This window comes from Sceloporus undulatus, chromosome 3, assembly GCF_019175285.1.
Source record: "Sceloporus undulatus isolate JIND9_A2432 ecotype Alabama chromosome 3, SceUnd_v1.1, whole genome shotgun sequence".
Taxonomy (NCBI): Eukaryota; Metazoa; Chordata; class Lepidosauria; order Squamata; family Phrynosomatidae; genus Sceloporus; species Sceloporus undulatus.
Window position 1 is genome coordinate 82,547,760 of NC_056524.1, and position 72,089 is coordinate 82,619,848.

A 72,089-nucleotide genomic window follows, 5' to 3' on the forward strand; every position below is an offset into this window, starting at 1 on the left:
CAATCACAGTAGCAGAGCTCCAGAATTGTATGAAAAAGTTAAAATAAATACAAATAAAATAAAAACCCAAAGGGCATGTTGAGTAGGGCAGAGGGCAGAGGGCTAGGATTAAGAGGGATTCAGGAAGAGAGTGTGATGAAACCAGCAGAATCAGTCACATGATCTCAAAGCCATGCAATAATAACTATAATACAAACCGATATAATTTTTTTTCATTGACAAGTGTGATTACGGGGCTCATGCAGTAATGGCCCAGTACAAATTACAGCCAAATTTATTAAAAGCTATAAATGTACAGTATCTCAAAGCAATGTAAAATATCATTTTAAAGTACACCAAGTCATACAGAATTACAAAAACTTAAACATCTCTATATCTAACAAGAAAATCATGAAACATTAGTGATAATCATTACCACAGGGGTAGGCAACCTGCGGCCCGCGGGCCGAATGCGGCCCGGCGAGGCCTTGGGACCGGCCCCAGCCTGGTCCTGCCGCCGATTGCCGCCGGGGCCTTTGGCGTCTCGCGCGAGGGGCATGGTGGGGCAATTGTCTATAGAAGCCTCAGAAGCATGCATTTATCTTAACTTTTTAAAAAAAATCAGCAAATTTTTTCACGTGTCCTCCATTTTTTATTAAAAAAGTGCCCTCCATTTGAAAATTTTGTCCTACATTTGTCCCGGTTTATTTATTTATTTAATTTTTAAGAAATTATTTAATTATTTATTTTTTGGCTTCGGACCCCCAGTTGTCTGAGGGTCAGCAACCCGGCCCCTGGCTCAAAAGGGTTGCCTGCCCCTGCATTACCATAATATATTAAACTACAGTACCTTATATACAGACAGACAGACAGACAGACAGACACACACACACACACACACACACACACACACACATATTTAAAGGTAATAATTAAGTTCCCTATCACTAATAGTTAAAGCCCATTTCCCCAGGAAGTATGCTCTATTATGATTAAGTACAGCTCCAAACAATTGTGCTGAATACATATTTTAAACTAGGAGTAGACAGAAATGCCCCCCTCCAGATTTTGTTGAACTGCAACTCCCATAATTCGCAATCAGCACAGCCATGGTGAAGGATAAAAAGGGAAGCTGCAGTCTAAGAATGTCTTGAGGCTGCCACCATGCCATCCCTGTTTTCAGTGTTGTTGTTATTGATAATATTCTGTTTTGTTTTGTAAGCTGCCAGGGATGGGGGAACATTTTTGGAAGCAGTCTGGAATAATATGTAATTAATAAAAAAAATTAAAAATATGTTTAGATAGATACATGTGCTGTTTTGTGCCTTCAAGTTATTTTCAATTTATGGTGATCCTAAGATAAATCTATCACAGGGTTTTCTTGGCAAGAGTTGTTCAGAGGGTGGTTGTCTTTGCCTTCCTCTGAGGATGAGAGTGTGTGACATGTCAAAGATCATGGCCAAGCAATGATTTGAACCCCAGCCTCCAGAGTTGTTGTTGTTGTTGCTGTTGTTGTTGTTGTTGTTGTTGTTGTTGTTATCATCTTATGTTCTGCCTTCCTCCCAGTATAGGGACTTACATAGAGATATGCTTATTCAGGTCAGCCAGTTGTATGGTTGGATCAAGTAGAGTTTGTATAGTCTTATCCACAATAAAAGAAAATGACTGCCTCCAGCATAAGTGAATAGTAGTGTTGGAGATTACGAACATACTGATGGTCATCTCAGTGCCCTAAAAATACAATACAGTATATGTTGAAAATATACAGTACAGTATATTGAAAACTTCACCAAATAATGATATAATTTATATTTCTGCCTATACAAGCACTTGGCAAGTGAAGACCTTTCATTTGGTTGCATCTTTTGCTTTTCCCCCCTTGTGTAGAGGTGTTTTTCCCCCCTTGTGCAGAGGTGAAAAGTGAAAATCAAGAACTCATAAGCTACAAAGAGTTCAAAATATTATAGTCTAGAGGGTCTAAAACACAGTGCAAGTAAATTTCAAATCAATTTTTGCCATGAAAAGGTACCTTGGTACTAATAAAACTGCAGGGATGCTGTCCACTTCAGTAAATCTATTGGCTATTTGTCCTTTAGTGTAAAGTTGACTTGAAACAGGTCTTTGAGCTCCCAAAGGTAGAAGCAGTATGTATTGGTATCTATATAGTAAATCTTTTTTCCTAACAGCAACCTAAGGTGAGTGTATTTTCAGCACTCCATGAATTGATTAAAGCAAAAGATATCAGGATTTTCATTTTCTAGTCAATAAGAAAGGAGATCACACAAGCAGCAGGTAATAATTACTGCTGGTTTAATTGTACTTTGTATATAAATCCTGGCAGGTTTCCTAACTATCTTTAATCCAGTATCTCATGAAGAGAATTGTGAATATTGCCAAAGAATACAGTGTCCAAGATGTAGAGTGCCTGTTACAGATTATGTAAAGTAGTATATAATTCAGATTTGTTCACTGGAAGAGAGGAAGAGAGCATTATAGGAGCAAGGAGGCAAGGTCACAATGGGGAAAGTGCAGCCGGAAGGCTGCATGTTTGCCTCAAGCCAAAATTTAGCAGTCCTCTGAGATACTCTGATGATGCTCTTATGAACATGCTGTAGAGGTTTGAACACTGGAGACCAGACTTTGACTCTCTGCTTAACCATGGAAAACCACTAGGTGACCTTATGACTCTGGTATAAGATGAATGTAAAAGTATATCAAATTGGTTGTTATAGGATCAAAATTGTGTTTTTAGTTATATGTGTATTAGAATATATAACATTTATTATTGGGGTTTGATGGGATTAATGGGAGGTACAGTGTTAATTTAAACAATTACTGGTGGTTCAAAGGGATGGTTGTTGCCTGTTTCAAGAATGTTCAGATGACTGGAGGAGGATTTTTTTTCAGGGCTTTCTCATGGGAAATGGAAAGTGGAGACAAGAACGAAAGTGTCTTAAGAGGCTGGATGTAAAAGGCAAATATGGTTGGGAGGGCAGGTATGTTTTATTTTGTAAACAAAATAAATGGCCATGAAGCCATGTGGTGGGACTTTGTTAATTTTAAGTTGATGTTTGAGGATGATAGTTCTTGCTGTTTAATACAGAATACTGGTTTACTGAATTGTGAGAGATGGCAGTTTTTGACAGACATGCTCTCTCAGCCTCGGAGCAAGGCAAGGGGCAACCCCTCTGAACAAATCCTGCCAATAAAACTCCATGATCGTTCCACCTTAGGGTCACTATAAGTCATAAATTACCTCAAGGCATATAACAACAAGAAGAACTCTGACCTCACTGATGAAGAACCAATCTCAAATTTCTACTGGAAGCCCTATGCGAACAACATGGAAGTTTCCAATCCCAGGAAGGAGCAAAAGAAGGGTATGGAAGGGCAGGGGTAAGTATAGTGGGGTAGAAGAGGATCTGGATGTGTAGAACTCAGTCCTGAGCAACCCTTTCAAAACAAAGTGAGATTTAAATTAGAGCAATGCAGATGATTCTACCATTCCCTGTATAAGAAAGCAAGACTGATTTGTACTAGACTGTATTGGACGGGCACATGTCAGTTGTGAGAAGGATGGTAAAATCTGGAGTAATTTGCACAAGCATGTCATGACCATATAAATGGGACCTATAAGAGGGGTGTTCCGCTAGTAGGTCAGTCCAGAGAGCCAAGAGCGAGTGTATGAATTTCTGATGACTCGCTCCTTCAAAATTAAATATCTCACAACTTTCCATTGCATTTTACATAGGTTAGCAAACATATAGTTCTTCAGGTATTTTCTTGGCTTTTTATCAAACAGAAAAGTAGGTTAGCAGTGGCCACATCCCACTATCTAAACAATCCCCTAACAACATAAGCAATCATGCTTTTCCAGAAAGTACACTGAAATGCTAGGGCCTTTTGAAGTCTACCCTGTACCATGTCTCTTCCTATCAGCTTTCCTCACTGTCCAGCTCTCACATCCATATGTAGTGATAGGAAATAAAATGAAGAAATCTAATTAGTATTCACTGAAATGTTTTTGCACTTTGGGCTGTTGTCTAGTTCTTTCACAGCTGCCCTTCCAAGTAATCTTCTTCTGATTTCTTTACTAACTTTATACTTTAAAATAAACTGACCTGGGAGCAGGTATAAAAAGTCACTGAATGTACTGGGAGCTACCAGAATATATTATGGGATAAATAAAACATGTATGGATCTCCAAAATAAAATGAGAAACAACTGGAACTTTCTGGTCATCTTAATCAGTCTGGATGTGCCCTATATTGCACAAACCACTGCATCATTATTTTAAAAGCATACAGGTCAGTGGAAAGAATGCATTCAAATAAAGTGTACAATTTAAAACAAGTACACAAAATTTCACACATTGGGAAGATAATAAGTAAAGAAAAGGACAGTAATCATCTTTAAAAAAAATATCCTAAGGAAATGATTACAGGCAGGATGAAGAGGCTCAAGAAGTAAAGGCATAACATAGATGTGTGCTTTATGGATGTGTACATCTCTAGTTTTAAATGAGACAATTTCATGTATCATGGTCATTAGGGATAATTATGATTTGGATCACTATGTTGCACTTCTTTGTTGTTGACTTTGGGGCTGCGCCCACCAGTCATTAAGGACAGCCTAGGGTTGTCCACATGACACATGACACATGCCCCAACTCTGCCCCCAGGGTGGCATGACACTGCACGTCACTCCACATGGTGTGCGGCATCATGGCACTCCTCTGGTGCTGCATCCACATGATGCAGCACCAAAGGAGCACCTTAAAGCCACAGTGCCGCAGCTATTGCACCTTTTCCAGGGTGCAAAAAGGAGCCACTTTTTACAGCTCCTTTCTGTGCCCTGGAAAGGCCAGATTGGGGCTGCGGTGTGCGGTTGCCATGCCCTCAATCTGGCACAGCTGAAGGCAGCTGGGGGCTTAGGGGCAGTCCGCACAGCCTCTTTGACTCTTTGCAACCCTGTGAATGGGACAGTTCCAAGCCCCAATGTTCTCCACTGCTCTGCCTAGGTCTTATAGGGGCTTTCTAAACAGCCCTTTGGGACGTCCGGAGGACGTCCCATTTTTAAAAAGGGGCGTCTCTTTTAGACGCCCCATGTCCTAGTACGGACTCCGTCCATACAAGATGGCGCCGGCCATTCTACATGGCCGGCGCCATCTTTACGTATCGGACGCACAGCGTCCAGACGCGTCGCGCCGCTGCTGACGTAGCGAGCGCGCCCCTGGCGCCTCGCTACGTCGCAAACGCGACGCAAAAAGAAGCTCCATTTTGGAGCTTCTTTTTTCGGTCCGCGCGGGAGTCGGGCCGTTTGAAGGCTCCGGCTCCCCCGCGGACCTTCTGGCGGCGGCGCCAGACCGCTGCAAAGCGGCGGTCTGTACCCCGCCACAGTTTGAAGACCTTCCTAATCTATTCTATTCATCTGGCATGTGGTCTTTTTCTCTGCTGCCATCTACCTTTCCTAGCATTATTGTCTTTTCTAGTGAGCCATGGCCTCTCATGATGTGGCCAAGTATGACTGTCTAAGTTTCATCTTCTTGGTGTCCAGAGAGATTTCTGGCTTGATCTGTTCAAGGCCTTTGGGGAGTGCTTTTTGGCTGTTCGTGGTATTTTTAGCACTTTTTTCCAACACCACATCTCAAATAAGTCGATTTTCTTTTTATTTGCGTTCTTCACTGTCCTGCTCTCACATCCATACATGGTGATACGGAATACAATGGTTTGGACAATTCTAACTAATGCTTTGTTGTATACTTTTGTAGGCTCTTATCTAATTCTTTCATCACTGCCCTTCCCATCCCTAGTGTTCTTCTTATTTCCTGACTACATTTTTCTTTCTAGGGCTGTAACAGACCATCCAAAAAGGGAAGATTGGTTGCTCTGGAACTGATCACTCTGGAGCTGGAGCAATGACACACCATAGCCCCAGTCCACCCCGTAGCCAGATCAAATAGGAAGGGAAAAGATCCTATCCTATTTGGACTGATAAAAAGTTTCCTTAAGTAACCTGACCCAAGGGTGGCTTCTGGGTGCTCCAGCAGCATGTGGTATGTAAACACTTGCCCTTGGCATGTCCTGAAGCTGCCCCCATGTGATTGGCTGGGTGGCTTCCAGGTGGGTTCTGGGTGACTTGGGTATGCAAACACCATGCTCCCAAGCCACCCAGAAGGTGGCTTAACTTGCCAGTTTGTTCTGGCCCTAGGTTCTTTAAATTATAACGGACAATTGTACTGTAACTGTATCTCAAAAGTGCATGCTAGATATAGAAATATTTGGAAAATGGTTCAGAAATGGCCTTCTCAAGTATTAAAAAATTCTAACAAGGATAATCATAGATAGGCAAGAATCTTTGCAGTTCAGAACTTATTATCTATGTTTTAGAGAAATTCTGATACGGCCTTTCTTTCCCCCTTCTTCCCTCCTTCACATAATGTCTGGGTTGTATAAGAGAAAACTGATAAGCACTCAGAACTATGAATGTTCCAAGAATGGATTATTTTACAGTGGAGCGGTCATCCATACCTCTTATATGACTTCATATAAGACATAAGTAACCTCCAACATGGGATGTTATGGTTTGTCTTCCATCTCAGCCCTATCTTCAAATGTTTACTTGGTGAGGATATAAAAGAGGGCCTCTCAGTGATGATTCTAAGATTTTGCAACTCTCTTCTAAAGTAGGCTAGAATGGGGCATCACTGGGGGGAGGGTGCAAGGAATGTGAGCCACATCAGGTGACACCCTTAAAGGAGGGTGATATCACTGCTCCCCAAACATCTTTGGGCAGAAATGAATTGTGGCATTCACCTGCATCTGGAGCACAGAAAAAGAGATGATACGAGTAAGGTGAGACGCAGTGTGAGGAGAAAGGGATTTTTTTAAAAAAAAATAAAAAATGTATGTATTTTTAAAAAATTCTTTAAAAACATAATATCTTACAAAATTTTCACTTTAACCACCTGAAACTATGTACATATCAATACATTTCAGTTCTGTGGATTATATAGTAATTGAAAGGTACAGTTTTAATTTTACTAGTTGTTTATGTCACAGCTATTGCCATTACATTCAGTGGTATACAAAAAGCACAATTTATGAGTAACACTAGCACACACACACACGCGCGCACACAAAACCATTACTAAGGATTCTGTATGGTGTGGAAGGGAGGGAGATCAATGAGAGGGGTGATAGCATGAGTTCCTGCAGTGGGTAATGCCAAGTCGGGTGATGCCACTGGGTTGGATTAGCCTGTTTCCAATTGTCCTTCTATTGTCAGACAAAGACTTTTGTTATCAGGCAGACATTTGTCTGTCTGGCATGGACTTTAATCAGATATGATGGACTTTTTAATATTTAATAGTTAAATTATTCAAGTTGAGATATATGTAATAATGTGTCTTTTCTGTTAGTTTCTAATTATTATTATTTTTGAAGTTGCTCTTCAAGGAGAAAGAGAGCTCTAAATCTAATAAATAATGTCTAGTTCTATGTATCATAAGATAAAAGAATGAAGTTGTTTGAACCAATAACAGTTTTCTGTTTTTCAGGTGTCTTTGGACTCATTTTAATCCGTTTCCTTCTATGGAACATACTTTTTGGTAGTAGTTCTTCAGAAAAATGAAACACATCCAAAATACTGTTTTTTCTGGCTTGTACTCTCAAATACTAGGAAGTTGATAGCAACCTTTACAAGGTCAGCTTCCTTTGCAAGAGAGAGCATTGGAATCTTAAAGTAAAAATCTGCTTATACAAAACATTGGGATAGGAAGCCAGTAGCCAGAACAGTCTATTCTTACTCATGGAGTAACAAAGCCATGGAGACATCAGTTCCAAAAAGCTTAAAGCATATCAAGCTACTGCTGCCAAGCCTTTGCTTCCAGGCTCCAAAACAGCCAATTTGAAACTGCCAATTTTCTTTCCCAAACAGGATTTTTATAGACCTAAAATCTGTCTAGGAGGTGGGCAAGGTTCTGTTTCATCCACCTGGTTTTGTAAGGCTGTGAGTAGCATTACATCTATTCGTGCTCCACACAGAGTACATACTGTCACATGATTTTGCACATATTGGCAGAGATCTAGGATAATCTCACATGAGGATAATGACTGCTACAAATCCTCAGTGCTAAATGTATCTTAAGCATCAAATGTTTATTAAAGTAAACACAAAGTATTTCCCTTCATATTAGTAATCTAATATTCCATCCTGATATAGTCTATCATAAAACCACCTGTGTGGCATGAAATAATAGCTGGATAATTCACAGTGGAATGGTTGTGTCTACCTCTATACATTTTTCACACAAATATGTTGTTCTTTCAAAACACTACCATTTTGGATAGTGTGGCAATGAAGAGAGACCTTGAAATCCTGGATCTCAGTTGCAAGTAGGATGGGATTCATCTTTTATCTGAGATAAGAAACAGGCATTGTTAAGAACAGCTGGATTCACACAGTATTTTGGCTTTTGAGCCTTGAGTGCAAATGACAAAACCCAACTAACAAATCAAATGAGGCTTTATCCCAAAGGAGGGTAGAGAGAAGATTTCAGTCATGCTGGGTGGGATTTTTCTCCCCTACAAGTAACATGGAAACAGATTCTATCAATGCCCTCAATTTGTGTGGCAAGTTCAGTCGGACAGAAGCTGCTGCTTTATGTAACTCACAAGGTGTTATTGAATAAGCCACATGGAATTAAATAGCTTTCAAAATGGATGAGCATAAGTCCTTCCAGAGCCCTCCTAAGCCATAAGAACAGTTCAGAATTGGGAAAGGATTGAGACTGAAGGGTACGCATTGATTCTGCCTGAGAGAAGAAAGCACTGTCTACAATTCTTCATCTTCAGTCCTCTCCTATTTATCATCTTCATTTTTTCTTTCTGCAACATTATCCAACTCTCTCTCTCTGCACCTCTCCCATGGTGATGCTAAGGTCATGCAATAATAATAATAATAATAATAATAATAATAATAATAATAATAATAGGCAAGGAGAGTGCAGAATATCCATGAATGAGAGAGTGTGACTTACCCAATGTCATCCTGTGGAGTTACATGGCTGATCTGGGATTAGCACTCTAGCCTCCCAGTTCACCATAGAAATTCACTGGGTGACCTCGGGCAAGTCACATGTTCTCAGCTTCAACTCAAATTCCTAGGTAGTCCTTCATGGTAGAAGGGGGGTTGGATGACCCCTGGGAATGCCTTCAAATGCTAGGTTTTATCCATGGCAGAAGAGCATTGCCATTTGGCACTCCACCCCTCCCCTCCTCATCTGTGAGGGTCACACTGTCTCATCTTCAGGGGCAGCCCATGGCAAAACTCCTCTTTATGCCAAGAAAACCCTTGGTTTGTCCCATCTTCCAGTGCCATTCTGATGTTGAACAGGGGTCAGACTACATGTCCTCTAGGATCCCATGTATTCCTTTGTATTACTTCATAGCAGAAGTGGGTTGGACTGGATGGTCCTTGAGGTTCCCCCGAACTCTACCATTTCTTGCTGGGGCTTCAATCAAAGTTTATTTGTTGAGATTGTGTTTTTTTTTTCTTTCTTTTGTTTGTGTGCCTTCAGGTTTTTTTCAAACAGAGGAATGTTCTTTAAACATCTGCTAAACTTCCTTTTGACATGGCAATTGAGTTTGAAATGCAAAGTAATTAGCGTAATGTTCGACTTGTCTTTTATTGTCATTCGGGAAATCTGTGAAAAATATTTCTCTAGCTGGTGACAGGGAGAGACAAAAATAACCTTTTGAAAGGGGGACTTGTGAAACGAATATTTTTTTAAAAAAAATCTCATCAAGTTCTCAATGAACGAGAAGAAAAACATTGGTTTGTCAAATCACTATTTGCAACTACATAGATTTGTCCTGGGAAGAGGCTTGGGTCCAGCAATTGGATAATCTGCTTGTTATCTGATAGTCAGCAGCCCCCTGCCCATCTGCTAAATGACAACCAGGTTGTGGAATCCATGTGGGTACAAAGCTACTGTATAATTTCCCTGCTAGCTGATGTTGAGGCTTTGCCAGCAGTCAATGAATTAATATTGACTCAAGCCACCTGGAACCCCAGATCCCTTGAGGATACTGCAAACAAAGAAATTAAGGGCATATAGCCCCCCCCATCCCTTTCACCCAACCAAAATTGTGACAGGAAAGAAGCCAAGCCAGATTATATTGAAAAAAATATAAAATAAAGCTGAAAGAAAGTTGGGTGGCTGGGTGGAAAGCAGCTAAAACCCAAATGTTAGAAAGTAATTACAGGAGAGTTCAATGTAGCCTGTAGCTAAATATCTACCCAGAGTTGATCATCTTCACAGATTTATGCAAAGCATGTTCACCTTTGTAAAAAAGACTGAGGTGCATTACAGACCACCTAAAAGCGGCGGTCTGCCGACGCTGCTGGTTGCTCCACGAAGGAGCTGCAGCAGCCAAACCACGCGGATCCCACGCGGAGCAAAAAAGAAGTCCCAAAATGGCGCTTCTTCCCTCAGCGTGGTTATGATGCCGCGAGGCGCCAATGGCGCACTCGCAACGTCATAAGCTCCACGCGATGTGCGGACGCTAAGCATCTGGCACATAATAATGGTGGCTCCTGTGTGTATAGGGCACCACCATTATTACGCCCCAGCCACGTGCTAGGGGTGAGGACGGTGTGGACGCTAGGTCCCCGGCCAACCCCTAGCACGTGATGGGGGTGCCTCAAGAGCCCATCTGTAACAGGCCTGACACACTAAACAGAGTCTCAGGTGGGTTTGGAGACAAACTTTCCCAAGGTAAGTATGCTTAGAATCATAGAATCATAGAGTTGGAAGAGACCACAAGGGCCATCCAGTCCAACCCCCTGTCATGCAGGAAATGTCTATCAAAGCATCCCTGACAGATGACCATCCAGCCTCTGTTTAAAGGCCTCCAGGGAAGGAGACTCCACTACACTCCGAGGGAATGTGTTCCATTGTTGAACAGCCCTTACTGTTAGGAAGTTCCTCCTAATGTTCAGGTGGAATCTCTTTTCCTGTAGCTTGCATCCATTTTTCCAGATCCTGTTCTCTGGAGCAGCAGAAAACAAGCGTGCTCCCTCCTAAATATGGCATCCCTTCAAATATTTAACTAAGGCCTGTTACAGACAGCCAAAATAAAGCTGCTTCGAGTCACAGTGGAGGTATGGTGTTTCAATGATGCATGCATCCTAAGAGTCCAGAAGCCACACCAAAACCATGCTCCAGTCTGGAGTGTGGCTTTGGTGTGACTTCTGGACTCTTAGGACGCATGCATCATTGAAACACCATACCTCCACTGTGACTCGAAGCAGCTTTATTTTGGCTGTCTGTAACAGGCCTAAGGCTATCATATCACCTCTTAACCTTCTCTTCTCCAGGCTAAACATACCCAGCTTCCTAAGTCATTCCTTCCTTATAGGACATGGTTTCCAAACCCTTCACCATTTTAGTCGCGATCCTTTGGAAACACTCCAGTTTCTCAACATCATTTTGAATTGTGGTGCCCAGAACTGGACATGATATTCCAGGTGAGGCCTGACCAAAGCAGAATACAGTGGCACTATTACTTCTCTTGATCTAGACACTATACTTTTATTGATGCAGCCTAAAATTGCATTACCCTTTTTAGCTGCCACATCACACTCTTGACTCATGTTCAACTTGTGGTCTATTTGGACTCCCAGATCCCTTTCACGTGTAGTTTCCTTCAGTCAGGTGTCCCCCAACCTATATCTGTGCATTTCATTTTTCCACCCTAAGTGCATTTCTCCGTGTTGAATTTCATTTTGTTAGCTTTGGCCCAGCTTTCTAGTCTATTCAGGCCATTTTGGATTTTGATCCTGTCCTCTGGAGTATTAGCTATTCCCCCCAATTTGGTGACATCCGCAAATTTGTTAAGTATGTCCTCAATTCTGTCATCCAAGTCATTGATAAAGATGTTGAATAACACTGGCCCCAGGACAGAGCCCTGTGGGACTCCATTGGTCACTTCTCTCCGGATGAAAAGGAGCCATTGTTGAGAAGACTTTGGGTTCGGCTGGTCAACCAATTACAAATCCATCTAACAGTTATCTTGCTAGCCTACATTTTACAAGCTTTTTTGCAAGAATGTCATTGGAAACTTTATCAAAAGCCTTACTGAAATCAAGATATACTATATCCACAGCATTCCCTTCATCTACCAAGCTGGTAATTTTATCAAAGAAAGAGATTTGTCTGACATGACTTGTTTCTCTGAAACCCATATTGACTCTATGTGATTATGGCATTGCTTTCTAGATGTTCACAGACTTTAATTATCTGCTCTAGAATCTTTCCTGGTATTGATGTCAGACTAACTGGACGATAATTGTTGGGATCCTCTTTCTTCCCCTTTTTGAAGATGGAGACAATGTTTGCCCTCCTCCAATCTGCTGGGACTTCTCCTGTTCTCCAGGAGTTCTCAAAGATTATTGCCAATGGCTCCGATATTACATTTGCCAGCTCTTTTAATACTCTTGGATGTATTTCATCTTGTCCTGGAGACCTTTATTCATTTAGATTAACAAGATATTCCTGTACTATCTCTTTGCTTAGTCTATGGTGAAATTCCCCTATTCTGCCCTCTGCTCCATTATCCTCAGGTTGAGCACCCTTTGCCATTTCTGAGAAGATGTTAGCATTTTGCCATCTTCTCCACTCAGTGGCCCTCCCATTTCCCTTTTCTTCCCTTTGCTGCAGACATATCCCCCCCCCAAAAAAAGCCCCTTTTCTTGTTCTTAACCTCTCTAGCAAGCCTGAGTTCATTCTGCGCTTTAGCTTTTCTGACTTTACCTCTACACAGGCTAGCTATTTCTTTGAATTCCCCTTTGGTGATTTCCCCATTTTACCATTTCTTATACATGTTTTGTTTCAAACTTAGCTCAGTTGAAAGTTCCTTAGTTATCCATCCTGGTTTCTTGAGACACCTCCCATTTTTCTTCCTCACTGGAACTGTTTGAAATTGTTCCTTCAGTATCTCCCTTTTGAGAAACTCTCATCCATCCTGAACTCCCTTCTCTTTTAGTATTCCTGACCATGGGATCACCCCCAGTATTTCTCTAAATTTACTGAAATCAGCTCTCCTAAAGTCTAGTGTGTTTGACTATGCCTGGCTTCTCGTTTCCACTGTATAACAAACTACAGGAGAACATGGTCACTTCCCCCTAATGATCCCACCACTTGCACCCCATTAACCAAGTCATCCTTGTTGGTTAGGATCACATCTAAAATAACTGCTTGATATGAACAGGAAGTATGGATGGAACCCTATAGATAAAATCCATTGCAAATTGCCATTGCTGCTAAAGGTACAATGGGATCTAAGTAACCAATTTTTATATATTTTCATACAGCTGTTACTTGTAGGTAAAATAATTTGGAATAAATGGAATTAATGGACTACATGGATTATGGCTTTAGGACAAACTCTTTGTAGTGGACCTGCAGTTTTTCTGATAAATATACCTGTCACGCACACATGCCTATATGTGTATGTTGTTTGCCTTCACATGCCTGTAACCCACATTTATTGAGCACTGTCTCAAGCAGATCCATACAGCTTCCACTGCAATTGCCTTAAAGCGCACCTGGGTATTGTGTCCCAGTGCATTCAGTGGGATAAACAAGTACAAGCTTTAAGGTTTAATGGTACCAATTATCAGAAATCTAATACTGAGATACTAATTTCCTAAATGTTGATTTATCTTTAAATGAATGTATAACCATAGTGTTAACTAAGTCTGTATCATTATAAATGAGGGATTTTTAAAATAAAAACAAGTTGAGCAGCAACTGGCATTTACTAGATGAAAATGACTAGGAAGAGGGAAAGAGGTGTTTTGAAATCTTAATTTCAATAAACGTACCTTCCAAGCACCCAGCATGCAAATGCACTTTCAACATGCATGAACTGATCACTGCATGAATATTGCTGCTTTCCAAGGGACATGGAATAAATAATAAAAATATATTAACATCCCAAATCAAAGTAAATATGTTGAAGCAACAGCTCTCTTTCTTCTGAAAAGTAGAAGAAGATAAAAAATAAAGTGAATAATAATTTGAAATGTGGGTCATAATTCAGCTCCAACACAATTGGATCTCACTGCTAAAGTAACAGAAGACTTCTCTGCATAAATGTGAGTAGACTATACAGAACCTCAAGAGTGGATATTGGATATGGTTCACTTTTATAAAATGAAAAAAAAAGTTTGAAAAAGTGTGTGTGTGAGACAGACTAGAACACTCAGTGGTTAAAATGTGGTACTTTTTATCAATATGCAATAAGAAATGTAAAATGGTAAATAGATATGTAGTTTATTTTTAAAAATGAAAAAATTAAGAATGACTCTAAGTTGTATCAGGAAATAATCATATCGCTGTTCATTTTACTAATTTACCTTAACTTACCAATAGGCATCTAAGATTATTTACACCAGTCAGGACTTCCCAAATGTATTACAAAGAGTGTAATGCTCTAAATGTCTACCCAGAAACAGAGCGTGGAAAATTTGTTAGAAGAATGACATGCTGATGCCATCTATATCTGATCAATGAAAGGATAATTCTCTATGTACCACCTATACATGAGTATTGTGCACCAGCTGAAGTGCCATAGAATCAGAATCCTACTATTTTAGAACTGAAAGGGGCTGCAATGGCCATGTAGTTCAAACCTCAGCCATGTAGGAATATACAACTATAGCAATAGCAAGTATATTTCTACAATGCTTATCAGTGAACTAGCACTCCCTAAGCAGTTTACAGAGTTTAGCACATTGCTAAAAAATGTGACTTACCTCTGCCAGATTCAATTGTAATTCAGGATACATCCGGATGTTATTGCATGCATTTTGCCTCCGATGCCGCTGGTCGAGTGTAGCCCAAGTAACTTCCGGCTAGAATCTGAGCTCAGCTGGCTTCTTCTCAAAACTAGGAAGCTCCCAACTTTGCAAATTGATCAGCTGAGCTTGGATTCTGTCTGGAAGTTACCCGGGCTGCACTCGGCCAGCAGCATTGGTGGCAAAAATGCATGCAATAACATCCAGATATATTCCAAATTAGAATTTAATTTTGCAGTGGTAAGTCACTTTTTTTAGCAATGCAATTAACTCCTACAACGTGTATGTTAATTGCCCCCAACAAACTGGATACTCATTTTACCAGCCTACGAAAAGATGTACCTAGGAACCCCCCTGGATCAAACTTACAATGTTGTGACTGCACTACTACCATTCACTGTGCCACCAGGACTCCTATGGTGTCCCTGAATTATGCCCATTCAACCTCTGTTTAAGACCTCCAAAGAAGGAGAGTCCATCCTTCTCCAAGGCAGTCTATTCCATGGCCAAACAGCTATTATAGTGAAGATCTTTATAATGTTTAGAAATCTTGTAATTTTGAATCCATTGTTTTATCTTCTAGTTTCTGAAAGAGAGAAAGGGAGAAAAGGTTATTTCTACATCTCATCCATCCAGATAGTTGAAAGAGGCTATCATGTCCCCTTTCAGTCTTTTCTTATCAAAGTGAAAGCAAATTTCATTCCCCACTAACAACAGTAATTTCATCCCCAGTAACTCCAGCTTTGGCCCCAGACTTACATGAAGCTCTCTTCGGTGCTGATCTTCTTCCCAAAAGCCCACATGTCTTCCAGTGCACCCATGTCATACGAGGGAATGCTATACGTGGTTTTAAACTGCCTGATGGAAGAGGTACTGGTGAGCATTCCATGCTGAGCTGTATGCACAGGCCCCATTGTTTTCAATGGGGATTGAGCATACGGGTATTTGCCTTACACAAGGGGAGGGTCTGGAATGGATCCCTTGCGTAAGGCAAGGGTGCAGTGCACTGTATTTGGCCTACATGGCACCATGCAATCAGAGGCTGGCCATTTCTCCAGGAAGGGGAGAATCTGTCCTGAATTGAAGCCACAGATTTCATTCAATCACTTACTGTATAATTTGTTGTATTTTCACCAGTTTTCTTTTAGGTTGAAGGACTTCTCTCTGTCTCCTCTTAGCATTGCATTATCTTCTGTATGCAGTGGCCCCTTTCTTGTTCTTCTTCTTGCTGTGAGCCCAAAAAGCTTTTTTTTTTTTTTTTTTTGAGACCCTATATTGGGAGGTAGGATATTAAAAAAAATGATGATGATGATGATGATGATGATGATGATGATTTTTATCTGCTAATGTATGTTGATTAGCAATAGTCTTGACTATCAATGTGGATTGCAGCAGTTTGACTGGAATATTATCGGTTTCTGGTGATTTGTTTTTCCCCATTTCTCTTATTGCAATTTCCACCTCGCTTTTTAGAATTTGGGGTTCATCTTCATATAGCTCTTCGTTCCACATGTCTTTCATTTTGTCATCTCTGTGTATTGTATCCAATGTTTTTTATTCCTTCTTGGTCTTCAATTATGTTATTTTGATTGTCTTGGAGTGTCCCAGTCCATGGTTTGAAATTTTCTTTGATTTCCCTTATCTTGTGGAATAGGTCTCTAGTTCTCCCCTCTTTGTTGTTGTCTTCTATTTCTTTGCACTGATCATTGTAGTAGTTTTCTTTATCTTTTCACACTAGCTGTTGTACTGTTACAGTCAGGGTTCTTAATTAGTTCCTGTCTCCTTTTTGTTTTGCTTCTTTTCTTTCCTTTATTGCTTGTAGCATTTTATCTGTCATCTTTTTCTTCTCTTTCTTTTTGTCTACTGAGAGTATCTTTCTGCATTTTTCTTTTATTATTCTCTGGCTTCAGACTGTAGTTCTTCTGGTTCTTGGTCTATTATACTTAATAGCACAAATCTGTTCCTTATATTGTCAATTAATTCTGATGAGATATTATTTGGATCATATTTTGGTATGATGATTACTTTTGTTTTCTTCTTGAGTTTTACTCTTATTTTTTATATGAGTAGTTTGTGATCTGTGCCACAGTCAGCACCTGCTCTAGTCTTGGTCACCAGGATAGAACTTTGCCATCTTTTATTTTTGATTATATGATCTATTTGGTTTTTGTGTTGGCCATCTGGTGATGTCCATGTGTGCAGCCTTCTTTCTGACTGTATGAAAAATGTGTATGCAATGAGTAGGCTGTTCACATTCATTTGTCTACTTGTCTGAAATTTCCACCTTCTTCCTTTTCTTGTACATATTTCTTTTAAATTTCTGCTCATATGAAGTTTTACTGTACATCCACCCTGGTTTCCTGGTTGCCAGAGGCCTTAATATCACTCAGTACTTTATCCAAAGAACTGGGTTTATATCCACAAAAGCTCAAAGGTGAGGCCACATTTCCTTTTTCCCCCCCTCTGTACCTTCCTTCCTTCTTTTTATCTTAGTTTCTTTAGACACCTCTCACTTTTCTCCCTCGCTGGAATTGCTTGCAACTGTTCCTTCCATATCTCACCTTTAAGAAACACCCATGAATCCTGAACTCCCTTCCATTTGAGTTTTTCTGACCATGGGATCTCACCCAGTGTTTTCCTGACTGAAATTTATTTTTAAAAAAAATCTAGGAAGAAAACCTAAATTGCACTAGAATGATTGAATCAAAGGGACAGTGTGTTGTTTCACCATTCAACAACTGATTGAATGAAACTACTCTACTTGAAATTCCCCAATGGAATTCAGGCTATTCAGTGTATTTACAGTGGACCCTTCCTATCCATAGGAGTTCAATTCCAAGGGCCCCTGCACATGGGGGAGGAAATGTAAATTGTTGTGGCCAATATTATTATTTTTTATTTTACTTTATTTATTGGATTTATATTCTGACTTTTTCCAAAAAAGGAATTCAAGATGGCTTATTGAATAGGTGGGGATATGTGGGTGTCTGCATCATCACATCTATGCCACCATTGTATAATATGGGGCATGGTGCTCCGCAGGCAGTCCTATCCATAGATTGCTAGCCTACTGATGTGGTGGGTCCACTGTATAGTGTTTTTTCCTGATTAAGTTCTACCTCATTCACTGAAAATTAATTTATTAGGAAGAAAAACAACTCAATTGAAATGTAGTGCTGGAGAAAAATTATACAGATATATGGGCTGCTAAAAAGACAAATTAATGGCTCGTAGGGGAAATCAAGCTTGAACTCTCACTAGAAGCAAAGATGACTACAGTGAGATTTCTGTATTGTGTATGACAACTGAGGTTGTTGTAGTGAGATGTCATGTCTCACTGGAAAAGATCATAGTACTTAGTAAATTGGAAGACAGTAGGAAAAGAAGGAGCTTGCACTACAGGAGGATTGATTCACTCAAGGAAGCCATAGTCCTGAGTTTGCAAAACTGAAGGCAGGGCAGTTAATGATGAGGGATTTTGAGGGGAAGTGTCCCTCATTCATCGAATCATTGATTTGATGGTAAATCACACTAAGACTGTTTGTTTGTTTTATACCTCTCTAACCATGGCAAAGGACCTAAGATTCTACAAAACTATAACATTTGCCATATCACCATTGCATAATTTCACAACCTAGTCCTGAAAATTTTTGCCTTTTTTATTACTATGTCAGTTTTATCAGAACCTATTTGCAAGTAATCCATTGACCAAGAAGATTTCCCATCCTTCATTTCCCCATGAATAGCTGCAATGAGCAGCAGTATTGATCTTTTTCAGAGGCCTATGGACAGCTTATTACTGGCATCTGATAGATAACCTTGGACTTGGAGACCAAGTTATGCAGTTTCATTGTCAAAAACATGCATTTAGCTAATCAAAACTGAACTGATCCCACAATAGATAACATTGTCTACATTTCATTCTAGACAAGTACAACGGCAGTAAGGAATCCCTTCATCTTGACAAAAATCTCACTTGTATGTAACCTAAAGAACAGTTACGTATTAGTTAGATTTTTGCCAATGTGAAGATATTCCATACTGTCATTGTACTTGTCTAGGATGAAGTGCACACGATGTTGATCTACCATGGAATCAGTTTTGTTTTGATTAGCTCAGTGCATGTTATTGTCAATGAAACTGCATAACTTAGTCTCCAAGTCCAAGGTTATCTATCAGAAGTCAGTAATAAGCTGTCCATTGGCATCTAAGGAAGATCAATATTGCTGCTTTTTCTAAAGAATAGTTACTGTTAATACCCATGCATCATATGTTCTCATGATTTCATTTATTTATAAGGTATGTCACAGATTATATTCTTTAGGGCAAGCTGAGTTTCATTTTTTTTCTTTAAAAACAGTCAATTTGTTTGAGAGGTGTAAAAGGAGAAATTATTGTGCATATAGAAATGCAAGAGTCAGACTATTGATCTGTCTAGCTCACTTCTATGAGCTGCAGATTTGCAAAGTTTTACACAAGATTCTTTCTTAGACCTACATAAAGATTCCTGGTAATACCAGGAAGATTCCTGGTATTACCATATATATTCCCCAAAAGCAAGCCTTGTTTTTGCCATTTTATATAAGGGAAACCATTTTACTATGCCATTGTATTTAATGGAACTTGAGTATCCACAGATTTTGGTAGCTGTGGAGAGTCCTGGAACCAAACCCCAATGGATACCAAAAGCCCACTGTCCTAAAGCATTTTCTGGTACTCAATTCACTATAAAGAATATCTGTTCTCTCCTCTAAGCATAGTTACATTTAATATCACCTTTATGTGCTTCTTCCTCCTTAACCCAAACTTCATATCCCATGTATGAATTATACAATAATGGAAGGCTATAGCATGCTTGTGCTGAACAGAAGTTATAGCAGATATATGGTGTTATAGTTTTCAACAACCAAGCACCCACACAAACAAACAAAAATATCAGGACAGTAGGACAGTGGGGAGGGGAGAGAGAATATTATCTTCTACCAATCAATCTTCAACTAATTAACTTCTATCACTAATCAAATTCTTCCTTTTACTTACCACATTTCCTGTTGGCATCCTACTTTGCTGCTGCCAAAAGACAACTTACAGACATACACTACCACACTTCTATCAGGGTGATCTTTCAAATTCCACTTAGGAAAGGAAATTATTAAAAAGCATCCACCTCAATATTTATAGAGCAATTGTTAGGATCATTTGATATTTTTGGCTCAGCCATAAAGTAGGCATGCTAGCAGAACATACCTCATCCTCTTTCTCCTTTTTTGTACTTTTTGAATAACAATCTGATTTGAGCTGTTGTCAGTTTATAGCTAACTCAGAACTTGTTTGACTAGTATAGGACAATAATATATGTTTTATAATAACTGAATAAATTTATTTATCTCTTTATTTGTTTGGAACAGTATCACATTCATAACTACATAAATATAATTATGTATGACCCAAGGAATCAGTCCCAGAACCCACCTCTAATTTGAGGGAGCTGGTCTCTGTGACAGAGGTCTATGGTCAAGTGGGCCATTTTAGAATGATGTGGCTAGCTCCCTCCCTCCCCATGCCATGGTAAGATGATCTTCCTCCAACCCACAAGCCACAGCATAAGACGCAGAAGCTTCCAATTGTCACACTTTGGCTCAAGAGTGGAAGGAGGCTAGTTGTGTTATTCTGACTGCACCACCGACCTCTACCTAACAAAGGGGCTAGCCTCACAAAGGATGGAGAGAAACTGGATCCCAAAGGCAGTAGATTTTTGTGCTGCTAAGGGATTTAAAGTTGATTTCCTGGAATCCCCAATATCTTGACAGAATGCAAGCCTATGGCTAACATTGGCCAAAAACAGATGGTCTTAAAGGAGTGGCTATGCACTGACCCTTTGCTTGCTAGAGCAGGGCATTTTTCCAGCCCCAAAAGAAGAAACAAAATGTGGCTCTTTTTTGGGAGGGGAGTCTCCCTTGCCACCGTGGCTCTTCCATGTTTCTTCAGCACAATGTGTGTAAATGCTGTGCTGCAGAAATGTCATGACACTGCCCACCATCTGGTCAAGTGGGTGGCATGATGCCACTTTGGGAGGAAAATCAGGGTGGGAACTAGGTGATCACCATATCCCCATTCCACACCATGCCAGTGTTTCTTGCTGGTCTGTACAGCCCCATTATCATATTTTTTTTCTCCTATATGATTTTTAACTTTTTGACCTAATAAACAACCCAGTGGGGTTTCAAAAGCTTGAAACATATCTATTGTGCATTTTGACTGGCACAATAAAGGTATGACTGTTTTGTGGATTTTGAATTGTTATTGTACTTTGCCATAAGGCTAACACAGCTACCTCTGGGTATGTCCACTGACCTCTGTCACACAAAGCAAATCCTTTGAGTTTAAGGTGGGTTCTAAGGGTATTTGCAATCTGACAAGAGTGTCACAATTGTAAATATATAGTATAGATAGGTAAGGAACAGTTACAAATCTGTAACTTTAGGTAACAAATCCATAACTGCAATGCAGGGTGCCAACCATTATTTTATGCCACTGTTAAGCAAACAAAGGCTTCTGGAGTGGTTTACATAGTTATTTATTTATTTAGAAAAGTAAAGACTTGCCTTCAGGCCTATACTGGAATAAAAGTACAATATACAGTCCTACATATTCAACACCATCACTTATGTCTGATGTGTTGCACCAGAGAGCAGTATCAGGCATAAGTGATGGCTTTGAATATTTTATTCAGGATATGTGATTCTGCAATATATTTTAATATTCTAATGTTCTGAAACTGGGAGGTTTCTTCTGTGCCAATCTGCTCTTCTGGTGAGACTCAGGTGCCTCCTGGTCCCAGTCCCAGGATACATGCAGCTGCAGCCTCCTTCCTTTCCTCCATTTTTTCCTGCTTACTTCCCATCCTTTCCTGGACTCTTTGCTTCCTCCTCCTCTTCCTCATTCAATCCTATGGTCTGCTTCTAGGCTTGTCTTCAAAGGAGAGATGGCAGGGGAAAGGGTGTGCAGAGTGAGCCGCCAGGGATCCAAAAGGCGCCTCTTGAATCCTGAACTGGGGAAAAGATGGAGGATGAATACAATAAATAAGTAAATCCAATCAAGAGGGACTGACAGTGGGCTCCTCGGGAAGGCTGTGGAAGCACTAGACCCCCTCCCATTCCATCTGCAGTAACATTTTTAAAATCACTGCTCCATATAATTTTGTGTGTGTGTGTGTGTGTGTGTGTGCTTGCATGTGTGTGTGTGTGTGTGTGTGTGTGTGTGTACAACACACACACACACACACAGAAGCAGGATATAAATTTAATAAACAAACCTGATCCAGAGGGACTGAGAGTTGGCTCCTCAAGCAGGCATTGAAAGACCCCTTCCTCAGTTCGGTAGTAACATTGTTTTTAATCATTTCTGATGATTAAGAGAGAAAGAGAGAGAGAGAGAGAGATTATATTGGGAGAAAGGCAGGGTGTAAACCCAAAATATCTGTGTCTGTCTATCTCTCAATCTATCTAGTATTTTGCAAGAAAGGTGGGGTATAAATCCAATAAATAAATAAAGACAATCCAGAGAAACTGACAGTCAATTCTCAAGCAGGCATTGAGAGTCCCCCTCCCCAATTCTGTAGAAAAACTTTTTAATCATTGCTGCAATTATGCTATATATATGCCACACACACACACACACACGTTATATTGGGGGGGGGGAGGCAGGATATAAATTCTAAATAAATAAACAAACCCAATCCACTGGGCTCCTCAAGCAGGCCTTAAAAGATTCCCTCTTCAGTTTTCTCCTAACATTTTTTAAAATCCTTGCTGCAATAATACACACACACACACACACACACACACACAGAGAGAGAGAGAGAGAGAGAGCGTATGTAGTTATGTAATTTTAAACACAATATTTTAAAAGAATTTTGTGTACATTGAACTATCAGAAAGCAATGGTGTCACTATCTCAGCCATCCATTTAAAAAAGCTTTGGATTCTGGAATATTTCAGAATTCTGGATAACCCAAAGTCACTCAGTGGGTTTCCATGACCAAGTGGGATTCGAACCCTGGTCTCCAGCATCATAGTTCAATATAAGGCGTTGGTTATTACCTATAAAGCCCTAAATGGCTTGGGTCCAGGATTCCTAAAGGACCGCCTCTCCCCGTACAATCCGCCTCGCACCCTCAGAACATCTGGGCAGCAACTGCTGAAGGTGCCTGGGGCTAGGTTAGCTTCTACTTCTAGAAGGGCCTTTTCCACAGCTGCCCCAGCCCTTTGGAACACGCTGCCCACAGAGCTCCGCTCATCCACCACCCTGGCCCAATTTAGGAAGGAACTCAAAACCTTCCTATTCAAGCAGGCATTCCCCGATTAAATATCCTGTGGGCCTCCCTCCTCTTCCGTGGCCATGAGGATGGGCTAACGGGGCCTTTGTTATTGTTTTTAGACTGTGTTTTATTGTTGTTTTATGCTTTTAACTTGTATCTGTTGCACTTGTTACATGTTGTAAGCCGCCCTGATCTTTTTGGAAGGGCGGGATATAAATAAAGATTTTATTATTATTATTATTATTATTATTATTATAGTCCAACATTCAAATCATGCTGGCTCATGAACATAAACCTAAGACCTATTAAAATAGTCCAGCATAAAATTAAAAATATCTAATTTTAAAATGCATACATTTCAACTTTCCAAGAAGAATGTCAAAATCTCCTCCATTTTGAGCATGAGTGAAAAGCATGAATTTATATTAATTTTTTTTGGCTTTTGGTTGGTCATGTCCTCCATTTTTCTTGAATGTCCAACATTTTGTCCTGATTTTGTGGAAGAGAATTATGGCAACCTTAAGAAGACCATAATAGTATATATTTACCCTAGAAAGTCTTGTTATCTTCAATAGAATTATTATGGAATGAATGAGTCCTAGACTGCAGTCATACTTCAATAAAATTTCAAGTTGTTGAAATGCAAGAAAAGGTCATTGTAAAACAATAATAGAAGGGGTGAAAGAATAATAATATATTCATATATCAAACTGGTGATTTATTAATAAGCTTTTTTAGATGCAACTTTAAAAAAATAGCAGTGCTATTATATATACTGTATGTCTGTTCAACATGAAGCCGTACTGAATTTCATGGTGGGTTTTTCATTTCTAGGTAAGCTGCTGTAAAATTACAGCTTCACTCCATTACAGCAGAATATCAGATGAATATTTTAAAGTTTTGCAGTAGACTAGCATTTCGGAAGTATTTTTCATTTCACATTTAGTGAAACATTTAGGACCATTGTTAGGAAAAAGATAGAAATGAAATCTCTTCCATGTTGCTGACCTTATAGCTTTTATAAGCACAATCAATGTTGTTTCTTTCTGTCCTTTCTCTATTTGACCTTTTCTTATCTGTAGAACAAGGATATATTCTTAGAACAGCTTTAACTGTAGCAAACTGAAGTGAAGATACCTGCAACTTATAAAAGAATAGTGTTAATTTTTAATTGTTGTTTCAACCAGGGACGTAGCCAGGATTTTGGGAAGGGGGAGGGGTCCAGACTAAGTGCCACCATTATAATGGGGTTTGGGTATGGCGGAGCGGCACCATGCACCATGCATTGTACCTAATGGAAGGGGGGATCTGGGCCCCATGCCCCCCCCCAGCTACGTCCCTGTTTCAACCATCATGTTTCGTGTGTCTGGAAAAGCCAAAATCTCTATTCTTGAGACCACTGTAATCTTCTGACAGTGACCTGTATGCGCTGGAAGTATAAAATTACTTTCAAATGACAACTCCCAGAATCCCTGAGTGACCATGGTTGTAGTTGTATGGATTAGAATTCAGGGAACTATAGTTCAAAAGTAACTTATCTATGCTCTGGTTTAACTGCTAATTAATGTTCAGATTCTGTACTAAAAGTATATTCAATAAACAGTTGGTTTCTGCATAGGTAGTATGGACCCATCAAACAGGGCATTTCAGAGCAATTGTTGAGATATATTAGCAGTGACCTAATCAGCACATAAAGAGCACCTGCTGATATAGTAGTAATACAATGAAGTGTACATAGTAAAAATAAATAATAATAGCTTTTACCTAGGACAAAAGTGGAGAATTGGCTTTGAGTGCCAGGCTGGACTCCTAGAGCAACAACTACCCATTGACCAAAGGACACAGGACTCTTCTTGTGTCTCTTCATGTCCCAATTAATACCCTGTTTAACTAATTCTTATTATTTTAGTGTTCTTTTAATACTTTACTATCTGTGTAACCATTTGATTTTTAATTAAAAAAATCTCCCTTTAAACTCCCTTTACAAGCCCACTAGAGTGTATAGATCATCTGGAGAGGCCCACTTCAATGTCCCACCATGCTCTCGGGCTTGTTTGATGGAAACAAGTGAGAGGGCCTTCTCAGTGGCTGCTCCCAAGCTTTGGAACTCCTTCCCTAATGAGGCCAGGATCTCTGCTATGCTTTTGGTGGCAGATAGACATTCTTATGCTGTCAGGCTTTTCAATCTGATAAGGGCTGAGATTTAAATGCTGTGCTTTTGAAATTTTAATATTTGTGTTTTTAACATGTTGCATTTTACTTCATAACTGCTTTAACTTTTAAAAATTGTTTAATTGTTTTTTCAAATTTTATATTTATACATTTTAATGTACTGTTTTTTAACCTTTTTGTTTTTTAATTTGCTGTTAGCCGTTTTAAGTCCCCATGCTGAAAAAAAGGTGGGATGTAATAATAATAATAATAATAATAATAATAATAATAATAATTGTTGTAATTAGCTGCCCTCAAGTTGACCTCAACTCATGGCATACATATTTTCTGCATATAAGTTTAACAAGTAGGTTGATAATATGCAGACTTGCCTTTGTTTCTCCTTATTCTGTTATAACAGTGACCTCTTGTACTCAGTACAGATTTCTCATCAGGACCATCAAATGTAGTGGCACTCCCATGTCTTTAAGAACGTTCGATAGCTTTTCATAAAATATGCAGTCAGTGGCTTTGCTATAGTCTCTAAAGCACATACAAGGAGCACTGATAGTGCAGTGGCTAAATGCTGGTACTGCAGCTACTCACTCACAGCCACACGGTTGTGAGTTCAATTCCAGTCAGGGGCTCCAGAGTCAGCTCAGCCTGGCATCCTTCCGAGGTCGCTTCAATTCAGTACCCAGCTTGTTGGGGGCAAATAGTTTTTTGGGCGATGAGGCCATGTTCTAAAAGAGTTTATTCCTAATATTTCACCAGCAGTTGTGGCTGGCATCTTCAGAGATTGCTGGCATGGAAGTGAGTGGGGTATATATTCATACTGAGAGGAAGTGATTTGCATGTTAATCTTTGTATTGTTCTGTTGCTGAATGGCAAGTCCTACAGGGTGTTCATTTACTTAATGATCCATTGTCTGCTGGGAACCCCCAGTATATTGAATGCAATGCTTTCAGAATAAAGTCTAGATATAAAAGGAAATACTATTGAGCTTGCATATCTTAAAAGCAGGGGTAGGCAAAGTATCTGCCATCATGGTATAGTAAACTTGCTCTTGATTTTACTGTTGGTCCTCCCACAATGGCTCTGGAAGATATGTCAGTGTTGAACCACAGAAAAGACAGGACCCAGCAGGCCTCTCATTCAACTTGGAGCAGCTGCAGGGACAGCATACATAAAATCAAGAGTAAATTCACTAACACCCATAGTGCAGGATCCACTGGCTGTCCCTGATTGAAATAAAAGACCAGTTCATATGAGGTAATGTCCCTAATATAGTGTGACACATAATAGAAGAAAGGTGATGGCTCCAAAAGAAAGTTTAGAGAGAAAAGAACCTTGGCAAGAAAAAGACAACAATTATAGTTTCCATCAAAATTTCTGCTAAAGAAAAAGAAGGCATGTCCATGAATGATTTGTTACTGAGGCAAGCATTGTATATCCTTGAATGCAGCAATGGCCAAAGACCCACACAATTTTTGAGGATCACCTCATTTCCAGATGAGTAGTCAAGTCAAAACATGATATAAACTTGTGACAGATATATAAACTATTTGTAGAAACACTTCAGTTGAAACCCAGGAAGCTTGATCTGTCACTCCTTCAAAAAAAAAAAAATCTATACTTTCCTATGAACTAAACATCAGTGCGTCACCATGGATTTACAGCAATCATTTATCAGCAGATGGGAAACAAATTTTTCCTACTGAAGCCAATAGATTTCATTTAGTTCAAGTCTCCTTTCTTATCACAGTTTTGATCCTGTTTTCAGTGGCTGGATGAGACAAAGCACTATCAAAATTATTATTCCTTTGCTTCTCAAGTTTGACTCACTAATGACTTCAAGTGGATTGAGTAGCTCCAGTCTTATATTCTAGCTATTGACTATTATCCTACTGTCAAGATTTGAATTTGGTCAGCTTTGATTATGGAGGTGGAGACACTTGTTTCAAAAATGAGTTGGAAAATTCATTAAGAGGGAATATAACAATAGCAATAGCAAGTCTATTTCTATATTGCTTATCAGTGTGCTTAAGCACTCCCTAAGCCATTTACAATGTATAAGCTAATTGTCCCCAACAAGCTAGATATTCATTTTAGCAACCTATGGAAGGATGCAAGGCTGAGTGGACCTTGGAGCCCTGCCTGCAATCCCACACACAACCTTGTGGCTGTGAATGGCTGCAGTACCAGCATTTAAACTCTGTGCCACTAGGGAAAAGTGCAAATTTCAATATGCTGCTCCTTTTTACTCTTTAGATCTATTTTTCAGTTAAACTCATAAGCATCCAGTGACAGCTTGTGGTTCCCATATCATGATTTGATAAATGTGCTTTAAAAGGAGCTACCCAAGGCCCACAATCTGTTTTGAAACATAGCGGTTATGATCTGACATTGCAAGCATTTATTTGGTGGATGAATTGTAGTAGTTAACTTTCAGGTGCAGAGGCTTGCACCTTAATCCTCTTGCTGGAAGCAAGAGTTAGGGTTCACCAATGTGAAAGGATAACAATGGTCATTAGAATAAAAGTGTAATCACCTTTGCCTCATCTCTATCACGTTAGACAATATGATGGCAAAAAAGCTTGCTTGCCTGTTCTGGGGATTTATCTGAAAATTGCCCCCCCCCCCGCCCCCCAGCTATTGCTTACAAAATTATTAGGCCATTGTTTGCACTCAAACAGATGAAGGAAAGATGGATACTACTGCTTGACTTACACCATCAACAAGTCACTCTCCCTAGAAAAGCTGGCAGGATTTGGGTAAGGACAGAATTGCTTCCTGCCCAGATGGATGCAAGAAACATATAGATGTACATCATGACAATGCTGGCTTAAGACAGAGCTTGTGAGGTTATAAAAGCCAACTTTGCCCTCCTGAGTCAGTTATGATCAAATTTCTCAGTGCCTGTCTGCACACAGGTTTGCTACAGTATCGGGCATGATCATTGGGAAAGGAGTAGGAAGCATATCATCTTTAGACCAAAGAAAGGATAAGTTTGGCATATTTTCATGACAACATTTACAGCACCTATTATTCCACCCAGTTAAGTAGTGTAACAAATTGTGGCTGGTCCTACCTCAACCATATCATCACCATGAGCAATGACAACAACATTATCACCACCATCATTTTAATCTTCACCTTCACTATCATCATTTAAATTCAACCAAATACAGATTAAAAAAATAATAACAATAAAATAAAGAGATTATCATTACATTGTAAACACCTTATGATATTTTTAAAAGGTTGTAATAGTAAATTCCTGATAACCCACTGAAATAATTTTTTTTAAAAAATCACCTTTTTATTCTATTTGGGGCTTATTCATGTCTAGTGTCCTGAGACTAAGGATGATGGATTAGTGTAGTTTTATTCAATGTCAATTTAATATTTGTCTAGTCACAATTCCATTCTCTCCCATTCCTGTGCAACATACAAATAATGCACAATAGTTGCATTATTTTGAACATGTGTTGTTTTGAACAAGGTTAACGTAAGTCAAATTGACTTTGTCTTACGTTAACCTTGTGAATAAGAGATCTCTAAGACACTCTGACATTAACACCCATGCTTAGTTTTTGCAAACGCAGAGTTGTGGCTTCTTTGATTGATCTCCTACTGCCTTCCACTTTGTCAAGCATTATTGTCTTTTCCATGAGTCACATCATCTCATGATATGTCCCTAATACAACGGCCTCAGTTTATGGCTTCACATCAAGTGAGAGTTCAGACTTGATCTGCACTATGATCCATTGATTTTTAGTAGCCCATTGTATCTGTAGCTCTGTCCTCTGGTATCACATTTCAAATGAGTTGAGTTTCTTCCTGCCATCTTTCCTTACTGTCCAGCTTTCACAACCATATGTACTTTTCACAAAATATGCATTTCTCTCTCTGCCTACTAAAACCTCTCTTTTTGTGTTCTAAAAATGAATTTCTGTATGTTGTTTATTGTAGAAATACATTTCTGTCTGGTATTTATCCTAAAAATACATTTTGTATGCTGTTTAATTTAATATGGATTTTGAAGGAAAAGGAGTAGCCAAAACTGTATCACAAAGTGCAACTGAAAGCAGCTAGGTAACTGCATTTTGATCCACATATAGCCTTAGAAGTGTAAATCAGTTTAAATAAAATCATAGACTTTGTAAAACCATTGAGTATTCCTATTTCTGATACTCTCTCATACTCTTCAGACATCTCACATCAACATAATGACACCCCAGCAGGTAGCCTATGACCCCTGCCAGTCCCTGGAGTCCAAACTAGGCATAAGTCCATGTTTTTAGGTATTTCCATGTGGGGAGACTATTTTAATAAGGGAGAATATTTCATCATGTTTCTCTGAACATGTTTCTCTGTTTCTCATCCAAGTCTTAGAGACTAATCACAGTGGAGAAACAGTGGATTTAAAAGAGGCAAATGAAAGTAAAATTGTGTGTCTGCTGCAATTTAGTGTAGTACTATTAACACAAGAAATGCAGCTGAGAATTAAAAAGGATAGGTGAGGATTTCATTCAGAGTACAGAAAATATTATTTTTAAATACATTTTATTTCTATTTTAAAATGCATGAAATCATACATTCTATGTTAAGGGTTCAATTCTTTCATATCTAGAAAAGATTTTAAGAATCAGAGTACAGAAAGTATTAATTTTTCCACACAGAAATATTATTTCATAATGTTAAGTTTGTTCAGAACAAGTCCCAAATTGTGAATAGGCTTAAGAAACTGATTTTTGAAGTCTTTCTCACAGTGGGAAGAAAATGGCTAAAATTTCTTCTTGCCTTCTTTGAGAAGAAAAGGAGTAATTAATTGCCTCTATAGCCCACATGTCTTGGGTCCAAACTAGTTGAAAAAGCTTCTCTTTATATGAGCCTGCCCATGGTCTAACATCTGTGGAGGAGGGCTTTCTCTAAGTCCCACTATCATCCCAGACATGTTTGGTGAGACAGGAAGAGGGCCTTCTTGGTGGCAGCTCCCAAGTTATGGAACTCCTTCCCTGGGAGCTCCAGTTGAACCTGTCCCTGCTGTTTTTCCATCAGCAGGTAAAGACCTTTTTATTTAAGGAGGTATTTGGTATTTAGTATGTTGTGGCAGATAAAGCTTTTAATGGAGGATATAGTATTTTTATTTTAATGTGTATTAAATATATTTTATGTTGTTTTAAACTTGTTCTTTTAAATTAAAGTTTAATTTAATTGTATTTTAATGTTTGTATTAAGAACTTTTAAATTATATTGTGTTTTTAGAATGTTTTTCACCACCTTGAATCTCATGATGGGAGAAAGGAGGGTTATTAATTAATTAATTAATATAACACATGAACTTATGTATTTCCTAGCTGTCCCACTATCACACTAAAAATACTTGACTCCATAACTTACTGACCCATCCAGCTCATAATACAAGGTGGTGTGGCAGCACAGTTAGATGGGGGAGGGGGGTCATCATACTGAGGTTAAACTGAAGATCCTCTGACCTCATTACACACTGTTTAAAAAACTTCACCAAATACCTTTTTAAATACAAAATGCCTCTCTACTCTCTCTAGGGAGAACAGGGACAAATTGTCCTGGCAACCAATGTATTGTTTTATTCATAGGAGAGACATTTTTTCTAAAATTAGAAATGACCAGAAGTCACCTCTAGTTTTAACAAAAGTCTCTGGGACAAAAATCCCTTCTGACAATCATTTATATTCCCCTACCTACAACATCATTCCTGCCTGCTTCCCAGCTTAATTTATATCTACCATGTTGACATCCTTTCCCAACCTTAGCTAATTAGAAGACTATTAGAAGATTTTGTTAAGTTTCTGATTCACATTGTAACTTAAGTTTTATCCAGTCTACTCTTTCTCTCTTCTGGACTGCCCTTTTAGTCCCCCCTGCAAGAGGAGCCTCTGAATGGAAATCTATCATTTTACAACCAAAAATAAAACATAAAATGCTTTATTCAGTCCTTTGTATCCTTTCATTCAAACTTTTCTGCTTCCACATCTAGTCATGTTTCCTCTAGTACCATAGTGTTGATTTACAGGTCTGTCTGAAAAACCTGGAAACTTACTACTTATAAAAGTGGATTTGGCTATTAATTTTGTTGTATTTTCATAAGATATAAAAATGTGAGAGGTCTGCTGCATCAGAGCAAAGGGTCTGTCTAATCCAGCATTTTGACCTCACAATTTCTAATTGCCTTATTGTTTTTGTGTGCCTTCATATCACTTTCAATTTATGGGGACCTTAAGGTGAACTCATTAAGAAGTTTGTTAACAGAGATTTTGTCATTGTCAAAGAATGAGAGAATGTGATGTGTCAGGTTCACTCAATGGGATTTCATAACCAAATGGAGATTCAAACTGTAGTCTCCTCAAGCCTCTATCCCAATATACCATCTTCAATATGTAAAGCAATCATTGTGACTTTATGCTGTTGACAATCCTATCCATGATAAAATCATAGAATCACAGACATAGAAGAGACTACAAGGGCCATCCAGTCCAACTCCCTGCCATGCAGGAACTCACAATCAAAGTACCCTAACTTTTATAACAATTATAATTATAATTATTAACATTTATTTATAGAGCACTGTAAAGTTTGCACAGTGCTTTATATAGTAAGGGTCAAATAAAATAATAAAAGAAAGGATAAAAATCTGCCAAGTGGCATAAAACAACAAAATTGCATGACTAAAATATCGCTAAAATAATACTAATTAGCATACAATAAAGACAAAGCAAGCAGCAGATTAACAACCAGTAGTTTGTAATGCCTCCCTAAACAAGAATGTATTCAATTCAGCCTTCAAATTATCCAAGGAAGTAATAGTTCTTAACTGTGTGGGGAGAAGATTCCTGACATGAGGAGCAGCACAGGAGAAGGGACGGATTCAAGCAGGCTAGGAGGAGACCCTTGGCTGGGTCAGGAGACCGGTGTCATAAGATCTCAATGCGTGTAGAGCTCGGTAAGGAGAGATGAGTGTTGACAAATAAGAAGGAGCCAATCCATGAAAGGCTTTAAAGGTCAGGTGAAGAATTATATATCGGCTTCTGAAAGGAATATGCAGCCAATGGAGGGATAACAACAAGGGGGTAACATGATCAAAGCAGACAGGTGGCCATTCAGCCACTGTTTAAAAACCTCTAAAGGAGGAGACTCCACCACACTCCAAGGCAATTTGATCTACTGTTGTACATCTCTTACCATCAGGAAGACTTTCCTAATATTCAGGTAGAATTTCTTTCCCTGTAACTACAATCCATTGCTCTGTGTCCTCATCTCTGGTACAGGAAACAAGGTTGATCCATCCTCAATATGACATCCCTTCAAATATTTAAACATGGCTGTCATGACACCCCTTAACCTTATCTTTTCCAGGCTAAACATACCCAGCTCTCCAAGCTGGTCCTCATAGAGCAGGGGTAGGCAATCTGCGGCCCGCGGACCAGATGCGGCCCGGCAAGGCCTTGGGACCGGCCCCAGCCCGGTCCTGCCACCGATTGCCGCTGGGGCCTTTGGCCTCTCACGCGCAGGGGCAAGGGGGGCAATTGTCTATAGACGCCTCAGAAACATGCATTTTATATTAACATTTTTTAAAAAATCAGCAATTTTTTTTGCGTGTCCTCCACTTTTTTTAAAAAAAGTGTCTACCATTTGAAAATGTTGTCTTACATTTGTCCCGGTTTATTTATTTATTTAAATTTTTAAAAAATTATTTCATTATTTATTTTTTGGCTTTGGCCCCCCAGTTGTCTGAGGGACAGCAACCCGGCCCCCGGCTCAAAAAGATTGCCTATCCCTGTCATAGAGCATGGTTTCCACACCTTTCACCATTTTCATCACCCTCCTTTGGACCTTTCACCAAGTCTTAATTTTTCAGAAGAAAGTTGACATAATAGTGTTTAACAGAAAGAGCAACGAAGAGTTTGTATCACATAAAAGATAAACTTGTTGTATTTGACAACTGCTTTCATAGACTAGATACATTGGATGCATGATGAAGCTACAGTCCACAAAAGTATGCTGCATAAAATTTGTTTGTCTTTAAGGTGCCTGAGAGCTCTTTGATGTTTCTAAATTTTCAGAGCAAAATAAAAAGGAAGGCTGGAGTGGGAGAAAGAAGGAATCTAGCAGCATTTTCCAGTATAATAATTTTGTTGTATACCTGGTTGTGAGGATATATGTGTCAATACATGTGGTGTTGTGCCAAGAAATCCTACCTTTTCATAGCTCTATTAATGGATTGTAATTTGTGAAAATATTCCAATTCAGCTGTTTCTTTTTCAGGTCTTCTTTCATGTTTTGTTTTCATGAACCACCCACCTCTCCTAAATCATATAATTTCTTCATGTTAAAGGTGTTGCTAGATCTTCTAAGTGAGTAGAATTCTTCTAAGAACCTCAGGAAATTTATGGTTCTTCAGAAGTTGTTGGACAAACTTTCATCAGCCCCAGACAACATAATCTAAATTGAAAGATGATGTCATGTGTCCAACTCACCTGGAGGGCTACAAGTTGCCAAACTATGCCTAGAAAAACACAGCAACTTCAAAAAAGCATGTCAGCCTTTTAAGAGTAAAGTGCCACCCTTGTGAGAGGTAGATCTTCCAGAAGGATAGTAGAAGAGCATTTCTGTTTCTCAGTGGAGACTTTGTTTCTCCTCATCGCTATACTAATTCTTACACAGATTGTATGAGAAAACAGAAGTGACACAAAGCAATAAAATGGTTATAAAACCATGACAACTGTTTTGAGATAGTGCTGGCTTAAGTTTCCAAAGTAGTAAAAACAAACAACTAGCAAGTCTTAAAGATGATGGCCCATTTCCATTTTTCTCCCCCTCTCTTCCTCTTCTACTGGTCAAGTCAAGATTCTATGGGTGTTGTCCATGGTCCTGAACATGATCTGTTTGGGGTACAAACCAGTCAGCTGTCTTACTTAGGGCCCTCTCACCTCTCACTGGAGATTATCACACAGGTGTTAGGAAATGCAAGCAGTGCTATGGCCCTGTCATGTTTGCGTAATTGCAGAAAGATTTTCACACAATGCAGTGCACATACCTTACTTGTTACATCAAGGAACCGTTGTGCTAGTGCAACTTCACATTAACGACAAAAAAGTGTTAATGGCTTGCCAATAGCGCTTCATTAGTGATATTGTGAATGTGTGAAATAATAATAATAATAATTATTATTATTATTATTATTTATTTATTTATTTAGCGCTATTAAGAATCCATCATTAAACCTTCTGAAAATAAATTGAATCCCCCAGTCTCCCAGTGTGCTGTTTGGGAGAATCACTTCCTGTGTCACACTTGTAAGTCACAGGAGAGTTTCTTAGCAGCAAGAGATGGCTCATTTTTCTCTCTCCAATCACAACTCCTTCTATCAATGTGTGGAATATAAAAGCGCTATTTTACTGCTCATGAATGGTTAATGCCCCGTTATTGTGACATGTGTGAAAGTAAGTGGTTCAATATCGCCATTGCATCGTTCTTGCTATATAACATTAGAATAGCACTATTAAAGTGTAAAACCCTCATGTGATAATCACTGAGATCATGGAATGCCTAGTGAAGAACGGGGAAATATTTTAACATTGAGAGAAGTTTTAAAAAATTATCTAGGTTAGCAAAATTTCTCAAGGGAAAGGTGGGAACACACATCTCTAATAAGTGTATCTAACGTTTTGTAAGACTAATGCTGAAGGGAAGAAATGAGGAGCATAAACAAACATTTTGCTTCTGGGAAATTGTGATTAACATCCATTCCACAACTTAGGGCAGTGCATGGAGTTAATAAGTGTGGATTCTGAACTCACAGTCAAAGTTAAATAATTCCCTCAAATAAATATATATTTAAATGAGCTAATCTATTTTTTTCTTTTTAATTTTAATTAGAGTATTAGGATTTCCAATTTACATTATTACTAGACACTGAGTGCATATGAAAATATTTAGAAACTACTTGACATAGTCAAGAATGGAACTATTTCTCTATCTCTAGAGTCACAAAACCAATTACACAGAGAGAAATATTGGGGGTGGGGAATCCCATGCTAGTAAGATTAAAAACAAAATCTTTTTCAGAAGAGCAATGAAAAGGAGAATAATTTACTTATGGAGGAAATAGGCTCCTCTGGTAAATCAGGGAAAGATGCCTAGTGAGAATATAAATAAGAAAAATCATATACTGCCAGATGTATCTGAAGCCCTGTTTTGTCTTCACAGATAATTAAGTTTGTATGTGTGCATGTTTTTGATGAGTTCATGACTAAAGTGATAACATCAATGCTCAGGAATCATGCACCCCATTGTTCAGTGGGGAAACATTCATATAGTCATATCATTTAAAAAGACCAATGAAGACATGAAAACAGGGTGGATAACAAAGACACTGATGGATAGTATTTTAAAGCAATAAAACTGTAATAGGAGGCAGTGAAGTAGAAATACTGGACAAGGTTAACTAATCACAGTTGACTTTCAGGTGTCACATAGCTTAACTTTGAGAGGAAACAATAAACTTAACCTTGCAATGTGCAAGAGGAAGGTGCAATTACAGATATCAAGGAAGGGGCCATAGCCTAAAATCAAATCAGATGCTTTACACACAGAAGAGTTTAAATTTGATCTCTGACATTGGTACATCTGGTTCAGATATCATGGCATGGATTTCTGAGATTCTGTAAATTCCCCAGGATTCTCCAAGAGGCTGCAGTGCCATTGCCAATCAGATAAAAACTGTACAGACCGTGTGATATAAGTCAGATTTTGTGTTTCTTATGTTTGCCTGGGTTAGAATACCAATAATGTGATTTTGTTTGTCTTTGTTAAGAAAATGTTCTGCTCTGAGATGAAAGTTCAGATGTAATTCACTAGTTACCTATTTGGCAATATGTGTGAACTTATAATAATGCTGTGTATGGGCAATACTAACTTCCAGGTACCAATTTTGCATTATTATATGTGTATGAGATTTGATTTAAAAGGTTAGTGCATACAAAATGGGAATTTTAAAATGTGCATATCATTTCATCCATGGAAAATCTTACCTAATGTTTATTACTGATGTTGTTGTTATATCTAAATATAAACCAAGGACAGGCTACTTTGATAGATCTGGGGGGCAATTTTCTGCTGTTGGTAAACACAGGGAAAACACAGACAAAAAACGATGATTAAATCCAAATGCAGATGTGGTCATTTTAAGTCTGAACAACTGAGATTTTTAAAGTGTGAAAGATTGCAAGGTGGAGGACCTGTTTAAAAGGTGAGCTTGTTAGAATTATGGTTTTAGTTATTTGTGGTTAAATCAGTTTAGCAGCAGCAGCACCAACACAGCAACAAGCGTGTACTCCGCAGGTATTTGGTAAAAACAATTAAATCTTAGCTTATTTAAATCTAAAGTAAAATTTTCTTGTGAAGATTTTGACCCCCCAAAAAATACCCTGCCTCTAGATATTATACTATTGCTTTTAATCTCACTGTTGCTACAGTTGTATTCAAGGGCATGTAAATATCTAACTTTGAATCAGTAGACTTTGCACCTTTGAGACAAACTGAAAGAAAGAGGTTTGTAATATAAGCTTTCATAGATTCAGTCTGACAAAGAAGATTGTGACTACAAATGTTTATGCTACAAACTTCATTCTTTCAGTTATTCTCAAAGGTGCTGCAAGATCTATTTGTATGGTGCTTGTTATAGGTTGTCATAAGTTGTTATAGCTGCTTGACTAGTCATTAAATGTTATATGTTAATGACTTAAAGTGTATCTATGTGTAATTCCCCATTTGATTGATGAATGAAAGTGAAAAACATGATCATTTCAAGTTGCAAACAAACAAAGCAACTTTAAATTCTGCTACAGTAGGCCCTCGGTATATGCAGGGGATCCATTCCGGAAACACCCCCCCCAACTTATACCAAAATCATATGCTCAAGTTCCATTGTCGTTAATGGTGGTGCAGCCATGTGGCTGCAACAAGATTAAGGACAAAAGTCCCTCTCCTCGCCTCCTCTCCTCCCTCCCTCCCTCCCTCTCTCCCTCCCTCCCTCGTTCTTTACTGGCCCTCTCCCCATCTCTTTCCCTGCTTGCTTCCCTGCGTCCTCCTTGGCGGCTTCTGCCTCGGCTTGGCTGCAGGGGTGGTGTTTGTCAGGGCTGGGAGAGGGCCAAGGCAGGGTTGAGTTCTTCTGGGAGTTGGAGTTTGTTGTGAGGTCCAGAGTTCTGACCTGCTCTGGGCCCACAACGAACTCCAATTCCCAGAATTCCATAGACTTGAGCCAGAAAAGAGTTAAAGGGCAGCATCTTGGCTCAAGGCTATGGAATTCTGGGAGTCTGGGCATTCAGTTTTCTTCATCTACTAGCATATAGAATCTGTGCTGCTGTAGCCATGTGAAATAGCACTTTCTCAAATTTGTTTTCTAACATTTCATTCTCACACATGCTTGAAAGATATAATTTTGGATCCATTCTCTCATTACACTATAAAATTCCTAATACTAGACTATGAATAGCTTTCCAAAACTTTTGAGCATATTTCCAATTCCACCAAATGTGAAAAAGTGTCCACTTCCTCTTTACACTTCCAGTAGCAGTTTCAGGTATGCCCAGTTCTTTTGAAAGAACAGTTATTTGAGAAAGTGGTGCTGTTTTTAAATGGCACTTACCAAGACTGAGTTGTACTTTACCCTTGCCATAAGCTAGAAGATAACTGCTGTGTCAACAAAAACAAAATCCATACTGAAAGTAATGTGCTTAGGCTTTGACAATCCTCGTTCTGAACTTGCTGTCGTGGTATTCTGTATAAGAAAGCATGGTCACATAAATCCTCTTACAAAGGATAGAAAATATAAAAACATGTATCTAACTCCTTTTATAGGAGTTCAATACTTGCCAGGGCTCAAGCTTGACTCAAGCTTGCTTCCTTCTGAGGTCGCTAAAATGAGTACCCAGATTGATGGGGGCAATTAGCTTACACTTTGTAAACGACTCTGGGAGTGCTTAAGTGCACTGATAAGCAGTATAGAAATGTACTTGCTATTGCTAATTCAGAGAGGAATACATGGGCTTGGATTAAGTCCAATAATCTTTTAACAATCCTCGTTCTGAACTTGCTGTCACAGTATTTTGTATAACAAAGCATGGTCACATAAAGCCTCTTATAAAGGATAGAAAATATAAAAACATGTATCTAACTCCTTTTATAGGAATCTAGTTGACAGACTCTTGTGCAGTATCAATCAAAGGCAATTGAAAAGTACGTATATTTTATGAGAGTAGGAGAATGATCCTTTTTTGTATAGAGAATCATACAGTACACCTGTGTTACAACATTCTGTGTATATATGGTTCTGAAACTGAATGACAAAAAGTGAGATAATATGAGAAGAAAAAATACAGGATGAAGTGCTTTGTTGCCTGGAAAAAATAAGTCTTTGGATATTGCAAATAAAAGATTGAACCCATAGTGTGGAAATGGATAGATCAGATACCAATTCAGAAGCAGAAAACTGGGATAAAACTGGCCTTCAGTTTGTTAGTTTGAAAAGGCCTTAGGAAGGTTGTAAACAAGTACTCAGACCAGGATTCTTTTCCCCTTGCACTCATCTTTAGCCAAAAGCTTGGTGATATGATTGTGAAAAAATGGCATGCAGTATAGCACAGACAGATTTGACACTATAATTTCATACACTTAGCCATCAACTAGGGATATGGAGATCATTGAGGAATCACCTCAAAATCCCCCCTGTTGTTTCCTAAGATGTCATAATTTATTTCACATACATCTCTTATGTCCATGTGTATGTCTATGGCAGAAGTCTGAGTGTCCAAGCTCAGTTTTCAGTCCCATCTAATTTCTCACCAGTCTCACCAACATTCCACACACCAACACAGTTGTGATGCTCCACAGAGGACATGTACGGGGCATACAAAACCCAACATAACATCTGCTTACAGAAGTTGTGTGCCTTCATATCATCTCATATAACATATCATATAGATTGTTGTTAACCTCAAGTCATGGAGACCCAGTGGATAAGAATCTCCAAGACCCCCTCTCCTCCAATGCTCTGCTTACATCCTGCAGGCTCAGCTCTATGGCTTCTTTGGTTGAATGTAATCATCTGGCATGGGTTATTCCTCTCTTTCTATTGCCCTCTACATTTCCTAGAATCACTGTCCATCACTGTGCTTTCGATTTATTCATGGCTTCTCATGATGTAGCCAAAATACGACAACCTCAATTTAATCATTCTGGCTTCCAGGGAGAGTTCTGGCTTAATCAGTTCTAGGACTCAAATAGATCACCACTATCACCACCCAGAACTAGTGACAGTAAGAAACAACATGTCCTTGAAAGTTTCACAGGATGAAATGGAAATGTCTCCTTCCAATTACTAAGATTAAACTACAGTCAGCTCACTAAATCAATGGCAACTTGACAAGTCAACACTTATGTACGTTTCATTGATTCAATGGGTATACTTCATCTGGGACTTACAATTGGATTAGGCCATGGATCTTCTTACTTTTATTTTTTTTAAAAAATAAAATAAAAATGACTACCTTCTTTCTGTTCCCAGCAAGTCACTCTGGATGTATGCTGATGGACTGTTGTTCAATTTTTGTATTCCAAAGAAAGGAAAAATAGATCTACTCTAGAGGCCAAAAGAGTCTAAAATTATGCCTGATTGACATGAATGATTGGGGTTACAGCCACTATAATATGTGTGGGTGCACAAACCTCCTTCATATTTCAAGGGGAAGCTTAACTTCAACCTATGTCCACAGGAAAAATTCTGACTTTTACCTCTTTTTTCTATTCTGTTCAGAATTGTCATTACCTGAAATTGAGGAGTGAGTCACTTGAACTAGTAGAGCTAAGGTTACAACAAAACAAGGGCATATACATCATTCAGACTCATGGGGAGGGGAAAGGGATAGGAAGTGAGAATCCACATGTAACATTTGAAGAAACTGTGTGAACTGTATTATATCTGAGACTTTTTAATTCAATCTAAAGAAATATTGTTATCCCCGTTCTAACTTAAAATGCTATCACCACTGTTTCTCATGCTGCTATTCCTATGAAATAACTTCAGTGAGGTTGAATTTATTGCCTTTGCTTTTAAATATTTGCCACAACTTTGTGAACAGGCATGCTGATATAGGCTAACAGAGATTTCTCATCTATCACTTGTCACTACATCATAGGACAGAAATTGTTAAGCAGAAAATTGGGAAGAGCACATGCTGGCTTTTGAAATTAAATTAAAAGATTACAGACTTGGCTTCTAATGCTGACAGGTAACAAAACTTGTTTGAAGAGGCATGCATTTTATTGCCAATTTGGAAACAATGTGCTTAATGAAACTGTCTAAATAATGTGGCACAATATAAATTTGCTGTACAAAAATCAAAGGAGAACCATCAGTCACTACAAAGTGCAATATAAGGTATAATACTGAAAAGGTGGCAACAATATTATAAGGAAGCTGTCTGGAGGGAAAAGAGTGACTTACTATGAAAATATACAGGTCAATAATTATTTACCTCATTTTATATTCAAGTTGAGTAAACTATAGATACAATGTGACTGAATTGACAAAAATATAGTTATGGCAGGGAAAAAATGTTGATAAGTTTAGCTAATAAGTCTGACCCTAAATTTAACTTAATCTACATCTGTTTAATATCAGTGTCCAACTCTCCACCATCCTCTTTGGTGTTAAGAGCTGCTCCTGAGACATTTCCCCCTCAAGTCTCAAGGCTTGAAATGCAAAACCTACTCATACTGCAAAGGAAGTCCTTTCCTTTCCCGTAATCACAAAAAAGAAAAAAAAAATCTTAACAAAAATACCAAAATGTGAGATGCTTTTCAGAGCCACAATGTGTGAAAATTGGAGGAACAAACAATTAAATATATGCAGATCACATCATTTTACTAGCAGAATATAGCAAAGACGTAGAATAACTCACCCATACTCCTGGTATGCCTGCCTTCATTTGAAACTGGCTGCAAACACCAGTCCTTTCATGGATCACTTCTTGGGGGACATTCAGACTACCTTTTACCCCGGATCAGGAACCGAATTATGCACATGCAGCTCATATTTGCCCCGAATCTCCCACAAGCAAATTTGGAATCAGAGTAAAAGCTGTATCGGGGGGGGGGGGGGGAATGGGTTTGGTGAATATGAACTTGCCCCCGCTCATGACTGTGTCAACTTCAGGGGAGGGATTTAGGTCAGAGGGAGGGCAGAGGGTGGAACTGGAGAAAGGGTGGCATGAGTGACAGAGGAGTAGGATGAAGGAGCCAGGGGGAAGAAGGGGGCCATGGAAGGCAATCAGGGTAACAGAGCAGGAGCAGGAGGAGAAGGAAGGAGGCAAAGGCAAAGAGAATGGGTGACGGAGGAGGAACAGGAGAAGGAGGAGGATGAAGGAGCCAGGGGAAGAAGGGGGCCATGGAGGGCAATCTGGGTAATGGAGCAGGAGAAGGAGAAAGAAGGAGCAGGACAAAGGGTCAGTTCAGGGTAGGTCAAGGGGAGGGCGATGGAGCAAGCCTCTTCTTTTGCACCAGGCAGCTTTCTCTCTCTCTTTTTGTTTTTTTAAAATTATTTTTGACAGACTATGTGCATGGTTTTTGCTACAGGTAGATAGATATATAGATAGAATGTGGCTGCCTGCCGGTTCACTTTCCCTTTTATTTCCTTGCTTCCAGCAACAGGGCACTTTGCAGGAGGCTTTTTTTCTTTGCGAATGCTAAAATGCGAATGTTACAAACATTTCTCTTTCCAATTTGGCAAATTGATACAGAATAGCATTGAATTCCATAGCATTGAGCACCAGTTAAACTGGTGTCAATGTGGATTATTTCTGCAGTGCAAATGCAGCCAAGGAGAGCACAGCACCTTCTCTCAGCATATCTATTCCTGGTGGGAGCCAGGAAGACTGCAAGATATTCATCTCCTTGAAAGGATAGTGTGGATGTATTTAAAAATAATAAATATAAAAGAAAAGCAATTTATATATCCAAAGAAATGCAAGAAAAAAATAATACAAGTCTAGAAATGGCAGCACTCTTAATTGAAGGAGACATTTTCTTCCTACCATTTTAGTAACTGAGCTACTAGTCACTAGGTCTAGAATTTTAGGCACCAATGTGTGCCAAGCACAGATTTATTATTATTATTATTATTATTATTATTATTATTATTATTATTCCTGTCTATCTGATAGACCAACTCACATTCTGACTGTGTATAGATTGGCTCAAAAGTCCTTGTATATGTATAAGCATTCAGAAAACACAGTTATGATGATAAAAATAAATCTACATCGGAAAGGTAGGTGGCATTATGTGGCAGATCATATAAATTATGAATATTCTCTATCATCTCCAAACGAGGGTTCAAGAACACTGCATGGCTTCAGAATGTTCCATTACAAGGCTTAATGGCTTTTTAATGATATTTTGAAGCTTTGTTGCTGAGTCATGTCATCAACTGAAGACTAATGAGGTCAGACTGAGTGTGCTGCAGGGAGGTCTTCGCTTTTGGTAATGCAGAAAGCATATTTAGTTATCACAAAGTAGTGAAACTTCTTAGTATCATGTCATTAAGTTTAGAAGTGGAGGTAGCAGTCACCTATTTAGGCAATAATTGCTCCATGTCAAAAATCAGTCTGCTAGAAAAACACTGGAGCCATAACCTGGCCAAGGTTTAATGGTAATAAAACCCATTGATTAGACAGGAAAAATATGTTCATATTTAATTCATTCATGGAAATAAATATTGTTTAAGTGTGCTTTAACACAAGCTGAATGGTGTCCTTAATCAGCTTAGTAGGAGAGAATAAATGCCATATTTGAGAGAGGGAGAGAGAAAGGGAAAGTAAGCTTGGTCATGGGGATTTGACTCCTCCCCCAAAATACAATAATGAAGCTCTTGCAAGGACTGATTTAATACTGGGAGCATGATTGCCATATTTACTTTAGACTAAATAAAATTAACCCATCACACGATCATGATTTCAAAGTGTTAACAGATCTCAATATACCAAAGATTGATCAGATATTGTGTAAAAAAAACAATTAGTTACAGTTAGAGCTCCAGTGCTCCCGAAAGTAGTTAGCATTTAAATTTGTTGTTTCCAGTTTTCTTTTTAAAAATAACTTTTCCCATGTCTCAAAAATAACTAAAGTAGTTGCTTTCAAAAAAATCTGAATATTAATATTGCAAGTCACTCATCTATGATACAAAAACACTCTTCCCCACCTACTTTATTGTTCTTTTAGTACTCACAAAATTAATTTATTATTATTATTATTATTATTATTATTATTATTATTATTATTATATGCTTTATTTATATAGTGCTGTAGATTTATACAGCATTGTACATACAATCAGTAAAACAGATAAGAATAAACCTGCCTATGGTGTACATTCTATGAAATAATAGCATAATACATAGAAAATAAAACATAATAATACAGGAAAGGGTTCAATAAAATAAGGCAGGCAACAAATTAAAAACATCAAATTACAATCATGCAATGCCTGGGAATGCTTCCATGAACAGGATGGTCTTCAACTCAGTTTTGAAACTGGTTAAAGAAGTGATGACTTGTGCTTGTGGGGGAAGGAGGTTCCAGGAGTCAGGGGCAGCAAGTGAAAAGGAATGAAGCTGAGAGGGGACAGTGAAAATCCTAGGCTGAGACAGCAGACCTTGACTACCAGAACGGAGGGCATGGGTGGGAAGGTGAGGAGAAAGAAGGTCTGATAAATAAGGAGGGGCCAACCCATGCAGGGCTTCAAAAATGAACAACAGAAGCTTATACTGAATACAGAAAGTGAGGGGAGAGCCAGTGAAGGGATGACAATAAAGGAGAGATATGATCGAATCGGTGAGTGGATATAATAATGTAATAATAATAATATCAGATCCAATAACTATAAAAGTAATGAAATGTTACAGTTATACCCAAAAAAACTATTAAGGTATTGAAAAGGAATGGGAATGGTGAACTCTCTTTGTGGAGGTTTTATAACCAAAGTTGGGCAGCCATTGTTTTGCTAGGAGGGGCATTCATAGGGATTAGATTGAGCCCCCACCATGAAATAAAAAGACCAGACACATAAATTGGATGTAAAAAAATGGGCCTTTATTAGACCTTAAACCTATTTAAAACCCAACTGGTATCTTCAAACTTTCAAAAAAACGGTCGCCCGCTAGCTGGACAGACCGTTTTGCCACTAGAGGCGGCAAAAACTACAAGCCCCAGTATGCACTGGGGCTTGCCCTGGCTCCCTATTGGTGCACGGGGTGGAAGGGGCGGTCCTTCTGCCCCGCGACGCTCTGGGAGTTGGGCTCAGTGGTGCGGAGCTTCCGGTCCTCCAGGGCAGCCCATTGGTTGGGCTGCCTTGGAGGAGGAGTTCCACAGCACACGTTGTGGGGGGGCAGGGCTTAGGCCTATATAAGGCCATGATGCAGGCCCCATCCCCCAGTCGGTGCTTGGCTTCGCACGGTGCGGAACCAAGCTAGGAAGGGAGGAAGACAGGAGCAGCTTCCACCGCCCACCCACCGCTGTTTTGTGGGGTTTTTGTCACAACTTGGGATGGCAGCATAGGCCAGGATCTGCACGGTGTGGTACCAGGGCTATGGAGCTCTGGTTAGGAATCAATAGGTACCCGGGGGAGAATAGGGCAGGCGTATGGCCATTGTGGGGCCAAAACATGGGAGCGCCTCCCGGTGACTAGGGGCTTAGTGAATATGTGAACGCATGGCATGTTTTGCGGTCAAGTTGTGTTCCTTAGGCCCTAGGTCATCCCAAGCACCTGGTGGGTGCCAGGTTTTTGGATAATCAGAAAAACGTGGGGTTGTTTGATTTCGCAGATCCTGACCTCATGCTTGGTGCCAACCCTTACCAATTGCTTGCTAATAAAGTTGTGGCCTTTCTTCAAAACTTGTTGTTATGTGTGGTTATTTGCAGCAGCATCTGAGGCAACATCAGCTGAGGGTGAAATCCTGTTGCGGGTTCAACTGAAGCCTGGTGTCATTACCTAGACTACCTCTTCAGCCTTCCCATAGGGCAAAACAGCAGACTCTGAGGGCAACCGAATCCTCAGATTGTATCCTCAGCCAATCATAGGGAGGTAGATATGTGGCACGCTCTCCCAAATTCCCTCAAGTTTGTAAGAGAGTCCAAAACCCCCATATCTTCCCCAAAGGTTGTTTCATGAGCAGCCCCCATGGCCCTTGATATGTAAAGGCTGCGCTGATCCAGAGGGGTGCCTGTGTACACACCGATCGTTCCCCCTCCCCCATTAAGGCCAAGAAAAACCTATTTAACATCCTGCCCCAAGCCAATCACCAGCCCCTAGAAAGAGTATGAGGTAGGTGAAAAACCCTAGGAAAAGGGAATAAAATTCCTACCTGGCCCCAAAGCGGCCAAACAAGTCCAGAGGACAGGAAGGGCAGAATACAACCTTGAAAACAGGCCGATAAGGGGGCAAGACAGCTTAAATAGCTTTGGTCTGCCCCCTGTTGGCTACGTTGGGCCCATAAGGCCTCACCTCTTTAAAACCTCTGGGCTATCTTCATGGATGGTGTCAAACATGAAAGTCAAGCCTATAGTAGCAGGCTACTGTTTGGGTGTCCATTAGATGACCTCTGGTACACCTTTTCAATCTACAATTCTATTACAGTAGAGCCTTGCCTTATGTGGGGATCTGTTCCAGATCCCCCCCCCCCACATAAGGCAAATACCGCATAAGATCAAGCCCCATTCAATGAAATGGGGCTCATGTTTGCGGAAGCGCAGTGTATGCATGCCATTCAATTGATTACAGTGTGGCTTCCACATAAACTGCAAGCTGCGTTTGGCATGCCCATGTATGGAGCAGGCACGCTGTATTTTAGTATTTCTCATTGCAATCATAATATAATACAGTTGAACTTTCATTACAGGGGGTATAAGAAGTTATTACAAACAACTAGTTATTTATAACTAATTACTTCCATCCCGTGGAAAAATCTAATTCAACAATCAACAAATAAAACATTCCAAGTTCCCTCCATTGAAGGTGAAAGATGGAGGAAAACAAAGTACAACAGTGTCCTCAAAATGACTAACCTGCAACCATCTGCATTAATGGATCTCCATTTACACCTATCATATCCAAAAACCGGTATGCAATATGGATACACTTCCTTGTCATCCATGAGCATTCTAAGCTGGCTTACTTTCCATTTATTTGCTAAACTCGAACCAAATGTTCATCATATTTGGATAGGGATGGCACAATATTTCTGTTTGTACCAGCTTGGTGTCATGAAGACACTGAATCCATTTCTGGTCCTGGCTAATCCTAAAGATGCTCTTCAAGCTGCTGAACCTTTTTAAAAATAGTCTTCAGTACTATGAACCACTACTTTAATGGTACCTTTAAAACTTGGATTCACCCCTCCACAACCACAGAAGTCATCAGCCACCACTGGCTCTTCTTTTTCACCTTAGTCCTTCTAGCCCAGCAGCTGTCAAAAAATGTCCACTCCCTTTGGTGCAGTAAATAAGTCTTCTATATTTCAACAGCATACTTTAGTTCAGTAGCCAAATAAGTTAACAGTATGACTCTTGTGGCTCAGCAGTTAAGACACTGACTCTGATGACTGCAAGACTGGCAGGTCGAGACCCAAGTGTCACATGACAGAGTGAGCTCCCATCACTAGTTCCAGCTTCTGCAAACATAGCAGTTCAAAAGCATGTGAAATTACAAGTAGATAAGTAGGTATCACTTCAGTGGGAAGGGAACAGTGTTCTGTGCAGCCATGCTGACCCATGACTACAGAGTAGTCTTTCACAATGTAGCTGTTCGTCTTAATAATGCAAATGAGCACTACCCCCTACAGTTGGACACGACTAGACAACCTTGTCAAAGGAGAAACTTTACCTTTATGATTGCTGTAGACAGTACCACAATAATTCCCAGAAACCCACATAGTTAGCAGTGTGCCCATACCATACATTTATGTTTCAACCCCCCCACCCCCAATTTGTTTAAAAAAGAAAACATTTCTACAGCCAGAATTATTCACCTCTTGCATTTCCCCACACATCTCTCTCAAGCCCTTTCAAGCTGCTCACACAACTGGCCTTGGTGGATCTTGATACTACCAGCCGTCTCCAAACATCTGTTCATTAGCTGACTAAGCAATGATTTCACCTTGTGCAGCCACGCCACAAATCCCATTGATTTTACCAACAAAAACTACTTCCACTCTTATACAATTCTACAGCAATAACGTTATACCCAATAATAAAATAGCAAGCCATAAATAAATAAATAAACCAGCAAACTGCACACTCACCAGCATTTTCATGACAGTATCTGACAGATTCCTGACAGACCAAGAAAGAGGGAAAAGTCAAACAACCTGGTTGTGAGTATGAAAGTATATAGTATTAATTTTTATTGTGCTTCATTTCTGCCCCAAAATTCAATGTTATGTATTCTAAAATTGCATATCCTAACAAAAGCATCAAGACACCTAGATTAGTACTATCCAAAGTGGTAGCCCCTGGCCTGGTGCAGTCCCTGAGCCATTGGCTGCTGATCCCTGGCAAGTTTTCAGGAAGGAAACAAGCAATTGTAGACAATGAATACAGTTATGGTGTTAGTCCCTGACACATTGTAAGTAAGTAAATAGCAGTCCCATCATTTAGCTTGAGGAGCATTGAATTAGGCTATATTCAGCATTACTAGTGTCATCAGCTCTTACTTCTCAGGGTAGAATCCTGAGATTTAACACATTTGCACAAATGAGAAAGAATATTTTATGAATCATAAAGGGCATCATGCCTGTTTCATTGAATGCTACTGATATTATAGATAGATTGACAGACAGCTAAAAGATGAGATAAAATAGGACTGTTTACCTCTATTTATGGATACTTGAAGCAGCTTTCTTTTCAGCATCGAGATGACGCATTTCCTAGGGCTCCACCAAATGCCCAAAGGGAAGGGAAATGTGTGCTTATCATTGAGAAGTAATGATTAATGGTGATTATGGTGATTAAGGATGAATAATGGATCCTGGATATTTTGGGGATTCTCATCCCACTCCCAGCTTTTCAACAGATGACAAATGTAGCACACAGCTGCAGTGTTATTTAGATGCTTCCCATTTGCAGAATTACGGTCTAATGTTGAACAGCTGTAAACTTGCATAGATTTATGGGTGCTCAACATCTTTCTATTTAAAAATCAGGTATTTCTGTCCCCTAAATGTTAATTTGCTAATGAGAGGCTTTGTGTCTCTACATCTGTATCTGTCCTTTCTACTCTCACATTTTAAAACATAATGTTATTTCAAAACCCTAGGAATTTTTTTTAAAAAATGCATTTCTCCTTTTCATCAAATTCAGGTGAAGTGCTAAATTAGCACCTGGAGCCCTTTCACACTACACAGCTGTCCTTCCAATTTATTTTCCAGAACTACTTTCTATGATATCACGTGGTTTGTAATTTGGTGAGCTATGTGGCTGAGAATTCTAACTACTCTGCCCTAAACTGTCCATCACAGGGTTCAGTATGATGCTGCCATGGCAGTTAAAGTAGAGTCACTGTACTATAACTGTGTAGTGTGATGCTCTCACAATAATGGGGTAGATGATGACTGATCAATCATAGCTTAGCTTAAATACTTACACTGCATGTAGCTGCAGACAACATTTTCTTACAGTGAAGGGCACCCTGTAGGTACCCTGCCATCTGATGTGACACAACAAACTACTAGGAAAAAGGGGTGATATTCCAGACAGATTCAATGAAGCCAAATTTATTGACTCTTTTTTGTGTGAAAGCTTTATATTTTCCTGAGCTCTTTTAAGCTTCATTTCAATCCTGCTGATTGTTTTATGATACTTATATGATTCTGTGCTTTCAAAATTTATTATATATAGAGGTGAGTGTATTTACATAGTTATTTCTTTATTTGTTTTTAAGCTACCATAGGTAAAATACGAGGGCAATGAAAAAATTTATGGTGGAAGAGAGAGGAGGGGGAGAGACAGGCAGGCAAGCAGGCAGTCAAAGAGATAGTCTTTCCATAATATTATATAGATAAATACAAACAAGTATGCCAATATTTTAAAAAATCAAAAAGAACTAGCCAGGGTCATGGATAACCATTATTATCAGTCTGCTCACCTATGCAGAATGAGGAGAATGAAGCTGAAATAAATTTTAATATCCACTTGTTTCCACAACACAAACACTGTAATTTATAATAATTGACAATCTATTTGGATGGCATTGCAATAAGAAGATTAAACAGATTCTGAATCTTTACTTAATTCAGGTTAAACCTTACAAATTAATAGTTGTCCTGGTGTAGACAGTTGGCCATTGGTATCTGTTGAGGATTTGTCCCAGGACCTCCTATGGACACCAAAATCTGTGGATGCTGAAGTTCCATTGTATAAAATGACGTAGTAAAACCACTTACATAAAATGGCAAAATCAAGGTTTGCTTTTTGGAATTCAATTTAAACATTTTCAAGCCATGGATGATTGAATCTGCATATGCAGAAACCATGGATACAGAGTTCTGACTGTACTATACCATATACAAATTACAGGTCTTCTGGTTGTTTGAAGATCAGTTCAGATATAAAAAGTAATAGGGCAGTGCATGTAAATATGCTTCAAAGACAATTCAAAGACATAACCACATTAGTCTGGAAAATCAGTATGCAAAGGCATCTTGTAGCACATTTGATACAAACTGAAAGAAACTGGTACCATGAGCTTCCGTAGACTTCAGCCTACTTTGCTATAAGATCCCTTTGCATGCCTCCAAGATGGGCAGTAGAATGGATGGGTGAATAGTAGGTAGAACGACCTAACCACACGTGGCCTTCTGTGTTTTATGTATGATGCTCAGTATGGCATCTGCAGTAATGACAGAGCTTTTTTAAAAAATTAAAACCAAGTGAGTAGGGATGATTTGGCCTGAGATCAAAGTGGGTGGGAAGAGAGGTTTATTCAGTGGCAGCTTGTGGCTCCCACTTCAGTGCTGGACTGAACTCTGGCAATTAAATACCCAAAATAATGGTCAAAAAAGGCCATTCTTCTCTATACAGTGGGACCTTGTTATCCACTGGGGTTTGGCTCCAGGACACCCCGTGGATAACAAAATCCATATAATGGCAGAGCAAAATGTTGTCCCTTATATAAAATGAAAAATCAAGGTTTGTTATTTGTAATTTATACCTTTTTAAAAAAATATTTTCAAGTTGTGGATGCTTGAATCCATACAGAAAAAAATCCATGGATAAAAAAATCTGTGGATAAGGAGGGACGACTGTACAGTCTACCCTTCCTTTATGCAGGGGATCCATTCTAGATCCTCTGTGAAAAGAGAATTCCACCTATGCTTGGGCCCTATTTAATGAACGGGGCTCATGCACTCGGTGGCACGGTGGCACAGTGGCACACATGCCCCATGGCCATGCATGCTATTACCCCTTATGGGGCGTGCTGGCCCTTTTCCCATTGTTTTTCCTTGCAACTGTTTAAGCCTTTAAATAGTTATTATATATCAGTTAATATGAACATATTCCAAGGACAGTATCTCCCTATTCAAGCTCAAAATTCTTCGGGAGAGACCTTTTCAAGGCACATTTGGGCCCAAAACATACAGTCAAAAAGTGCCAGCCCTGGAAGTGGCCCTAAGCCACACAGAAAACAGCACCAAAGGCAAGGTGTTTCTGCCAGTGGCTAGGTTCAGGACTGTGGCAGCAGCCTGCTTTGGAAGTGGGCCCATGTAATCACTGCAGTCCCGGCAAGATTGGGGCTGGCACGGTCCCAGTCCTGTCCTTTTGGCCCATCTGTTTCAAAATAAATATATTTCGTCTATTAATGAATTTTAAATGGCTTTCACTTTATAAATGGTTTAATTTTTTTAAAAACAAAACAACAGAACAGACAAAACATGGAGAACACTCAATAGAATCTACAAGAAAAACTGAAGGGATATCTCAAAGTGCTCAGTAGACAGCTGCTTTTTAAAGAGAAAACACATTGGGTTTTATCTCTCTCTCTAAAACACACACACACACACACTTATGTCAATCTACAGAGGATACATAAAAACATGGAAATATATGTAAATATAAAAGGACAACATAATTATATGATAAAGCATATAAAATACAACATAAGAAAATTCATTTTAATCTTTGTATACAACATAGGATCTGTACATTCCAATCTGAACTCTGCAGAAATTTCTGAAGATACTTCTTGTAGTCTAAAATATAATAAACAATAAAACAGGTGTTCCTTGAGTAGGTCATTTCCTGGAATACCATCATCCTGCCACATACCTCAGATTTTGGACTATTAAATAGATGAATAATATTGAGGTTTATCTCTAGTTTTTCTTGTGAGTTTTAAAAAACACAGTCACACAGACACATACACATACACACCAATACCTTTGTATGTTTTAGTTTTACTTATCTGTAAACTGCCTTGAGTCCCAGTGTTGGGTAGTTGAAAATGGAGTATATATGAGCAATGTAATAAAGATATTGATAGCAGTAGCAACAACATAGAACCATAGAGGTGGAGGAGGCCACAAGAGCCATCCAGTCCAATCCCTTGCCGTGCAGAAACTCTCAATCAAAGCATCCCTGACAGATGGCCATCCAGCATCTGTTGAAATTACCATCTTAAACAGCTTTAAAAAAGCTCTCGAGATGGATCTCTTTCAGGAGGCCTTTCCTGAATAGGAACCATGGCCATAAATGAATACTTGCTTATATCATATATTTTGCTACCACTCTGCCCACTGTTTATCTTACCTTGTTTTAATAGTTTATCTTAAAATTAATTTTAACTGGATTATGTTTAATTCTTTTGGGGGGGATATTGGATGATTTTAATTATGTAAGCCACTTTGATTGTTTTGTAACAAAAAGTGGGATATAAATAAAAGTTTTATTTTATTTTATTAAAGACTTCCAAGGAAGGAGACTCCAGCACTCTCCGAGGGAGTGTGTTCCACTGTCAAATAGCCCTTATTGTCAGGAAGTTCCTCCTAATGTTTAGGACAATAACACATTCTGCTACTTCTCAGACTGTTCCTCCACAACACTGGGTTCTTTTCTTAGTGTGAAGTATAAAGCTTGCTAAGCATACAAATATACAAATAGATATCAGGTATCTTGAAGCAGCACAGCATAGTGGTTTGACTACTGAAGTCAAACTAAGGCTTAAAGCAGATGGATGGTAAGGAGCTGCCTCTGGCCACTCTGGCTGTGATCAGGCCGTGATTGGCCTTGGACTGTGGTGACTGCATGGTCCTGTGACAATAGGCCTCCTGTCTATGCCTTGAGGTTAACTTTTAACTCAGAGACATTTGGAGGGCCATTTTCAATGACACCTGCCCAGCATCCAGCCTTTATAAACTTTCCCTAAATGTATAAGGGCTAGGGTCCCCAGTGTATTCCTCTTGTAAGTTTTGTATCTTTGATAGTGTATATTATGTGCCCATATGATTGTGAATTCAATCAGGCAGAAGTTTCTTTTGTTACAAGCAAGCCTTAACTTTATTTAATAACATGTAGCAAGAATGTAGCTTAGGTAGAATAGTTTCAAAGGTGGTATGGTTACAATAATTTAACATAGCATGCACTTCCCCACTAAATTTCTCTTCACTGAACTCCCCTAAACAAAACTCATATATTATCTGCCAGAACCCTCTACTTCCTCAACTGAACTCTGAACTCAACCAACTGCCCTCTGCACTGAATCTCAATTGACTGTAAACCATCATTGAACCCTCACGTTTATATCTACTCCTCCCCCTCAGCCATCCCAAACCAGGATTGGCTCTCAAAGTGGGCCACCACAGCAGCCCCAGAGCCGGCAGCTGGCAGGAGCAGATTAAATCCTCTTCTGGAAGAGTCAACTCTTGCCAGCTTTGCATCGTCTCACCACAGCCTCTGGCCACTTTGGGGACATGTGTCATCTGAACGCCATGGCCCTAAAGTGGCCGAAAACCACATCGTTTGGCCTGTCTGCTTTGGGCCTGAGAGATTTGGATTAGAATCCCTGCTCAGCTATGGAAACCACTGGGTGACTTTGGACAAGTCATATTCTCTTTGCCTTAGACAAAGATCTCCACTGATTTAATCCTGTCTAGAAAAATCTAGGATAGGCACACCATAGCTTAGAGTTAGCTTGGAGTTATTCCCAAAATTCGCTTCCAGATTTAAGATGTTACTTGCCTTGTTCAAACAACAGTGAAGAGACAACCCTGTCCCAGAGATGCAGTACTTTGTTATACAACATATTTGTAGTAATACTCACCTGACATTGAAAGGAGAATTATACTAAAGGGAAGAAGAAAGCAATGTTCTCTAGGAAGAGGTTACTCTGAAGAGGCTGAGGGAAACCACTGAAGTAAAATGAGCCATATTTTTCTACAGTGGTTCACTTGAATTGCACATTGAGTTGACTGCTATCCTAAGCCATCATGAGGAATTGCATTTGGTGTCTTATGGTAGGTCTGGGAGTGGTGATCTCGGTATTCTCAGCCTTTAAACCAATCAACAAAAATTTGTCTTTGCCAGATTATTCCTTGTGGCTTTATTTTTTGAGACAGACTAGCTGTAAAAGGTGAAGTGGATTACAATTTAGAACCCTATAGGAGAAATAAACAAGCAAGATGTTTCTTAGTGCTGAGGGACAATAGTATTTACAGAGACAAAGAGAGAAGTTGACATATATTATATAATAAAATAAAGCAAATATTCCAGGGTGAGATAGAAACACATACACAAAACACACTGGGTTTTTGTTTTGTCTTATAAAACTGATTATTTTATTATTATTTTATTAGTTATGATCAAATAAAGCCTGTCATTTAGGAATACTAATATGATATTAATGTGATTGCACGTTTAGAGCCTCAGTTTCAGATCTGCTTTGAAAGGTAATGATCTTAAAAATTTATAGGTAAAATAAAAAATTTCATACTGTTGCAAACATTTTATTCCCACTGTCATAGACCTCCTGGGAATCTTATGTATTGTTTTTCCAAAATATGTAGCAAGATACATTCACTCATTTACCCTGGAGAAAGATTTTATTGTGTCGTGGCATTTACAGGATATATCTGCTGCAAAAAATGATTACTTTATATTGGAATCAATTGAGATAACAATGAATTCCGAATAACATGCATAGAACTTACAAAGATTTCAAATGTAATATTCTCTTTGGATACATTTATACTGGAAGAAATGTACGATGAAGTAATAAATATAACTTAAAGGAATATAGTGTAGTGATGATAAAACTAGGAAGCCTAATACTAACCAAATATTACTTAAAGTGAGTCTTGAACTCTGAAGAGTTATCTAAAAGGTTTATTTTTCATGTGGCTTTTTTTTTTTTTTGTTTAATTAAACTGAAAAAATGTATGCTGGTAATGTTTACAGTACAGAGTTATCTCAGACTTGTTTTAGCCTTAAGGTCAAGAGTTCTCAGTAGCTGAAATACACCTGGGTGTGAGTCTCCACTCTAAGCAACATTGTGTTGACTAAACAGTATGTTACATGAACTCTCATTTGAATAAAAATTTTTGCGTACATCTGAACTTTTGCTGGGACCATTACTCACTCTTGAACCACCTCATGGCTGTGACTAAAGAATGAAAGGATATGTGAAGATGCAAGGGGGAAAAAATTAGAAAGGGGCTTCTCAAATGTCAAGCAACCTGAATGAGAAGAATCCTCCTTAAGAACCATTTCCCTCCTCCCCCATCAAGTTTTGAATAGATTAAAGGAATATTCCTGCTCTTCCCAAGCCCACACTAATATTTTCCCTAACCTTTTTTCTTCACCCCCACAAGTTGGCTGAGTAATGACTAACAGGAGAACAGGGAAATGAAGTTTACTATGTCTTAGGTCAGCAAATGCATGGTGCTAGCATCATCTTCTAGGACCTCTAGACGGTCCCTGGGACAACCTGGAATATGGCTGCATCATGCACTGGCTAACTGAATATAGTTTGTAGTGATCCCATCACTTGGCAGTTACTCACTGTCCTTCTGACCACTAAGCGGTCATACCTGCTGACCCAACAGCTAGGGAGCTTTTCATTTCTCTGTCCTCCTGCAAGATCAAGGTGTAGCTAGAGATAACTGAGCCAGGGAGATGGTATGAGGCAGTGACATGACACTACTGCCTAGATCAGAAGAAAAGAGGCTCTGGCAGCTGATACTCTTCTCCCTCATAATGCTCACTACAATGGTCATGAAGGAAGTACTGTAGACAATAGCTAAGAAAGGATTACTCCCATAGTGAGAGAAACCTTCTCCCTCCTACAAGGACATCTTCATATACTTCAGAATATTTGAAGCTGCAACTGCAGTGATGAGAAAATAGATGAAATTATTCATTTTCCTTTGTGGCAACAATTAAAAAAACAAGCATACCCCTAGCTGTGACCATTACCTGTAACAGATCAAGCTCTCTGGTTCAATCTTTTGTAGCTTCAGTGAAAAGGATCAGATTGTAGGGGATGTGAAAGGCCAGTGCCAGATATACTGGATTTTCACCATTGCAAAGGTGTACATTTTCCTGGGCCTGGAGCCACATTACTTCCATGTGGGATTTTGGAGGGCTGCATCCCTCGCTATCATTCTCGATCCCCCCACTTCCCAAAATATGTGAAATTAAAATGGATTCCCCCCCTCCCAAAAAAGGCAATAGTACCCCCAAAGCCATTAGTGGGGCTATTGGCCATTTCACATAACTTGAGCATTTGGGCCAAGAGGCTCTGGCAGTAATACATCTTGCTCAGCTGATCTCCTTTTCCTTCATATTGGTCTCCCCAAATGGCACAACTCAGTCAAAGCTATTGGGGTGGGCACTTGAGGTCCTCTTCAATAGGAAGAAGTAAGTGTATGTGTATATTCTGTGTTGGGGACACCTCACCACACCAATATGTCTAAAGATGTTCCTCTTCTAGATTCACAGATTGCCCCTGCTGAAAAGCCCTTCTCTTCTGTTCTCTTCCACCCTCTGCTGAAAAGGCAGATGAAAGGAAGAGACCTGCTAATACTGTTTCCTGTATGAAAATTTATCTTTACCTATTTAGCTTTCTCTTCAGCTAATCATAAGCATGCCCTTTAAAATACTTGCTTAATGTCACATTTAGTTAGGTACCCAGACTAATATGAGCACACAAACAGATGTGTGCACACACAAACATCTATTATAAATTTTTAAAAATTGATCTTAAAAAATACAGATTTTTCTATTTTCTGCATACTTACAATGTTCATTTGAAGTGACTCAACAGAAAGCCAGCATGATAGCTGATTTCAGTCTAAACATGTGGCTAAATAGGAACTTATTGTACCTTGATATGCTGAAACATAAAGCATATATGAGTCTGGAATGTGAGTCTAAAGTGACACCTTGGCACTTTAAAAGCTATTAACAACTTAAAATCCTGTTTTACTTGATGCATTGCAAAGACATTCTAATCTGAGAAACACCTTGGATAAATATATGTATAAATTTTAGCTACAAATGAATTGCATCATCATGGGTTACTAAGTATTAATCCTAAATTGCTTTCCTTATTATTAATTTATACTGATTTTTAAAAGACTATCATAAGTGTTGCAAAATTCATTGCCACCTAAGCTCATAAACTACTGGTATGAACTTGTCATTTTGAAAGCTATATTTGTTTCACTTTGCATATTCATTCTGTGCATTTTTCTTTAAATATGCAGCAAGGCATAGCAGATATAAATTATGGAATAATAATTCACATAAACTTGAGCATGAGTCATAATTCAACCTTTGCCATTTTTATTATGTAGTTAGCATGCCAAAGTAATATTTATTATCTGACTTCTACAACCATGTAAGCTCTTGAATTCTCTGACAAAAGGAGGGGTATGCTAATATTCTTTCTGGCCTATAATCTCCAGACTTGTGCAGTAGCAGGCTGTAGTCAACCTTATATACGCACAATTCTCTGTATTGTACCAGCAAGTGAGGGTGAGCTGTGCCTTTCCTTAGGTGGCATTAGTCAGCTGCTACATTTGGAGAAGAATGGTGTAGATTCAGCATGCCAATTAGGAATCATAGGTGTGTTGGACCCTGATTTGGATAAGCCTAAGTAGCTGATTTGAAATGTCATGAAAGAGCTACAAGTGGTTGATTAATTAATTAGTTGTTATCACATTTTTACTACCAGAGATATGAATAATGTTTGTGGGACTTTCTTCCTCACGTATTAAAAAAGCATGGTTTTTCTTAGGCTAATATGTATATGTAATAATTGGAGCTAATACTGGCCAGACTTGATGCATCCCCCTCCCCTTTTCCCATCCCACTCACCATATTCCTAGTCTTTTTGACTCTTTAGGTATTTGTTGGCTCTCTAGCTGGTGGCTGAGGAGCACCCAGTTTTTGCTTCATTCCTTAAACTGAACTTAAGTAGAAAGGGACATCAGAAAAAGGTGAAAAGAAGTAATGGTGATGCTTTATGGGATAGCAAAAGTAAAGACTGAAGCTGAGCCTAGGGCTCTAATTGGGATGGATAGCCTGTGCAAGTCCACCTGAAGCCAGGTGTCAATTCTAGACTGCCTTCCCTTTGGGCACAAACACTGGACACTGAGGTGAATCTGATTATTTGAATTACATCCTCAGCCAGTCCTAGGAAGGTAAACATAAGGCACTCTCCCCCAAACTCCCTTAAGTTTGTAAGATTGAGCAAAACCCCCATGTCTACCCCAAAGGCAGGTTCTTTCACAACTCCAGGTCCCTTGATCTGTCTAAGTTTTCACCACAAGGGGGTGCCACTGGTGTGCACCAAATAGTTCTTTAACCCCATATGGGTCACCGATAAAGGACAAGTGTCTGCTTAGTCCCTTTCCTCCACCAGGCCATTCAAAATGTATTTCAACCCATTTTGAAAATCCATCAAAAAATATCAAATTGTCCTCATCTGAAAGGTGAACACCATCTGATCTGTATAGCTTGGGGCATCTAAACAAAATTGATAGGTGGTTAATTAGAAAGCCTGGTGTCCTTAATAGAGAAGTTTCTCTATTAACTCACGTGGCAACATTCAATTTACATGGATTACCTTCTCCTCCTCACAACTGTTGGGGCAAAATATCAGCCCAAATTAATCTTACTCCAGGCCATGTATGGCATATTGTATTGAATACATCCCGGCTGAAGCTTCCCCGACAGCCGAGCACAATGTATTGGAGCAGGCAAGGACCTTCCTGCTCCAGCATTCCAGCCAGAATGCTTTGGAGAAAAGAGGCCTGGTGAGGGGCAGTTTGCCTCCATCACATGCCCAAGCTCAGATGGTTGGGCCTTTCTTATTTTTAAATTATCTGGTCTCATATCATGGAGGCTATTAAAGCCACACCCTCCCTCCAAGGCTCTGTCCATCGTCCTGTGTGAAGTGCCACTTTTTGATATATACTTTTATCACCAATCTGTAAATGTGATGCATCTTAATAACAGGAAAAGTATCAAGTGTATCAGAATATGGACATGCTTTAGCATGACAGCCACTAAAGAATGGAAGTTGAGTCAATACCATTGATATTACTATAGTTAATAATTGAACCAGTTGTTTATTGATGCCTATTTGTTTTATCCTGTACAAACAGTAGAACAATGTTTTTGTCCAAAATATGGGTTTCGTAGGGGGACAGGTACATTTTCATGCAATAACAGGTAGCACAACATAATTTCCTGAAACACATTTGGTTTTGGGGATACTTGGTGAAAACTGCTCAGAAATAGTCATTTTCTCCCACAGCGTTGGCAAAAGTATGGGAATTGCTCATTCTCACGTGTGATGATAAGATAGTCAAAGATTTGCATCCCTACTTCAAAGTATAATATGTTGGAAATATATCTACTGAATTCATCAACACTTACTTAAATGCTTGCTATTTTTGGAAGCCACCTTTGGTACAATTTGGGAGAAAGGCAACATATAAATGAAGTAAATAAAAATAAATAAATGTGTACACAGCAGGGGCCCAATCTGGCTGTCTGGGGTTCTCTGGAGGTAACCTACATTTTTTCCCAGAACGTTCAAATGGCTGTTACCATATTTATTCCCATTGAGTACAGCTGTTTCTTTCATTTCTGGAAACTGCAGAGACTAGCAGCTGATGTCTCATGAACGAGCAAGGACCACCACTTTGGATATCACTATCCCAGACAACCATGTCTCCTTCCCTCAATACCATTGTTTTAGTGTGATTTCCTGGCTTTTGTATGTTTTCCCTACTTCTAAAATGTCAACATGCCTCTCCCATATTCTAGTCGCTGACACTAACAGAGCTTTACGCTAAAATATGGTGACATGTTTGGTCCCATCCTTCCTGCTTTTCCAAATCCATCCTTCCTGCATCTTTCATGCAACCAATGGAGAACTTTTCTGAAACGTCAAGCTGAAAGTGGCCATCCATCCTTGACGTACAGGGCAGGACTTGCCTCCTTGTCACCAGCCTTGGTTTACTTTTGATCATTTACACTGATGGGGGGGGGGGAGTGTCAGGTCAGCAGAGCTTAGGGAAATAAGTACAGTTCTAGGCATTTACCCAAGCATTTTCTTGGGGGGGAGGGGGAACTAAACAAAACAGCTCTTACTTTGTATGTAAATGGGGGAAGGAAATGAATAAATGCTGTGCAAGCTGCCACAACATTTAGTTTGATCTTGGCAAGGGAAGTGTATACCTTTTGTACAATTTTTATGGAATGGAAAATGCCTCTCCCCACACCTCATTCTGAAAATGAAACTTAAATATTAGCATGTAAGAATTACTCAGCTAGGGGAAAATGAGGTTTTATTTTAAGAACTTTTAATGGGAACAGAAATGTTGTATTATGAAGTATTGCAGCATGTAGCTATTTCAGGCTGCAAGTAAATGCTAAATTTAAATGTCCGTGAAAGGATTTAATGAATATTTCTGCTACTTACACAACTTAGACAAAAACCTGTTAGCATATTGGGATTAATTACATAGCAAAAAGTCTGGGCTAAATAAACTATTATTCATCCGCTTTAAATGTTTCTCTCTATATAATCATAGTATGCTCACAAAAATTTCAAGACAGAATGTTCATTTTACATTTCCTGAATCACAGCTACCTTTCAAGATAACACATGACTCTGTAGAAAAGTAGCTCCTTAACAATGACACAGGTTTTATTTTTATTTTTTTGATATAAAAATCGGTGTAATTTTAATATTACTGAAGATTCTATATTTCACATTTCTACATACAGTATGCTTTTGATATAAGTAATTCTGCTGTTCCTATTAAAAAGAGGCTTCAGATTCACAAAATAATAATAAATGTATAGGGAAAGATTATGAAAAAGCTGCCATCTATGTCTAATTGCCCTTTCCACAAATCCTCCAAATCGGGCTAAATAGGCTTAAAAGCTTTTCAACTCCACTGGTTGCCCTCACTTGGGTTTTACTAGTACCCCTGAGACTACTTAACATGCAGTTTTCCATAATGAGTCATTCTGTCCAGTCCTCCACAAATGTCACTGGTATTGTAATTTCATACATACTGAACTTGGTAACAAATCAAACCTTCTCTCCTTTTCCTTAATGCAAAACACTAAAAAGTGTGTAAGCCTTTGACTTCTCCAGAATTCTTCATTACCTTTGGTGGCATAGAAGAGTAGGAGATGGAAGAAGAACCAGGAAAGTCCACATAAAGACAGTTTGTAGGAGCTATGCCTGCATGCAAACTCCTAAAATGCAGCACTGAGGCCGGTCAAAAATGTTCATTATACCTCTAGGATTGTATCCACCCAGTAGCTTTATTCCAAATAGTGAGAAGTTTTTTAGGGCACGAGCCCAGAGAACACAAGTATGCAACATGCCTGCTGTGGAAAATGTTTTTTGGTCCTTTGAGGAAAAACGTGCTGTGGTTACAGTCTAGGGAGGTGTCCAGTGTTCCATCAGGCCAATCTCCATTTCTGTTATTGATATAGACAAGAAACTTGAAGCAGTTCAACCCACCACATTCAAGTTTGATCCTCGCCCAACTTGACTGATACAATCTAGCAGAAGTAGACTGACTTGGTGGTTCCAGGGGGTTGAAATGTCTCATTACAATAGGAGAGGTGTCTGCTGCCTTGAATTCCTGAACGGGACTTCCTAAGGCCCAGAGTTATATGAGAAGTATCACTTTATTGCAAATATTTCATCTTGGGGCAAGGTGATTGAGCATGTAGTAGCTGGCGATCTCTGGAGGAATAGATTATCTGGACCCATTTCACTCTGGTTTCAGATGAAGATGAGACACTTTAATGGTCTTAGTTGTTCTGATTGATGACCTACTCAAGGGGCATGACTCAGGGGGAGTGCTACCATGTTGATCTTCCTTGAACTACCAGTGACTTTTTATATCATTTATCATGATATCTTAATGAGCAAACTCTGTGGAATGTGAGTAGAGACCACTGTTTTGCAGTGGTTCAATTCCTATCTAGAGGGCAGGTTCCAGAGAGTAGTATATGGGATTTATGTTCAGCCCCATGGCTATTAAGCTGTGGGGTGTCACAGGGTTCCATCTCATCCCCCATGCTGTTCAATATCTATGTGAAGCTGCTGGAGGCAGTCATAATGGGTTTTGGCCATCAACACTCAGCTCTATTTCTCTTTTCATCTGAGTCAGCTTGGGCTCTGTAGGTGCTGGACCAGTGCCTGGATGATGTAATGGAATGGATGTGAACCAATAAATTGAAGCTGAATCTCAACATGACAGAAAGTCTGTGGACTGATGGTTTTCAGGTCCAGGAATTGAGTAAACAGCCTGTCCTGGAGTGAGTTGCACTCCCCCTGAAGGAACACATGAATAGCTTAGAAATAGCCTTAGACACATGCCTGTCACTGAAGACCCAAGAGGACTCTGTGACTCAGAGTGCTTGGTAACAGCTTTGGCTGCTGTTCCACCTACAGATTTAACTAGACAGAGATAAGCTAGCCACTGTAGTCCATGCACTGATAACATCTTGATTAGTATATTTTGGAAAGAGGATTAGCTTCCCAATCCTTTGAAGTGCCCTCTATGTAGTGTTATTAGGTTGTGGAGGAAGCCTTTCACTGTAGCTAATGAAAGCACCCCACCCCCCAAAAAACCACCCCCTTAATTACTTAAAAAAGGAAGCCTCTGTGAGTTTGTTGGAAAGTGACTGATGGACACAATATCTTTTGTACACTCTTCTTTGTTATATCTGCATAATGCTAATGGAAACAGATTTTTAACTTTGTCTTATTGATAATTTAAACGACCAATCATTTTACCGATCTATGAAAGGATAGAAGACTGAATCAACCTTGGAGCCCCTGGGATAAAACTCACAACCTTGTGGCTGCAATATCAGTATTTAACCATTGTGCCACTGGGTCTCCCCAATTTAGTGAAGTACTTCTATGAATTTTCTGCCATAGTCCTTGGGAGTTGCAATAGAGCTGGACAGCAGAGAATATCAAGTACCTTATAAAGCTACAAGTTCCAGGATTTGTTGAGACTGAGCACTGGCAGTTAAATGGTATGCAATCAGTATGTAGTGCAAATGCACTCTGTGTTGCAAACTGGGGTTGCCTAAAGCTCTTTGTTGTGAGATACACACACACACACACACACACACACATACACAGAGGTCCTAAACAACTGACATTTTCATGATAGGCAGAAATAGTACTCCTTATACAGTTGGCCCTCTTATACACTGATTTTTTATACACGGATTTAAGCATACACGGTTTGAAAATGTTCCAAAAAAGTATAAATTTACCTATCCATTTTTTAGTAGGGACACCAGTGCTATGTCATTATACTTAAGGGACTTGAGCAACACGGATTTGTTATACATGGGGGATCTTGGAACCAAACCCCAGCGTAATACAAGGACCACTGTAGTAAATTCCTATGTCTCTTAAAGATGAGGAGGGGAGAGAGGAGGATACGATACTACTACTACTACTACTACTACTACTACTACTATTTACTGTGTGTATTGTCCTGCATATAGACCATAAAATTTTCTGTTTTTAACGTGAATGCCATACCTTGCCAAAGGAATGTAGAGTAGTGGCACATTTGTTCAGTTTTTTGCATTAATTCGAGGCACACTCTCAAAATGTTCATTTTAATATATTTTATCCATTAACTTCCCAGAAAATTTAAGTGGAGCACAATTGGATGGCTAAGTGTTATCTGCACATCAGCTAATGGTACAATTGCACAATGAAATCTGCAAAGATTAAATTCATTTTCAGTTATATAGATAGGGTAGCAAAAGATGAAGACAAAATACGATTCAGGATCAACAAATATCATTGAACTAGCTGGCTATCCTTTCATGTCAAGGAAATTCTAAATTATGAGATATTGTGTATGAAATAACATTTGATGCTGATAGAACTTGATGTGGAAAAAGTGCTGAGAATGAACAACAAATTCATACTTTTCACTGAGCAAGATTTATTGGACATTTGACACTTCATGCTATAGAGGTTCCTGGTGTTTTTAAAACTTATGCTTTGTTTTGTTTTTAAACTACAAGTTTGGAGTAAGTAGCCCTTTGGCTAAAACCTTTAAACAGAATTACATGAAGTGCAGCCATAAGCAGGAAACAGTTTTGTTCTTTTCTATCTAAAAGTATTTTTAAATAATTGTCTCCAGTTTCCAGATATTGCCACTAGAGTGTTCCTCAGCTAGACATATACACTCACGTTAACAAAAACGAGAAGCCACAAAGAATATGCTTTAGGGGAAACAATATAAGGGGAAAACACAATCGCAAGAGTTATGGTTTAGTCAGAAAAACACTGTATTCCTTTTCTAATAGCAAAATCCAACTCGTCAGCCCATGGACTGGCAAACATGCTTTAACAGGTTCTGTGTGGACTGTTTCTTATATTCTTATTCTGGGTATTGGTGTTGGGACAAGGGCACTGTGGGGTTCAATGGACCTCTCAGCGGCCTTTGATACCATTGACCATGGCATCCTTCTGGAATGCCGGTGAGAGTTGGGAATCGGAAGCATGCTTTGCAATGTTTCTGGTCCTACCCTCAGAAGATTCCAGATGGTGTCGCTTGGGGACGGTGTTCGGTCAGGAGGGAGCTCAAGTTGGGCATCCTTCAGACGTGATCTGTCCCGAATGCTGTTCAACATTTACATGAAGACCACGGGGTGAGATCATCCCACATGGGGTGTGGGGTTATCAGTACGCATATTATATCAGTCACATTATCGATCCAATACAGGGAGAGGTGGGATTAAATATTATTATTATTATTATTATTTTTATTATTTTATTATTAATTATTCTTTATTATTATTCTGTGACCCCCAAATACTTTCTCTATGTCCAGAGTGATGCAGTAACTAAGGATGGTGTACTCTCCCTGAATCCTTGTCTTAATGCAGTAGGGACTGGTGAGGGAAAACAAACTCAATGATCCGTAGAAGTGGAGGTACTTGTTTAGGGACCCTAATCCGGGAATGGAGTTATGCCAGCCAGTCTGGATGTTCGCACTTCCCCTGTAGGACTCTGTCTGCATCTTGTGATTGCGCCTGGACTCGTCACACTTCCAACTGATGGCTCGTGGAGGGACAGTCGGAGCACTTGCTATCAGCTTCGGCTGATACACCAGTTTGTGCCCCTTCCTGGAGAAGGGAGACCTTGAAACAGAGTATATACGCGGTAACTCTTGACTCGACTTTTGCAACACACCTGGCATGGGGTTGCCCTCTGCCAAGTTTTGGAAACTTCAACTGATACAAAGATGACAGCCAGCTGGCATGGGCACACCTGAGTTTTAAAGAAGGGCTGCTCAATTTGGGACCCACTGTTACATAAGCAAAATCGGGGTGGCAGTTTAATGAGAGAGTGTGCATCACATAATTTTGGTGGCAGTGGTTGAGATAAAAATCCCATGGGCCCTCCATCATAGAAAAAAATTGTAGTTGCGCATCACAATAGAACCAAATTTGTGGATGTTCAAGTTCCATTATAGACAGGGTGTAATAAAATAGATGTTCCTATATAAAGGAGAGCCAGTATTGGACTGCAACCTGGAGAACCAGGGTTCGAATCCCAGGGGTCATGAAACCTACTGGTGACCTGGGCAAGTTACATTCTCTCTGCCTCAGAGAATGGTAATGCAACCACCTCTGAAAAAATCACAAGAAAATCTGTGATAGGGTCACTATAAATTGAAATGACTTGTTGGTGGCCTCCTATCTATTATTAATTAGGCTGACCCTCCATAACTTCCAAGATTAGATGAGATCTGCTGCCTTTAGGGATTAGTCTTCAGCTTTGTGCCAATGAAGTGCTACTGCTGTGGAGACAAACAAAAAGGAGCTGGGGGAAGGAAAGGGGCAGTTGGAACCCTGAGCAGAACTGTTTCACACAACGATACCACTTCAATTATAATGGCAACATTCTATGAATTCCTTGGATTTTCAGTTTAGGGATGGGTATTTTCATTCTCTGCCAGAGAGCTACCCATCCCTAAACTGAAAATCCAAGGAACGAGAACCTAGGATTCCTAAGATGCAGCCATAGCAATTCTGTGGCATAAGATACTATTTTGAACTGTGAAAGGACCCAAGATTCATTCTATCATGCATCATCCTGTTTCAGGGCATACTTTTTGTAATTTTCAGTTCATTTCATTTATTGCACACTACGTGCCTTTCTCCCAAGGGGATCCAGGTGGCTTACATAACTTGAAGGATATACTAAAAACATTAATTTACAAAATTTAAAAAGGAGTTAAACATCAACATTTTAAAAAATTGTTAAAACAGCTAAATAATATAAAAACACTTAAAAACATATTAAAAAAGAGTTTCAATAACTATAAACAGGAGGAATAGAGTCAACCAACTCCATGGAAGGGAGTTCCACAGTGTGGGCAACCACCAAGAAGGCTCCTCCCAGGTCCCACACCAACACCTGCAAGAATAGTAGGACTGAAAGAAAGCCCTCTCTCAGACCTTAAGGCAATATATTGGCTTATATAAAGAGATGCAATCTTTTTCCATTGTGACTAATTACACAAAATTATTGTTATAATTAATTATAATCTTATTATTAACTTTATTTATGAGCATTGAAATTTACACAGAGTTTTATATCCAACAGTTAAAACCAAAAAACAAATAAAATCGAATGATAGAATCATGAGTTGGAAGAGACCGCAAGGCCATCCAGTTCAACCCCTGCCATGCAGAAACTAAATCAAAGCATCTCTGACGATGGCATCCAGCCTTTTTTAAAAACCTCTAAGGAAGAGATTCTACTACCTCTGGGAAGTTTGTTCCACGTTGAACAGTCCTTACTCAGGAAGTTCCTCCTAATGTTGAGGTGGAACTCTTCTCCGCACTTGCTCCATTGCTCTGGGTACTAGTCTCTGGAGCAGCAGAAAACAGCTAGCCCTCCTCAAAATGAACATCCCTTCAACATTTAAACAGGGCTATCATATCATGTCTTAAAAACCGTTTCTTCTCCAGGGTAAACATCCCAACTCCCTAAGTTGTTTCCTCATAGGACATGTTCCAGACCTTCACCATTTTGATCGCCCTCCTTGGGACACTACGCTCCAGTTTCTAAACATCCTTTTTAATTGTGGTGCCCAGAACTGGACACAATATTCCAGGTGGGGCCTGACCAGAGGCAATAGAATGGGACTATTACTTCTAGAACACTATACTTCTACTATTGATGCAGCCTAAAATCCATGGTTTTTTTAGCTGCCGCACACGCGGTTGACTCATGTTCAATTTGCAGTCTACTAGGACTAACTAGATCCTTTTCACAGGTAGTCTCTTTCACCAGTGTCACCCATCCTATCTGTTTCATTCATTTTTCCCCTAAGTGCAGAACCTTACATTTCTGTGTTGAAGTCATTTTGTTAGCTTTGGCCCAGGTTTCTAGTCAATTCAGTCATTCTGAACTTTGATCCTGTCCTCAGTGGTATTAGTTACTCCTCCTAGTTTGTGTCACTGCAAATTTGAAAGGATGCCCCAATTCTGTCTCCAAGTCATTGATAAAGAGTGTTGAACAGCAATGGGCCCAGGACAGAGCCCTGTGGGACCCCCACTGGTCACTTCTCTCCAGGATGAAAAGGAGCCATTGTTGAGCACCTTTGGGTGGCGGCTAGTCACCAATTACAAATCCATGTAAACAGTTACGTGGTCTAGCCCACATTTCACAGCTTGTTTACAAGAATGTCATTGGAACCAGACTCCAAGACTCCCTGTCTTCCAAAGTTCTGTTATTTCCTGCAATCATACCAGTGACCTCCTTAATAGATCCAGCCATCTAACAGCTGGCCTTCCTCTCTTTCCGTTTCCTTCCACCTTTCCTACTATTTATCCCAATGTGAGCCCTCTCACAATGTGTCTGAAGTATGACAGCCTCAGTTTTGTCATCTTGGCTTCAAGATGGCTTGATCTGCCCTAGGATGCATTTGATTGTCTTTTTGGCTTTCCATGGAATCCTTGGTGCTCTTCTCCAACACCACATCTCAAATGCATTGATTTTCTTCCTGTCTTCTTTCTTAACTGTCCAGCTCTCACATCTATCTGTAGTAATAGGGAATATAATGGCTTGTATGATTCAAAGTTTTGTGCTCAGTTCTATATCTTTGCATTTTACAATGTTTTCTAATTCTTTCATAGCCACTATCCCCATTCTTAATCTTCTTCTCATTTCCTAGTTGCAATGTCCTGACTTGTACCTCTTGTTTCTAGGTACCAAGGTACTAATCTGTGCCCCTATGCACAATACCCAGTAATGAATTTAACATAATGTGCAGTCAGACAGTGGATTCCCTTTCTCCTACAAAAACTGTTATGGGACAGTGCATTCTTGTGTACTGTTTTCCTTTTGGAAAAAACCATTTGGTGCCTGCTACTCTTTTGATAGCCATAATAACCAGAATAACATCCTTGAAAAAGAGAATAACACAGGTGATAAGGAAAAGGGAATGCGGCCAAATGTGCTTAAATGATATTTTAATATATGCATGTATCTCTTTTCTCATTTGTAAGACAACCTATATGTTTTAACTTTGTATCAGCCAATAGAATAGATCAGAGAGGTTCTTTTTGCTTGAACCACTGTAAAGACCCTCCATTTTCTTTATTCGGGGCCCAAAACTTTTGAAATGGTAATTCATTTTGGACCTGGCAGCAAATAAACTTGTGTTTACAGTTGACTTTGGTCCCCTCTCAGTTTCTGCTCTGCAAAGATCGAGGAGGTTGTTTGCTGCGTTGGTGCAAACTAGTTCACAGGCTGCTGGGATTTCCATTACAATATCATGTTTTAACACATGAAATTAACAAATTGGTCCAAACTGTATTCTTTAAGGCAGCTTCCATGCACTTTTAAAATTATAGTTTAGAGTAAGAATTTAGACATATTTTGTAATATTTCATACAGTCTAGAATATAGTATACATCAAGAACAGACATACCTTGTTTTGTTTTACATTATTATATTTGACAATGTCTTGTAATGCAGTTGTCACATGCAAGTAATTTGCCATATGGAATAACATATTTAACTGGTTGTACCTGTGAAAACTTGAAGAGTAGCTTTGTAACTAGAATGTAGACTGTATTCAAATGCTTTGAATACTGTGAGGGTTATATGAAATGCATGTCTTATATAATGTGCAACTCACACAAATTTCTGACTGAAATCCTATAATCTTGTGTGTTTTAGCTCTGTTCTGTTGTACCAATTATCCCCCAGGAGGTACACTGAACCATGAATAGAGTTGAAGGGAAGATAAATTGGAAGGCTGCATAGGTAAACTGTAGGGATGACTGGCAACAAGTCTAGGGGTGTATATCTGTCATCAGTCTGTGACCACACTTTTAGGTGTTCAGAGGTTCCTGAGTACAGTCCTACAGCTCTAAGTGTGGGCTTCATTTACTTTCCCTCCCATAAGCCTCATGAAGCTTAAGATAAAGGCTTAAAAGGCAAATCAGGGCATTTTTAGTGTTTTTAGTGAAACTCCATTTGAGTGCTCTATTTGCAGTATCTGATTTGTTGGGACAAATCTCAACTTATCTGACATCAGTTCAGCACAGCTCTAAATTTTCTCCCCTCCACATTAGACAAACAAGCACGCACACGCACACACACACAAACTGAGGCCCCTAGACCAAAAATCCCCTATTTAAGCAGACTGTCATCAGCACTGCCCACATTGCAATTTTGCCTGATGGAGGGGTTGCAGGACTAGTCAAGCCCCAGCCCTTGACTTGTACATTTTGACTTGATAACACCATTGATACTTTCCCCTCTGTGTCTACCACCACCATCCCTTCCTGGATTGCTCTGCACCTAGGCAAGATGGAAGTGGATTTTTAGTGAAATCTCTCCCTTAACAATAGTGCTAGATGGTCTTATTTCTTTGTTTATTTACTGGCTTATTTGCTGCAGTGTCAGTCCTGGAATGCTTCTGTGACACTGAAGGGCAGTGATGTTGCTGAAGATTGTTCATGGGGATTAAGCAGTTTAAGGTAGCAAAGCCATGAAAGTGGTACAAAATGTCATGGCATGGTGGCAGCTCCACCAAGGAGTATGGCGTTGCCACCATTAGCAGAGCCCAGTGGTTGACGTAGCAAAAAACTTCACAATTTACACCAAGTTCATAGATTGGTAGTGGTGGTAATCTTGGTACAGGGAGAATACACAAGCAGAAATATCTACATGAGCATAGTTCTCCATTGCCAAGCCAGCATGCATAAATGAAACAAAATTTTAAAAATGGGAGATGTGCCTCCATGGATGGATGTCAACATAGAAAAACAGTAACATGATGAATAACATGCCAGCTCATACTCAAACTATTATTTATATCTATCAAAGTATCTGTATATATCTTAATAGTGCCTAAGTATTCCATTTGCCTTATTGCCAGTTGGCCTGGATATCCATATAGAAAACAAGTCTGCTCACTCAGGAGTAGAGGGCAAGCCTATATGTAAATGCACCTAAGTTTCCTGGAAGGATCCCCACTACCTTGAAAGGACTATAGTTCTATGATGTAACATACATTTTGCATGAAGAAGGACTTGGGTTCATCTCTGCCATCCAAGGAAAACTTTTCTTGTGCCACTGAAGGAAACCTTGTTTTACTAGCTGGCACCAAGAGCTGCTTTTGTTGCATATTTCCGATATTCATTTGGGACAACCATAATTCCGTACATGCATACATACACATACACACATGCACATATCATTGGCCATCATCATAGTCATATACAATTTTTGATGTACAATAGCCGCAACCTCTGCAAAAAGTTAATTCATGTGAATACCACATTAAAAGAAATCCAACATGTTGTAGTGGTTCAGGTGTGGACTGGGAGTCTGGGAGATCAGGGTTCAAATCTCCACTCAGTCATAGAAACTTACTGAGTGGCATAGTTTTTTGTGGGTTTTTTGGGCTATGTGACCATGTTCTAACAGAGTTTCTTTCTGACGTTTCGTCAGCATCTGTGGCTGGTATCTTGATGCCAGCCACAGATGCTGGCGAAATATCAGAAAGAAACTCTGCTAGAACATGGCCACATAGCCCAAAAAACCCACAAAAAACTATGGATGCCGGTCATGAAAGCCTTCGACTTTACTGAGTGACCTTAGGTAAGTCACACACTCTCAGACTCAGAAGAAGGCATTAACAAACACCCTCTAAACAAATGTCAGGAAAGTCCCATGATATTTTTGCCTTGGAATCACCATAAGTCAGAAATAACTAAAAAGTACATAACAACCATGATAAGAGCTGTTTTTAATATTATTTATTGTTCTAATTATTGAAGATCCTGTCACATCAAGAAAATAAAATTCTGGCCCAGGTTAACCAAACAACAAAGTCTCTTCATTTTGGGTCTGGTCGCAATCCTTTCCCACAGTCTCATATTATGCATTAGCTATTGCCAGCCAGCTTGCCAGAAAGCATGAACCAAGTTTTATCTCTCTTTCAGAGAGCCATTTCATTAAAGAATCTATTGCTCTATGTTTTTTTTTTTTTAATCTAGAGCTGGGACAGCTATTACCAAGTGCTGCAACTAATTGCTTGAAATAATGAGATGCTGTCTAAGAAGAGTAAGTTATAGCAGAATGCTCCAATTAACAGATAAGGAACAAGGTCATGATAACAAGGAGAAACCTGTTCCCGAAATATTTTATTTGCAAACTTATTCAAAAGATTAAAAGGTGACAAAACCTTTCTCCCCAGTATGATTTGATAATTGCCACTGCTGGTGAGTGCCAATAGCCCAAGGGGATGGAAGCTCTTTTCACCTAATATAATAAATTCAGGTGTCAGACCAGTGTAACTTGATATTTTCACCATGGTTTGAAGACATCCAAGAATCAAGATTCTCTCCCACCCGCAAGGATTCCTACACTTCAAGAGTCCAACAGCTCTACTGGCCTGAACTGCCATAGATCCATATACTCTAACAGAGTATTAAGTGCATTAATAGGAATTAATTCTCAGGTTTCTTTAGCGTGGTAATTACAAATGAATTGGATGGTCTCAAGTAACCCTTCCACACATACATTGGTGGGTTACAAACCGCCATAAAGTACACGCTCCACGCGTAC

General features: G+C 39.3%; 1 long non-coding RNA gene across 4 annotated transcripts; it reads right to left on the reverse strand.

Moving 5' to 3' along the window:
- Nucleotides 1-20,371: 20,371 nt before the first annotated feature.
- Nucleotides 20,372-32,292, reverse strand: LOC121926857. 4 transcript variants are annotated; one of them, XR_006103097.1, is made up of 5 exons: nucleotides 32,176-32,217; nucleotides 24,173-24,240; nucleotides 22,579-22,655; nucleotides 22,160-22,248; nucleotides 20,372-21,895 (listed from the first exon to the last, which is right to left on the reverse strand). It is a non-coding gene; the product is annotated as an uncharacterized LOC121926857 (long non-coding RNA). The 4 variants fall into 4 exon arrangements; XR_006103095.1 differs by lacking the exon at nucleotides 22,579-22,655 and having other exon boundaries at nucleotides 32,176-32,249; XR_006103096.1 differs by lacking the exon at nucleotides 32,176-32,217 and having other exon boundaries at nucleotides 24,173-24,297.
- Between the last annotated feature and the right edge of the window lie 39,797 nt (nucleotides 32,293-72,089).